The sequence below is a fragment of the Panicum virgatum genome, chromosome 1N (assembly GCF_016808335.1).
Source record: "Panicum virgatum strain AP13 chromosome 1N, P.virgatum_v5, whole genome shotgun sequence".
In the NCBI taxonomy this organism is placed as follows: Eukaryota; Viridiplantae; Streptophyta; class Magnoliopsida; order Poales; family Poaceae; genus Panicum; species Panicum virgatum.
The window spans coordinates 13735395-13805892 of NC_053145.1; the positions used below are offsets into that span (position 1 = coordinate 13735395).

General features: G+C 45.0%; 6 protein-coding genes and 2 long non-coding RNA genes across 11 annotated transcripts; 4 read left to right on the forward strand and 4 right to left on the reverse strand.

Moving 5' to 3' along the window:
- Window positions 1-5538: 5538 nt before the first annotated feature.
- Window positions 5539-12457, forward strand: LOC120655237 (hydroquinone glucosyltransferase-like). Its single transcript, XM_039932982.1, has 2 exons — window positions 5539-6564; window positions 11843-12457. The coding sequence occupies exons 1-2, from the start codon at window positions 5566-5568 to the stop codon at window positions 12350-12352; spliced, it is 1509 nt and encodes a 502-aa protein (XP_039788916.1). The 5' UTR covers window positions 5539-5565; the 3' UTR covers window positions 12353-12457.
- A 7489-nt stretch (window positions 12458-19946) lies between these two features.
- Window positions 19947-24638, forward strand: LOC120655238. Of its 4 annotated transcripts, XM_039932986.1 has the most exons (4): window positions 19947-20316; window positions 20952-21741; window positions 21838-21983; window positions 22771-24638. In XM_039932986.1, exons 3-4 carry the CDS (start codon window positions 21907-21909, stop codon window positions 24341-24343), a joined length of 1650 nt encoding a protein of 549 aa, XP_039788920.1. In that variant the 5' UTR covers window positions 19947-20316; window positions 20952-21741; window positions 21838-21906; the 3' UTR covers window positions 24344-24638. The 4 variants fall into 4 exon arrangements, with proteins under 4 accessions (XP_039788920.1, XP_039788919.1, XP_039788918.1 ...); XM_039932985.1 differs by having other exon boundaries at window positions 20939-21983; XM_039932984.1 differs by having other exon boundaries at window positions 20952-21983.
- Window positions 24639-26277: 1639 nt separating this feature from the next.
- On the reverse strand, window positions 26278-27093 carry LOC120655239. Its single transcript, XR_005667381.1, has 2 exons — window positions 27030-27093; window positions 26278-26586 (listed from the first exon to the last, which is right to left on the reverse strand). It is a non-coding gene; the product is annotated as an uncharacterized LOC120655239 (long non-coding RNA).
- A 473-nt stretch (window positions 27094-27566) lies between these two features.
- On the reverse strand, window positions 27567-29458 carry LOC120653322. Its single transcript, XM_039931085.1, has 3 exons — window positions 29137-29458; window positions 28015-28580; window positions 27567-27925 (listed from the first exon to the last, which is right to left on the reverse strand). Exons 1-3 carry the CDS (start codon window positions 29456-29458, stop codon window positions 27797-27799), a joined length of 1017 nt encoding a protein of 338 aa, XP_039787019.1. The 3' UTR covers window positions 27567-27796.
- Window positions 29459-34208: 4750 nt separating this feature from the next.
- LOC120653323 lies at window positions 34209-36000 on the forward strand. Its single transcript, XM_039931086.1, has 4 exons — window positions 34209-34954; window positions 35046-35139; window positions 35219-35522; window positions 35717-36000. The coding sequence occupies exons 1-4, from the start codon at window positions 34209-34211 to the stop codon at window positions 35998-36000; spliced, it is 1428 nt and encodes a 475-aa protein (XP_039787020.1).
- Window positions 36001-41886: 5886 nt separating this feature from the next.
- LOC120655240 lies at window positions 41887-44663 on the reverse strand. The gene is made up of 5 exons (XR_005667382.1): window positions 44584-44663; window positions 44386-44498; window positions 43270-43750; window positions 43088-43181; window positions 41887-42460 (listed from the first exon to the last, which is right to left on the reverse strand). It is a non-coding gene; the product is annotated as an uncharacterized LOC120655240 (long non-coding RNA).
- Window positions 44664-60099: 15436 nt separating this feature from the next.
- Window positions 60100-60666, reverse strand: LOC120653324. Its single transcript, XM_039931087.1, has 2 exons — window positions 60523-60666; window positions 60100-60417 (listed from the first exon to the last, which is right to left on the reverse strand). The coding sequence occupies exons 1-2, from the start codon at window positions 60664-60666 to the stop codon at window positions 60100-60102; spliced, it is 462 nt and encodes a 153-aa protein (XP_039787021.1).
- Window positions 60667-67605: 6939 nt separating this feature from the next.
- On the forward strand, window positions 67606-70266 carry LOC120655241 (peroxisome biogenesis protein 7-like). The gene is made up of 2 exons (XM_039932988.1): window positions 67606-68691; window positions 70033-70266. The coding sequence occupies exon 1, from the start codon at window positions 67705-67707 to the stop codon at window positions 68662-68664; it is 960 nt and encodes a 319-aa protein (XP_039788922.1). The 5' UTR covers window positions 67606-67704; the 3' UTR covers window positions 68665-68691; window positions 70033-70266.
- Window positions 70267-70498: the final 232 nt, after the last annotated feature.

The window sequence follows — 70498 nt, forward strand, 5'->3', positions numbered from 1 at the left end:
AAGATTCTTGACACAAAAGAAAGAAGTACTAGAAGGGAGAAAGTTAAAATGTACAAAATCCAGTGGAATCAGCATACTGTAGAAGAAGCTACTTGGGAAACTGAAAATTTTCTCCAAAGAAACTTTCCCGACTTTCTTAGAACCAGTCCAGGTACCAAGTCGTTGCACCCTTTTCTTACTATAATCTCGGGACGAGATTCCTGTTAGGGGGGAAGGCTGTAACACCCCGGGTGTTTACACAGTAATTAAATAGGTGTCTGCACAGTAATTGTGTTTGTTGCTATGCATCTTGTGCTTGAAATGCGTAAAAAGGATCTTTTTGTAATTATGAAAGGTTATATGTGTAATTATGATTCTATGCAAGGTCCTTTTTGCAGTTGTGTTGAATGGGTTGTGTAATTATAGTTTTAGTGGAGGGTGTTTGTGCAAAATTTCAGTGCATTTAATGCATGGTAGTCATTTTGCTTGTAAGTCTACATTTGAAGTGATTTTGCATTGAAAAAGACACAATTCCTAGAATTTAAAATCCCTCTTGTGTTTTCAAATTTAGCTCTCTATCCTTTGGTCAAATAAATTTTTGCACAACATCAAAGTTGTAGCTCTTGAAAAATTGAACAACTTTCATGTTGGGCACTTTTTCATTTGAGCTTTAGTTTAAAAGTTATTGCTTGTTTACAGAAAGGTCCCTGGAACTTTTGGAAATTGCAAAATCGCCCTTATGACCATCTCCCCCTCCCTGCTCTGCTTCTCGCCGCCGGCCACCGACAGCGCCGCCGTGGAGCGCCTTCCCGGCTTTCCCGGCCATTACTTCGCCGTGCGCTGGCTTCCACGCGTCGCCGGCGAGCTCCTCCCCCTCCTGTTGCCTCGCGCTGGAGCCTCCACCCCTCGCCACGCACCCCCGCCGAGCCCAGAACCTCCCCGGCGGCCGCCACCGCGACGCTGCCGTGGAGAGCCCAAACCAGAGGCCCAGCTCTCGATCTTTCGCGCGCCTGAGCACTACAAGAACCCCAGGATTCGATTTCACTCGCTCCTTTGCTCTCTCCTCGCTCCCACGCTGCAGAACACCATCGCCGCCCCGCTTGAACCCCGGCGAGCTCCACCCCACCGCAGAGCCGCCAACCCAGACCCGCTCCACCCCTACATCCCCCACCATTAGCACCGCCTCGACCTCGCGCAGCTCCTAGGCCATTTCCCCTCACCCGAACACCACCGGAGCCACCCCGCCGCCGTGCTCCGAGCTCGCAAGCCGCCGCTCGCCGTCGACACCACCTCTCCGACCGCCCTAACCTCGATTCCAAGCACCCAGAGGTGCGCCTTGAACCCATGAGGCTCACGCACCCCTCCACCCTCGCCGCCGGTGAGCCCCTCGCCGGGAAACCGCCGGTCAAACCTCGCCTCCCCCTCTGACCCGACCCGAGGACCTCGGTTTTGAATTTGAGAAAGCTCAGGGGGTTGTCTGCGATGTCAGTGACTCAGAGGAATAGTGCTCTAAGGACTTGTTTGAAATAGTTTGCTGTGATCTTTGAAATTCAATATCAATTTGTAGAAAATTCGTAAAATAGCAAATCTTGATGTTTTGGAATCCTCTTGAAGAGATCTATGCAGTAGAACCATAATATGTTAGGCTTTAGTTGCAAACTTTTGCTGTATAAATGGTTTTGTGTTAATAGGTATATAAATACTTGTTCTTTAATCTTTTTCTTATCTGATGCTTAAAAGCTTGTATTGCTCTGAAATTTTTGTGGTAGTTGAATCATGTCACACTAGCTTTGCTATAAAAATTTCATGATCAGTTCTCTTGTGTAGCTATTTATTTGATTTAATCCTTGTTTAGTATATTTTTTTATGATAAATAGTTCCTGTTCTTGTTAAATCCTGAAAATATTCCTGAGTGTTCTTCTGGAGTATATTAGCTTGTCCAGGAAGTTTGAGCCTTAGTTCATGGCTAGATCAGGGGCTAAAAATGAATCTTGCTAATCTGTTGTTTGTTTTATTTATTTTCTCAGAGTTATTTCGGTGTAGATAAAATCATGAAAAATTCACAGTAGATAGATCATCCCTGGGTAGATCTCCTGTTAAATATTGAGCTTCTGTTTTGATCCATTTTGATCTGTATAATTCAAGCTTTTACTAGGTGTTGCCTGCATAAATGATTTATTATGATTAAATGGTTACATGTATTGACATGATTTTTGTAGGGTAGATTACTTTGTTCATGTTCTGTTTAGTGTAATTTTGGTAGATTTTATTACTATTTGTACTTTGAGTTGTTGATTTATTTACAAACCATGACTTACTTGTATAGGAAATCACCACCACTCATTTATTGAAGTTAGTTAACTTCTTTTGTGCTGTTGATCATGATGCCTTGTGTAGTTAAATTTGTTATTTAACTACTCTATAAACGATTGCCCATGTTTGTTTATAATGTTGTTCTTACATTACATATAGATACGACTACTTTGTCAGACGGGACGTACGAGTTGATTCCGGAGTCTGACAGAGGTGATCTCGAAGCTCAAGTGAACACTGCGGAACTAACTGAAGCCCCGAACCAAAGTTCGGAAGAGCCTAGCGCTGAAATAGTTAGCAACTACCGAGAAGGCAAGCCCCGGACATAACCTATACTTCAAATTAATTTCATTTACTGTATTATTTTACTTGTGCATTTATAGTTCATAGGAGTTGAATTGAAACTCTAGATGCATGATCCTAGGAACCTATGTACTGAACACTAGACCTGAGTTCGACTATCTGCTAAGCTTATAGGAACGGTAAAAGTCGAGTGATTGCCTGTCACTCGCGAGCTTTATAGGAATTGCTTGTTTACTTTCTGTTATCAATATAAGGACGACGGACGGGGTTGTGTTCGATATCATGTCCTATGTGAGACCCCGTCTGTGTTGATGAACTTGCTAAGGTCGCGGTGTGTGGTAGTGCTGGTTAAGTTTTTGAAAGTACTAGTCACATGCCGTAAATATGGTACGCGGCAAGCCTAGTAGCCGATTGGACCGGGGAGTGGATATACCTCCCACTCTCTCAGTAGGGATAGGTTTTATTATATGTTGCGCAACACTACGACTTCTAGGGACAAGGTTCGGCCTTGGAGCCCTGTAGTCGGGGAGAGTGGCACTATCCACAAGCCGGAAAGAAAGGTTAACGGTTGTTTGGGAATGACCCGACGGTATTCCAGACGTGTGTGCTAGGTTACCCTTGCAAGGTTGAATCTCGATTCAGAATCGTCCGCCTCTCACGATGAAATGAGACTGCTTGATCTCTTTGCCACACAGAGTAATAAGAGCAACAATATTCTCATTAATCTTGATGTTTGCTTAGAAGTTCCACCATGTTTGGTTAGTAGATGCATACATAGATTGGTTAATCAACTAGAATCTTGAAGCTAAAACTTGAAAGTAAGGACCTACTCTTTATTGCTTTTCAGCAAATGAAAAACCAGAGCCTTACAAAGCCTTGCATAGTCTAGCTAAGGTGGGCTACTTATACCCGTTGTCGGTTAAGTCTTGCTGAGTATTAGAATACTCAGCCTTGCTGTTGAAACCCTTTTTCAGGTATGACTTTTGAGGATCAGGTCGCTAGCTTGACCTATCCTTGCTCATTGCCTCCTGGCTGGTCCGTAGAATGGGATACGTCTTCGGCCGGCAATGACTATGACGAGTGATACCAGGCTTGGGCTAGCTTGGTATACTTTTGGCGACGTGTTGTAGTGATCGTGTTTCATCTTCCGCTGTTTAGACTCTGAACTTATAATCATGGCTTGTATAACTGTTTTACTTAAGTTTGGCTTTGTAATAAGGTTTTCAACTGGTTTGTAATCATTACTATGTCTGTGTTGTAAAAATTGTGGTTGTAATATCTCTGGACTCGCCTTCGTGCGGGGTATGCTTGTTCGATCCGAGAATCGGTGGTTGTATCGGGACGTTACCCGACAGACCAAAAATTGTTCCGATTGAAGTGCGTTTAAGCTAATTTGCCTTTAGGGTGATGGTTTACGCACTTGAGCCGGGATAATTTAGGCGGTTCTGCCACAGGGGGGAAGTGTCATGCGCGGTGCAGCGGACACGTTGGAAGAGAGGGTGTGAACCATCCAGCTAAGCAAGCATGAGTTGTAAACGGGTTGTGGCGGGCCACCGGCCAGTGTCTGGCCTCTGAGTATATCTACTCATGCCGTGTACGAGTAAAGGACAGACTTGTATTTGCTAAAAGGTAACAGAAGACGAGATCGGGGGTCAGGGTTCTTCCCCTCCCCCAAGTATCCCCTTGCTCTGCTCTACCGATCCCTCGCGTTCACGTCGCCGGCTACTGCCGCGGCCTAGGGACACGACAAAGGGAAGCCCGGCGGCCTCCCGCAGCGGCAGCCCGACGGCTAGAAACGGGCCCCGCAGCGGCGGCATGGCTCCACAGAGCAGCGGCAGCCTCCCGCGGCAGGCCCGACGGCGTCCAGGCGTGCCCTACCGCATGGCACGGCGGCGCCCAGGCGGCCAGGCGAGCGCGGGATCCTTTGGGGCGGCGACGCGAGCGCTCGAGTTGACGCCGTCCGCTCCGTTTCCCGCTGTTAGCGCCTGGTTAGGCAAATTTTGCCTGCCTGCGGGCCCAAGGAAAGGAGTTCGTTGGATCTGTTTTGGAGGGCCGAGACGCAGCCAATGTCCCACCGTGACATCCTAACCCAATGTCACCCAATCTGGAGCCGGTGAGAGCCCATCACGACATTTATTACCATGGCCCCCGTGCACGTCCGCCGAGCGCTGCCGCCTTCCACCTGCCGGCGACCTCCACCATCGCCCGGCGCGACGAGCCCTCGGGCGCCCACGCCGCGTCCGCCGACTGCCGCAGGTCCCCCGTCCGGCGCGGCACGGCGCGGCCCTTCTCCCCTTCCATCAGCTCCCTCACCGCCGCCGCGACCTCCTCGCGCCCGATCAGCCTGTCCGCGCGGGCGGCGCGCGGGCGCAGCGCCATGCCGGCCTTCTCCGACAGGAACACGGCGTTCAGCCGATGCTCCGCGTGCAGCGGCCACGCGACCGTCGGCACGCCGCACGCCACGCTCTCCAGCGCCAAGTTCCAGCCGCAGTGGGACACGAAGACGGCCGTCGCCGGGTGGGAGAGCACGTGCACCTGCGGAGTGGGACACGAAGATGGAAGGAGTTTCATCTAGATGAAACCCCACATACACTGTTTCTAAGTCATTATGTCTTACAATTAAATGCAATAAGCATATAGGAAACACCAAAATTAAAATTTTTGCATTGTAGGGGTTGTTTCGTCCATAGTTTCATGATATTTTAGATGATATGGTAGTATTGGAAACATTGAGATGAAACCACCTACTAGGAATAGCCTTATTTGCGTCCTCGCCTCCTAAACGACAGGTGCTTGTGAATAATTCAATCGACGGCGAGCTCATGTAAGAATTATCAGCGCGAGAAATACGATTCGATCCTCTGTTCTCTCCTCGCAAAGGAGGACATGCATAGGTATTGATTCGAAATGATTAATTTTTCAGGGTGGACATAGGTATTGATTCGATCGAGTGGCCAGCTGTTTGTACAAATGCGGGATCGGAGTATCAGGTTAGTAATGCTAGGCATCACCCACCCACGCACCGGTTCGCCAATGGAGTCGTCGGCTAGCACGGTCGCTGCCTCGCCGCGGCCGCACGTCGTGCTGGTCGCCAGCCCCGGCGCCGGTCACCTCATCCCGATGGCCGAGCTCGCTCGGCGCTTCGTCGCGCACCACGGCCTCGCGGCCACGCTCGTCACCTTCACCGACCTGTCGGCGCCCAACGCCCACTCCGCCGTCCTCTCGTCCCTCAGCGCCTCCCAAGTCTCCACCGTCGCTCTCCCAGCCGTCTCGCTCGACGACCTCCCCGCCGACGCCCACATCAGCACCGTGCTGTTGGAGCTGATCGGCCGCTCCATCCCGCACCTCCGGGCCCTGCTCCACGACATCAGCTCCGCCGCCTCGCTCGCTGCGCTAGTGCCGGACTTCTTCGGCTCCACGGTGCTGCCCCTCGCCGCCGAGCTCAGCGTCCCGGGCTACATCTTCTCCCCCAGCAACCTCACCGTGCACGCCCTCATGCGCAACGCCGTGGAGCTCAACGATGGGGCTGCTTCCGGCGAGTACTGTGACCTACCGGACGTTCTCCGGCTTCCCGGGGGCATGTTGCTGCGCCGCGAGGACTACGGGGACGGGTTCCGGAGCAGCAAAGAGCCTCTCTACGGGCAGCTCATCGTGGAGGGCCGCCGGTACCGCGCCGCCGACGGCTTCTTGGTGAACACCTTCCACGAGATGGAGCCCGGCAACGCGGAGGAGCTCAAACAGGCGGTGGAGCAAGGTACGTTCCCGCCTGTTTACCCTGTGGGGCCGCTCATCCGACCATGCTCCGACAAAGATGACGCATCGGCGTGCTTGGACTGGCTGGATCGCCAGCTGACGGGATGTGTGGTGTACGTCTCCTTTGGGAGCGCCGGCGCGCTGTCCGTGGAGCAGACGGCTGAGCTCGCCGCCGGGCTGGAGGACAGCGGCCACAGGTTCCTCTGGGTCGTGCGCATGCCATGTTGCCGCCGGCTGCCGGTGATGCAGCTCGGTGGCGATCGGCAACGAACACGACGCGCTCAGGGACGCACGACGTTGCACTCGGTCTCTCACGCGCGAACTTTGTGGATCTCAACAGAACACGAGAGATTGGCGCTGCCAAACGTTGCAGCCTTTTCGGTTATGCTCTTTGCTATTTATTCTCGGTGCTTACACGGTCTGAGACCCACGATCACCCCGCCACGCGCGCTCGCGCTGCGACGCGCCCGCCTAACGCGCGGGAACGCTCTTCATGCACGACGTGGCGGTGACCACTCTCGCCGCACCGTGAACGCAGCACGGTTCTGGCGGAACACCACACATGCAGCTATCTAATTGTGGAACACAAATATGCATCACTAAAACATGTAACTAAACAATGCAATGCATGATCGTGCACGGGATTAGTTCAACATTTCACCCCCTTAATCCCGCTGCACCGCCACCACTCCCAGCTGCTGCCTCAGCTCAATGAACCTGACCTTCCCGAGCGCCTTCGTCAGGATATCAGCAAGTTGGTTCTGCGTGCTCACATGATCAATGTCGATGCTCCCTTCTTCAACACAGTCTCTAACAAAGTGATACCTTGTGTCTATATGTTTGCTTCGTTCATGGTGAACCGGATTCTTACTCAAGGCTATAGCAGACTTGTTATCAACTAGGAGATTCACCTTTGGAGCTTTGATCCCTAGCAGTTCTCCAAGCAACCGGCTGAGCCATACACCCTGACAGGCAGCCCCTGCACTTGCAATGTACTCGGCCTCACAAGAGGAGAGTGCCACGACCCTTTGTTTCTGTGAAGTCCAGGTCACTAAATTCATGCCAACAAAGAAAGCTGACCCACTGGTGCTCTTCCTATCATCAACATCACCAGCTAGATCACTATCACTGAAGCCAATCAGTAATGGTTCTGAATTGCCCGACCTTGTGTACTTGCAGCCATAATTCAGTGTCCCTGCAACATATCTCAAGATCTGCTTTACTGCTGCCCAATGAGTTGCTCTTGGCATTTCCATGTACCTGCTCACAATACCCACAGAATATGCAAGATCTGGCCTTGTATTTACTAGGTACCTCAAGCTCCCAATAATGCTCCTGTACTTTGTAGCATCAGCAGGTGGTGACTTGTCTTCTTTGCTCAACTTCAGCTTATTCTCCATGGGAACCTGACAGGGGTTGCACCCTTTCATTCCAGCTTGCTCGAGAATTTTGAGTGCATAAGCACTTTGGCACAAAGTTGTGAACCCTTCCTTCTGAACCACCTGAATGCCCAGATAATATGTAAGTAACCCAAGGTCACTCATACTGAAACTCTCCATCATTTGCCTTTTGAATGCATCAATGCTCTCTTGCCTTGGCCCTGTTATCACAAGATCATCCACATAAACTCCCACAATCAGAAAGTTGCCACTGCTATCACCTCTTCTGTATACAGCATGCTCATGAGGATTCTTCTCAAAGCCAAGCCTCAGTAACTCTTTATCAAGCCGTGCATTCCATGCCCTGGGTGCCTGACGCAACCCATACAAGGCCTTTCTCAGTTTTAGGACCTTGCCACTTCCATTCTCAACTACAAAGCCTGGAGGTTGCTGTACATATACTTCTTCGATCAAATCTCCATTTAAAAAGGCTGATTTAACATCCATGTGATGCACTTTCCATCCACTCTTAGCTGCCAGTGCTATGATCAACCTTACTGTCTCAATTCTAGCCACTGGAGCAAAAACTTCCTCAAAGTCCACCCCCTCACGTTGGGCGTATCCCTTTGCCACCAGCCTTGCTTTGTGCTTGACAATGTTGCCTTCAGGGTCCTTCTTCACCTTGAAAACCCATTTAAGACCAATAGCACGGAGACCTGCTGGCAAAGTTGCTAGTTCCCAAGTTCGGTTGGACTGTATCGACTCCATTTCTGCAGTCATGGCTTTTCTCCAACACTCCTCTGTCAGTGCCTCATCAACACTCCCTGGCTCTTCTGCAGCTACAAAACACACTCCACTGTATTCAAACCCATGAACTTCTTCTGTTGAATCATTGAGATCTTGCAATGTGCGATATCTCAAGGCATTTCCCTCAGAGTCCACTGCTCCTTCAGTTGGAGGTGTTGCAAACTGCACATTCGGTGCATTCAGAGTTACAGGTGGTGTCGACGGCTCTGGTGACTGCGTGTTCTGCTCATTAAATGTCCATGGACTGCCTGAGCCATTGTTCTGAGTGGGAGACCCTGGATCCATCACTGAAAATCCCGGTGCTTCTGCTGACTGCCCAGCTGTATCCACTGAATCAGCTTGCACACTGTCAGACACTGTTGTTCGTTCGGCAATAGAGTAGAACTCCACTTCCACTCCTGTTTCAGGGCTTCTGTCTTGGTTTTTCTCACCCCAGCTCCATCCACGATGTTCTTCAAACACCACATCGCGTGACACTTGCAGTTTCTTAGTCACCGGATCATAAACCCGATAACCCTTTGTGCCTGTTTCATAACCAACAAATACCATTGGTGTGGATCTGTCAGACAGCTTAGTCACTCCTGGTCCTGTTTTCTTGACATGGGCCACGCAACCAAATGTTCTCAAATGACCTACACTCGGTTTCTTCTTGTGCCAAGCTTCATAAGGTGTCTTCCCTTCGAGACTTCTGGTAGGAGCTCTATTCAATAGGTACACTGCTGTGTGAACTGCTTCTCCCCAGAACTCACTCGGCATTTTCTTGCTCTTGAGCATACATCTGGCCATCTCAACTATGGTTTGGTTACGCCGTTCCACAACACCATTTTGCTGTGGTGAGTAGGGAGCGGTGGTAAAGTGCTTCAGGCCTTGCTCATTGCAGAACTCAGTAAACTGAATTGAGTTGAACTCACCACCTCTGTCAGAACGAAACGCCCGAAGTCTGCACCCACTCTCTACTTCTGCCAATGTCTTCACTCGCTTGAAACACTTGAATGCCTCAGCTTTTGTCACCAGGAGCTCCAGCCACATGTACCGACTGAAATCATCCACCACAAGCAGAAAATAATTCTTGCCTCCAGGTGTGCTTGGCCGGATCTGACCACACAGATCAGTATGCACCAAGTCGAGTGGCTTCTCACCTCGATAGTTTGCTACCTTTGGAAATGCATGACGATGCTGTTTTCCCAATGCACAACCATCACAAAATTCCTCAACTCGGTCAATCACTGGCATGCCCTCCACCATATTCTTGGACCCAAGGTCACGCAATGCTCTGAAATTCAGATGGCCATACCTCCCATGCCATAGCCATGCCTTGTCTTCCTTCATTGCCACCAGACAAACAGGAGTGGCAAGCTGCATCTTCAACAAATAGAGACGGTTCTTGGCCCTAGGTGCTCTAGCTAGTAGACACCGATCAACATCATACAGATTGCAGAAACCATTCTCTATCACAATTTTACAGCCTCCCTCCTCTAATTGACCAAGGCTAACTATATTACTTTTCAACTTGGGTATGAAATAGACAGATGTGAGTACCTTGTGACCCTTGTTCCTGGTCTGGAGCAGCACCGATCCCATGCCCTTGATCTCGACCAATGATCCATCACCAAAACGGACTGTACCTCCCACAGATGTGTCCAGTGACGCGAGCACCGCACGGCACCCCGTCATGTGATTGCTCGCACCCGTGTCGAGCACCCACGTGTCGTCATCGCGATCTGCTGGAAACACCTCCTCCTCGTTGAGATGCACCACATGATGTGGAACGTGCACCCCAACTGGTTCAGCCTCGCGCCGTGGCGCGACAGTGTGCACCGTGTCGACCGTGGCGAGCATGAGCGCCGGCTGTTCCTCGTCAGCCCGCACATGATGTGCCTCCTCACGCCGCTCCTTCCTGGGACGCTTGCAGTCCTGCTTCCAGTGCCCGTAGATTCCACAGTTACGGCACCTTCCCTTGCGTCGCGGTGTGCCCTCCGATGTCAGTTTGACGACGGGCTCCTTCTTGTCACCTTGCGACGTGTTCTTCGGCTTGGCCGGGGAGAACCCGCCTTGTCGATCTCCTCCACTCCCGGATGAGGATCCCTCTGGAGCGAGGCGGTGGCGGTATTTGGCGAGCCACTGATCCTCGGACAGGTACAGCTTCTCTGTCTTCTCGGCGACAGTGTCGACGTCGAGACGATCTTCAGCGGCGCGCAGACGCCCCACCAATTCTTCCACCGTCAGAGTGTTGATGTTCAGCAACGTCTCGATCGACACGGCGATTTGGTTGTACTGCTTCGGGAGGACACGGAGGATTTTCTTGACAACGCGCGTTTCGCCCACGACCTCACCGAGACCACGCAGCTTCTCAGCCAGCGAGTTGATTCGCAGGCCGAACTCGTCAATGAGCTCGCCATTCTTGAACTGAATGTTCTCGAATTCTTGCAGCAGCTTCTGTGCATGTGATTCTTTGACACGATCTGCACCCTGCCGCATGCTCTTGACTGCATCCCACGCCTCCTTCACCGTCTTCTTCGCCCCCAACGTCGTCCACATCTCCTTCGGCACCGAACGCAGGAGTGCGCTCATAGCCAGACGATCGTGGGCGCGCTTCACTCCCTTGCCGCCCTGCTCGACGACGTCCCAAACCTCCATCGCCTCGAGATTGCACTGCATCAACATAGCCCACTCGGAGTAATTGGACCGATCGAGCATCGGCCACATGAGCGACCCAACCGGGACGGCAGTCTTCCCAGCACTTGACGATGCGTCGTCGTCGCCCATCTTCTTCTCCGGCTGCCTTCTCTTGGGGATGATGTACTTCTTCTTAGCTGGCTCCCTCGGTGGACTGACGGAACCGCTATAGAACATACACTAACGGCTCTGATGCCAATTGTTGCCGCCGGCTGCCAGTGATGCAGCTCGGTGGCGATCGGCAACGAACACGACGCGCTCAGGGACGCATGACGTTGCACTCGGTCTCTCACGCGCGAACTTTGTGGATCTCAACAGAACACGAGAGATTGGCGCTGCCAAACGTTGCAGCCTTTTCGGTTATGCTCTTTGCTATTTATTCTCGGTGCTTACACGGTCTGAGACCCACGATCACCCCGCCACGCGCGCTCGCGCTGCGACGCGCCCGCCTAACGCGCGGGAACGCTCTTCATGCACGACGTGGCGGTGACCACTCTCGCCGCACCGTGAACGCAGCACGGTTCTGGCGGAACACCACACATGCAGCTATCTAATTGTGGAACACAAATATGCATCACTAAAACATGTAACTAAACAATGCAATGCATGATCGTGCACGGGATTAGTTCAACATGCCAAGCCTGGACGGAGAAAATTCCGACAAGGATGACCCACTGGCATGGCTTCCCGAGGGGTTCTTGGAGCGGACGAGCGGCCGTGGCCTCGCCGTGGCGGCATGGGCGCCGCAGGTGCGCGTGCTTTCCCACCCGGCGACGGCGGCGTTCGTGTCCCACTGCGGGTGGAACTCGACGCTGGAGAGCGTGGCGACCGGGGTGCCGATGGTCGCGTGGCCGCTGTTCGCGGAGCAGAGCGTGAACGCCGCGCTCCTGTCGGAGAATGTGGGCGTGGCGCTGCGGCCGCGCGCAGCGCGGGCGGAAGGGCTCATCGCGCGGGAGGAGATCGCGGCGGCCGTGCAGGAGGTGATGGGTGGGGAGGAGAAGGGGCGCGCCATGCGCCTCCGGGCCGGGGAGCTGCAGCAGGCGGCGGCGCGGGCGGGCGCGCACGGGGGGTCGTCCTGGCAGATGCTGGAGGAGGTCGCCGGCAAGTGGAAAGCGGCAGCGCTTGGCAGGCAGAAGCAGTAGAAGATGGACTTGCAACAGCAGAGACAGGTGATCGTCGACTCAGCGTACTTTGGTTTGTATGCTACCTGATGATGAAAATAATGAATGTGTGTGTTTTTCCGTCTCTCCAATACCTTGGTTTGATCTCTTAGCCTCTTGGACAAAACAAGATTGATGGGATGAGCAGCTTCCCATGCATGCTCAAACAAGGCACTGTGTGTGTCTATATATATATATATATATATATATATATATATATATATATATATATATATATATATATATATATAAACTTACCCTAATGCGGGATGGATGTGATGAAATTGAACAATGCATGATGCAGGGACGAAGCGTTCTAGTACATGATAACCTATATATACCTAAAAAACTATACTAATAATCTTTAGAGATTATTAGCATAGTTTTTTAGTTATGGTCATGGCGCATCACTCACCATTAAGTTATGCTGCAAGTTGGCTCTGTGGGCCGCTGGCTGATACTCTTGGAATTAAACTCCATCCATCCGTTGCTTCGAGTTTAGGGTGGAGATATCTACTCCTTGATGCCTTGTCGATTAATTAGTACTTCGAATAAATATCTTCAAAATATTTCTAGATCATGTTTCTAGAAGATGTGATGAAACTGTACATCCAAATTAACTTCCGATTTTCTTATGAGAATATCTTCAAAATAAGACCATAGTCTTAAGCATGTTTCTAAATAATACATAAAAATATTTTTCTATGAAAATATTTTGACGACTCAGAACAAGTATCTATGCAAAAGGAACAAATAATAAATTTCTACAAATAAAGTAATAAAAATGATGAACAAATAATAATAATACACTACAAACAACAAAAGAAAAGGTAGGTAGCTAGCTAACTTATCAATAGCATTCATTGGTAACATGGATGAGCTGCATCATTTTATTATGACAAGATCTTGAAAATAAAAGCGCACTTGACTATTTTTAGAAGAATCTTTTAATTATATTTTTCAAGTTGAAGATATTCTACGAAATATACACGCTCAGAACATACACATTCATGGAACAAATAAAATAATGTAAACCAAGAACAAATTGTACAAACTCAGGGAATGAAAAATATACACTTAGAAAAAAATTATACAAATTTAGAACAAAATAAATATACACATTGAATCAAATAATAAATACTCAAAGAATAAAGATGATACATCTGGAATAAATTATATATAAACTCTCAAAACATAAAACGTGCACTTTAAACAAATTATATAACCTTAAGAAATAAAAGTATATATACCAAAAACTCAGGAAATAAAGATATGTACACCTGAAACAAATTATATCAACTCATGGAACCAAAATTGTACACCTAAAATAAATAAATCTGATAAGAAATAAATCAACAAAGCGAGAAAAATATTAGATAGGAAAACCAACTTAAATGAGAGACAAAGAAGAAGATAATAGAAAAAAGAGACATCAAATATCAATGTATCTTTATCACTCACTTGCTTAAACCATCAAAAATGAAAATAAAAGATACATGGATATACATGAATTATAAAAGGTCCGTATAAAATATATGAATATTATGTACTTAAAGTAGAAAAAATAGGAAAAGAAAGGATAAGAAACAACATGAAAAAAGGAATACATTTTTCTAGCAGAGGAGAAGTTATCTATAAAATAATTAGAAATAAATTTAAAAAGTAGGAAGGAAAATAAACAAAAGAGAGATGAAACGAAAGGAAGAAAAAGGAAGGAAAAGAGTAGAGTGACTGCAGGTGCCAGCTGCAGTGCTGCAATAAGGACACATACGTGGAAAAAAAAACAAGCTGGAGACATGCTGCATGCTGCATGCATAAAAGAAAAAGAGCATGCTGCAGGTACCTGTGGTCTTAGAGCAACAGCGCATGCATACATGCACGCCTAGCGCGTGAGCTAGCATTTGGCCCCAGAAATATAAGCGGTCCAATTAGAGAAGTTAATTGGGCCAAATAATGTGTAGGCCATTTAGGAGCCTTAAATGTAAGTTACTTCCGAGGGCCGAATAATTGATGCCACCGTTGAAGTACGCCGGTCTCCGCCGCCGGTATGGGCTTGTTTGGATTCAAACGGTTTGTTCGGTTCTAGAGGCTAAATTTTAGATCATATCATATTAAAAATAATTTTATTATTTATAAATATTAAATAAAATCTAATTATAAAACTAACTGTAGAACCCTGGGGCTAAACTGCGAGACGAATCTAACGAGGCATATTAATCCATATTTAGCGGATGGTACTATAGCATCACTATAGCAAATTATGGATTAATTAGACTCATTAGATTCGTCTTTCGAATTAGCACCCAAATGGCAAAAAAATTATAAATAGATTTTACTATAGCATCACTGCAACAAATTATGGATTAATTAGACTCATTATTCGTCTCACGAATTAGCACCCAGTTGGTAAAAAAAATTATAAACAGATTTTATTTGATACTTCTAAATTGTAAGATTTCTTTTGATATGATAGGGACTAAAAAACTGCTGGAAACAAACACGGTCTAGGGCTAAAGTTTAGCCCTGTCACATCGAATATTTTTAGACTATTTGGAAGGATTAAATATAAATGGCTTATAAAACTAAGTCCAGAATCTCCGACTATTTCGCGAAATAAATCTATTAAATCTAATTAATTTATAATTAGTAAATATTTAGTGTAGCATCAGATGAGCTAATTATAGACTAATTAGTCTTATTAGATTCGTCTCGCGAAATAGTCCGGATTATAGAATGAATTTTATCATTAATCTATATTTAATACTCTTAATAAATATTTAAATATTAAATTTAGGCCATGTTTAGTTGGAAAAAATTTTCTATAGTATTTATCACATCGAATCTTCAGACACATGCATGAAGCATTGAATGCAGTTGAAAAAAATAATTAATTACACAATTTAACTAATTAGAACGAGATGAATCTTTTAAATATAATTAGTTCATAATTAAATATTAATTATCAAATAACAATAAAATATGCTATAATATCAAAACTCAAATATTTTTCGTGATCTAAACACAGCCTTAACGGAGCTCACACGAACAGGGACCGAGGCCCCTGCTAGGCTCTAGGGGCACCCACAGTGTGCGCGTTGAGTTCTCAAAAATTTTCTATAGTACCAGTCACATCGAATTTTCAAACACATACGTGGAGTATTAAATGGAGTTGAAAAAATAACTAATTAATCAGTCTAACTGATTAGCACGAGATGAATTTTTTAAACCTAATTAGTTTATGATTGAACATTATTGATCAAATAATAAAAATGTGCTACAGTATCAAAACTCAAAAAATTTCACCAACTAAACAGCGCTACCTATTTTTCTTGAGTGGTGGGCCCATCAACCGATGCTCACGCTGTGGACTGCGAACGCTCGTACAAGTTGCAGATTTTGCATAGCAAAAACGCTGTGACACTGGAGGCGCCCTAACGAGTCTCGATCGTGTTTGGTTGCCCCTAATTTTTTTTCAAAAAAAAAGACGAATATATGCATAGAGTACTAAACGAAGTTTATTTATAAAATATTTTCACAGATAGATGCAATTTTGCGACCTGAATCTAATGAGTCTAATTAATTCATGATTTGCAACAATAATGTTATAGTAATCTTCCTCTAATCATTTTTTAATCGTACGGTCAAAGACTTCATTAGTTACAGCAACTGCTACAGTACCATAGTTGTGAAAATAGTTTTGTAATTAGATTTCATTTAATATCTCTAATTAGTAGTCAAAATGGTGAAAAGTTTTCGCGAAAACATTTTTACTCACAACCAAACACGGCAGCCTCGGGATGCTGCCGTCTTCCCCATCGTCCGTGGTTTTTTCTGCAGACATGATGGGTCGTGCAGATGGCAACGAGAATTCTAGATCTAGAACTCTAATAAGGAATCTTGCTATTTAAAATATTAAATAAAGTTTAATTACAAAATTAATTGTAGAAATCTAAAGCTACTTTGCGAGATGATTCAAAACCTCGGCCATCGGGTTGAGGTGGCCGGCGCCGGGGCTGGCGACCAGCACGACATGCGGCCGCGGCGGCGGCGGCCGCTCGGGACGCGGCGGGGCATCAGCGAAGGTGGCCAACGACTCCATCGATCGTAGAGGTTCCGGCGTGCAGCAGCGGCGGCCGTCGGGCGAGCTGAAGCACGAGGATCCGCGTGGTTGGTGCTTCTAAGTGAGGGGCGGGGGACATTGCGCTGGCCACTGAGTGAAGTAGAATGGCAGGAACCGCAGGATTGGAGGAGGAGGCGGTGGATCGTCGGCAGAGAGTTCAGGGACGGGCCCATCCGGCGGGCTCTGTCTGGGTGAACGTGGAAGCAAGAAGAACTGCCGCGTACAGGCGCAGGAGCGGCGCAGCCACATGCCCACGACAAATGGCCTCTTCGTCGACTGTTGCCGTGTCTTGCCGACCGCAGCCACTGTGTCACGGACAGGGACTCCTCAGGAGTGGCTGCCAGGTGGGCCAGACTATGGGAATGGCTGAAGCTACAAAAGGCAAAGGATTAGGACTCGTAACGGCATTGAATAGAACCAACCGGTCATCTTCTTCCTCTCTCCAAGAACACGCCCCTGTCCTTCTCAAATCTCTGCTATCCCTAGTCTAGATTCCCTATAATCTTTCTCCAATATTGTATCGATATACTTGTATCAGTGATTTGGTAGTAGAGGTCTGTAACAATTGGTAATCAGAGCCTTGTTCCGTCCACCAAAATTTTTCCACCAAATCGAATCGAGCCATGGTGGAGATGGCAGATCTCTCTGCTTCGATGTGGAGGATAGAGGAGAAGTTGCGGCGGATGAACGAGATCTTGGACCACATGAATGGAGTTGCGCCGCCCCCATCCTCCCGCACGGCATCGACGCCCTCCACTCCAACCTCAGCGCAGGTCGCTGCCAGCCCTGCGTCGGCTCCTCCACCTACACCAGCGGGTGCCACAACGGCGAGCGCTCTCGGCACCAACGCGCCCACGCCGACGGCTCCAACGACCTCCCCTACATCCCAGGGAGCGCCCACATCCCCAAGCACGTCATCTTCACCGGTGTCCCCAACCCTACCTACTGCATCGAGCTCTTGCTCGACGGGCGTTGCACGCGCTCAAGGGCCTGGTGCGGCTGTAGGCGTTGATTCGCGGCTAGGCTGTGCGGTGCCAGACGACGGCCACGCTGCGAGGCCTCGAGTTCCTGCAGAAGATCCAGGCCCGACACTGCTCCAGAGCCGGTGGCCCCAACCACCCGGCAACGCCGCTGCCCATGGAGGAGGAGGCAGACACACTCCTCCAATGTTGGAGTTGGCTCCAGGAGTAGGTCCGCGCGCAGCCCCCCTTCGATAAGGACGTCCCCATGGCGCATCAGTCACCCTACAGCAGGGACGCCGCCGTCGCCGCCAGGCCGCTTTGCCTTTGCGTCGTCCTCTTTGCACCCGTGCTTGCTGCCGCCTTCAGCTCCATCGCTACAAGAAATGTGGTGATCAATGACGAATTTTTCATGACATTTTAATAAAATGTCACAATCGTAGACAATCCATGATGATTTTCCAATTTTTGTCATGGATTTGAAGGAATTGATCCTAGTCCCAAAACTTAGTGACGTTTTATTGTTTTCGTCACAATCCAGCCCACACAACAATGAGGTTTCAGCATATGTCACAGAAATCATTATAGTTCCTTTTGTCATATATTTATGAGCTATGGAACAAAATTTTTATATACTAGTAAAATAAAAAAAATAGAAAGATGGCAAGAATCGAACTTGCAACCATCAAGACAAGATGATTGAGCAATTACCATTGAGCTACTTATCATTTTACAAATGTCTAACTCACATACAACGCATTAATAAGAAAAAACAGCAGCTTATTTCTTCAAAAAATAAAAAAAAAACAGCTGCATGAAGGGGATCGAACCCAAGATCTTGCACTAGATAAATTCTTTCACCACCACTACAATACTAACCGATTTGTATATACTCGGCGTTGTTTTTCTTTATACTCTGTATTGCAGAGTTAAAATGGTAAAAAAATTGAAAAAAATGGCGCAGAGAAGGATTCGAACCAGCCACCTTGGGCTCAACAGACACGGCAGCTACCACTGCGCTACCTCCTCTTTTGTGACTTTCTTTTTCTTTACATATATATAATCTTTCAATAAAAAAGGAAGGCAACCTGGGTCCCACTGAGCCATGCGATTGCCCCTTGCTGCCTGATGCTGTGCGGGTGTGGGCTGATTTCGGCCCATGTAATGCATGAAGCAGTTTTGAATATTTTCTTTTATTTACTAAAATACTGAAAATTGTCTATTTGTCTGAATTTTTATGTAACTCAAAAAATAGTGATTACAATTTTATTGCACTCCTAATAATGTTTAGTTTCCATAAATATGCATAAAGTTCAATGTCATGTCAAATTAAATTTTGATTCAATGTTTAAATGCATAAAATTCAAATTCAATTTCCAATTCATTACAAAAACTTTAAAAATAATTTATGTCATGTTCAATGTGTGATTGTTTATTAGTATTTCAACATATCTAGTTCATCCCTCACCAAATTAGTGTTGCATAGAGTTTGAAATCGTTATGAGGTATTAAAATCCTAAAGTTTGACGTGACTTATATGAAATAAGCTGAAAGATATATTCATTTGTGAACAATGTATAGTGTCACTTTATTGAAATCATATGAAATTTTTATGACAAGATTATTGAAATCATATGAGCTATAATAGAATGGAGACACTTAAATATAATTTTTGGGATTTGTTTAGTTATTATTTGAGATACTTGTAGTTGAAATAGTAATTACTTTCAACAAGCATGTAGAAATTCATTTAAACGATAGAAAATACAAACTCTTTTTGTAAATTCTTGAAACTCCTAAATGACAACTTAGATGTTGTCTGTTACATGCAAAAAAGTGTATTGATTTATATAAAATAATTATTTTTATGTGTTATTTCACAATGGTGCAAGAAAAAGAAAAAGAAAAAAATATTAAACTGGGAAGGAATGAAGTAAGGCCTGCTTCAGCCCAAATAGCCCAACTATTCTGGATCGTCGATTCTGAATCTGATGGCTTTGAACGCTCTCCAATAGTATAAAATCAGGTGAAACCCTAGCTCCTCCTCTCTTCCTCAAGCCGCCGCGAGAGCAGGGAGTCGACTCCGACTCTCCCTCCTCCCCTCCTTGCTTTCCCCTCACGCCGTGTCGCGCCCAGGGTTAACCTTACCGGTGGGAACCGGTCCGGTTTGACCGGTTACCGGTCAAACCGGTCCGGACCGATTCCGGTTTCGGCCGGTACCCAACCGGCCAAAATTCAAAATTTAAATTTAAATTCAAAAAATGAAAAATTCCCAAAAAATTCCTAAAAATACTTCAAGTTGCGATGAATCTAATGGTATCAAATTTTCTCAAAAATTCGTTCATTTAGTATAGTTTGCGGGAATTTAAAGTTAAATCAAAAAAGAAAAAAAAAATGGACCGGCCCATTAAGGCCCATCAGTCAAACCGACCAGTAACCGGTCAAACCGGTCCGGTAAACCGGAACCGGAGCCCGGCGGTTATAAAACCTGGTCGCGCCACACGCCGCACGCCGCGCCGCTCGCATCCTCTCCCTAGATCCCCGCGGACCGCTCCTCCGTCGTCTCCCCTGTAGCAAAACCCAACCAGCAAATCCTCCAGATCCCTCTCTCCCTCCCGGTCTTCCCTCCTCAGATCTATGAGCTGCTTCCCTCAAGTCCACGAGCAAGCTCTCAGCGGGTCCCTTGCGACAACCCAGAGAGAGTGGCGATCCTCTCCCGTGTCCTCGTCGATCTGCTCACCGCCGCCGCCCTTCGTTGACCAAGGCTGCGGGTGTGGCCAGCATCTTCGTCGGGGTCCCTCCCTGCGAGCGGCGCGTTGGGGCCGCACGGCTCTGCGCCAACTGTCCCCGGCCTGTCGCACACAAAGGTAATTGCGCACCCAGAGCTCTTCTTCGAACCCTCACCTTCCCTGTTGTGTGGATCTGACGGATTTTGCACTGGTCATCGCCGGCAGCCTCCACCGCCCTCCAGCTCCTTGCCCTCTCGTTGCACTAGTCTTGTTCTGTTTTCCTTTGCGCTAAATATTTTGAGTGAATCTGCTCGGCCTTACTTGTGTAGGCGTGCGGCAGCAGCTCGTTCTGTGTCCTATGTATGCATGATTATTTGGGTAATTAGCATGCTTTGGCAAAGCTCTAGAAGCTCGATTTATCTTGATCAAGTGAGGTTGTACAGATTATACTCGTGATACAATACAACCTGTGAAACAAGTACTTGTCTCTGAAAAATGCTAAACTCAAGATGAGCATGCTATTGTTTTCATGAGCTTTTTTGTTTATTTATTTTATCCTAATGTGGTCTAGCATAAACTAAAATTTTGCTGAGATAGATTGGCAATAAGCAAATATTTCTTTGCACAGTAATCTGCCCCTGGAACTTCCCTCATAGTTTTTGTTAGAAAGTTCCACAATTTTTTATTGCATTAGCACGTAGCAATTTGATTTGGTAAATAAAGTCAACTGGTGCTCGACGATGGTCCTGATAAGCTGTAGCTATCCTGTGCAGTGTATTGTTTGTGACCTACTAGCTGATAAGAGCCTTTGAGCCTGTCATCCATCAAGATAAGTTCCCGATCTCTTATAATAACAGTCATACCATGTTTGTAATAAGAAATAATTAATTGTAGCTATCTATCCTTAAACTTTGCTATACCTATTCTATTTTTAGAACTTCGGATTAGAGGTGTTCTCAACTGCTATTTTGCTAGACTGAAAGTACTAGTGCTAGGAGGACCAGTTAGATATCTATCTGAAAATAGAGTTCTTGCTAGATGGACGCACTGACTAATGAGGTATTATATACATGTGCTAATTCAGTTTGGGTGTTGCATATATTTGATGCAGCTATTGCCTTGCCTCACCTCGGTTCATATAAAAATGGATCTTATTACTGGCTAGATCGTGTGTCACTGCATATTTGTTTCAACAATTTGATGTCAGATATTTGTTCAAATGCCTAACTGAGCCTATCAAAACTGCAAATCTAAATTTAACTTCTCTGCTACGCATTGTAATGATTGTATAATACGTATATGTTTTGTCATCATTACCAGATGTGGTTTTTAGTGTAGTCAAAGTTAGTTGGCTATGCTTATGCTTGTTGCCATGTTGATATACTGATAAAATGAATATCTTTTAGAAATTTCTACTGGAAATTTTAGCACTATTATCTCCTGGAATCTCCTGGAAGTTGTAGTAATCACTTTTTTAACACATAGTAATAGTTGTTCAACCTGTGCAGTACTGCAAATTTTGTACTCTACTAATCTGTAGAGAACATGGATAGATATAGAAATGTAAGATCTGAATATGCAAGACTTTAGTATCCTCATAATACCGTATGAAATTTGCCATGTACATGTGCATCTGAACTTTACAATATATATGTGCAGGTACAACATGGTTGTGGATGTGAATGAGATGGGCGTCAAGCATACATGTAGATTTCTGCTAGGTCAAAGATGAAGAAGCAATCTGTGTTGGAGGTGCAACTTGAGCATTTGCTGTGTCAAAATGGACTGAGCAAAGCGTCATGGTGGTATGTTAGCTTTTGGTGGAACTAAGCTTTTGCAGGAATCAAACTTGTGTTTGCAATTCTGCTGAAACCTATCATTTTTTTTGCTTCTGATGCTACAATGGACGACAAGTGATGCTAGATGAAAACAAATGTATGTGATCTGTTGATTTAATGTCATGCTGAATGGAAACCTGATTCATGTGATGTTATTATTTTTGTGCTGGAATTTTTGTTTCGATAAATGGGTGGAAAAATTGGGACGAATTGGTGTGCTGAATTTTTATTTGGGCTGTGTATATAGTGCTGAATTTGGTTAGTTGGAAATTAATGGTGGGCTGAAAAATATTTGGCCCAAGTTTGTGGACCATGCTGAATTGGGCCCATCCACAAATGGGCCGTGGTGCTGATGTCACCCGGCACGTCAGCAACCATGTCATCGGCCACGTCAATTTACACATCATCATTGCTATCCACGTCTTTGCCAAGTCAATAGCCACGTTATCCTCCATGTTATCAATGTATGATGTGGCAATTGAATCTGTGACGAAAATTATACTATTTGTGATATTTATTTTCGTCATAGAGAACGGGCTTGGGTTGGGCTTTGGGGGCTCGAGGACATTCTATGACGATTTCAAAACGTTATGGATCAAGCAATCCGTGACGAAAATTTAAGGAACGTCACGAGATGTGATCTATGACGCTTAATACATGACACTATTTGAGATTGTCATAGATACTGTTTTATGATGATTTTTAGTGATTTATGATAAATTTAATTGTCATGGATCATCAGATTTTTTTTTAGTGATCCTCTCGGGCCCTGCTGGCGACGCCGACTACACCGACCATTGCAAGCTGGACGAGGTCCGCGCCCGCGAGATCGTCGTCGACACCGTCAACATCGAGCGCGAGTTCGCCTTCGATCCGCTCCTCGTTGCACTCGTCGGCTTGAACGGCGTCCTCACAAGCCAGTACATCAAGTCTACCATCACCTACTGCTTGCCCATGGCGCTCTGGGTGCAGAGGATGGGGTATCCGGCATCTCACCTACAACATGTTCGACACAATGCCATAACAGCGGCGTCACCCTGGCTTTGTGCTCAGCCATCGGACCACTTGCTATCCACAAGGGTTATTCCTCATGGCACACCAACAAGGGCTACTTATTTGAGCACAGCCAGGTCAGGTACATCACCAACGCCATGCTTCTGAACTCAATGGGTGTTGTTCTGTCTAGTCTAGCTACAACGATTCCTGATGTCCAAAAGGTGTTTGAGGGACTGCTTGCTTCTTATCCAGTAAAGCTATATCCCTTGCCTACTACTTTTGTTGACAAAGGACCACGGAAATCTATTCTCAATGTTGAGCATGTTGGCATCTTGCCAAAACCGCCATGGTCATTATTATGTCTAGAACATGGCAATTCCAAGGCATGGAGTTCAGGCTGGCATCAATTCAGTAAGACCTTTAGTTTGCAGCACACATTGGAAGGAAGACATGCAATCAGTCCACATGGTTCTCTAGATCAATTCCACAAATCCTTTGTTTCACAACATTGCTTGGAAGAATTATTGCTCAATGGTGTGCACTGTTCCATGAAGCTGATGGAAAGCCTTTTGATTGGGAAAATCGCTACCTATGTATCTGACAGTATGGCAACATGCTTATGGAGGATCCTACTAGCATCGATATGGCAACACAGAAATGAGTCATCCAGTTCATTGGTCAGCAATCAAATCATGCATTTTGCCATCCTGTATGCAAAACTTATGAATGAAGGTGCTAAAGATTTTCAGTTGGATGCATGCTTTTGGAGAGGCCTCACTTGCTACTCAGATGCTATTGTCAAGTTTGCTTCGTCTGGATATCTGCAAATTAATGACTTGGACCAGCGAAATGATATTGATAAGAACAAGTGGGTGCTGGATCTTGACCTCTACTGCTTTGTATTTGCATATGGAGTCCTACAGATGTGGCTCAAATTCAGCTTGTACTTGGCATGGTTGACCTATTCGTCAGAGAATGTGGCTGTGCATTCAAATGATCAGATTGCTCGAGCATTATTGAACAAAAGAGAGGTGTGGCTGAAGCACAGTAATTCTGGTAGTCCCATGTTTCAATCTACAAGCTCTGAAGTCTTCACCAGTGTGCTCCTAACAAAGCATCTTGTGCTTCAGTTTGGTGTTTCAGTTTGGTGCTTATTCAGTCAAGCAACTGATATGAAGCTGGACCAGATCAATGTGAGCTACAAGAAGCTGTTGATGATCTTTAGTTGGGGTGCAACTTATGGCTGCAAGGAGTTGATCATTTGCGTGGCTCTGGATGGGCAGCATGAGCTCCTTATCACCCTGATTAGTGCAAAGCCACAGTGCAAATGACAAAGGACTTGAGCAGCAGTAGCTTTGTTCATTGGCGATGGGGATCCCGGCGATTGCGGCTTGAGGGCAAGCCGCATTTCAAGCGGTGGGGAATGTCACGAACAGGACCTCCTCAGGAGTGGCTGCCAGGTGGGCCAGGCTACTATCAGGATGTTTGGCTGACAACCATACTTTGCCACACTTAAGATTAGACAAGTGCTGCAAAGAATTTGGCCACCACAATTTTTTTGTCTAAGAGAATCTTGCCATTTTTTTTCTTGACTATTACATGTGGAGCCCAAAAATATCTTTACTAAGCTTAGTTATCAACCAAACACCTACCAACTTGATCAAACTTGCCTAAAGTTAAGTGTGGCAAAATGTGGCTAGCAACCAAACAAAACCATATATATTGTCGTCGTGACAATTTGTCCATGAGTCCATCTATGTATATCAGAGTATACGGGTGGGCAGGTGGGCTGCTTTAGTAAATAGGTCCGATAGTATTTCGTTGTATGCTGCAGGCTACAAAGGAGTAGCTAATGACTGTATTCAGATCCCAAAACTTCACACGCAAAAACATCACATCGAATATTTGGACACATACATAGAATATTAAATAAAATTTATTTATAAAACTTTTTGCACGTTGGTTGTAAATCGCGAGATGAATCTAATGAGCCTACTTTATCCATGATTTGCAACAGTGATGCTACGCTAACCATCTGCTAATTATAGATTAATCATGGATTAATTAGACTCATTAGGTTCATCTCACAATTTAAAACCCAACCGTGCAAAAAAATTTATAAATAAATTTTATTTAATGCTTCTAAATAGCAAGATTCTCTTTCCAAATTTTTTTTGTCAAAACATCTAAACACGGTCTGTAATATTTTTATTGACATGGGAAGTGTGTGATGTGAGAAGATATGATAGGCCAACAATATATTGACAGGGAGTAGACAGAGGAAGCACGTGACTTGCTGAATTGTTTTCTATTTTATTTTTCTTCCTTGATTGACACTCGATGGAGTTGGTTTTGGTACTTGTCAGGAGTATCAAATATAAATTAATTATAAAACCAATTATATAATTAGAGGTTAAATCACGAGATGAATCTATTAACTCTAATTATTTTATCATTAACATATATTTATTGTTGCACAATATGATTAACTTACGGATAAATTAGTTTTAATGGATTCATCTCCCCACTTATATATGCAGTTGGTTTTGTAATTAGTGTATATTTGATATTTATTAGTGTCCAAACATCCGATGTGATGTGACTAAAAGTTAGTCACAGGAACCAAACGACCTGTTCTTCCATCTTTCATTCTTTCCATGTTTTTTCTTTTCTTGTTCTTTCCTCATATTCCAAAATTATTTTTATTTATTCCATCTAATTATCCTCTTTATGTTTATTTTTATATTATTTCTATGCACTAATCTCATATAAATATTCTTTGGATTTATAGTTTGTCTTTTCACAATTTAGGTTATCCATCTTTATTTTATAATTGGATGCCAATAAACCTATATTTAGTTATTTTCATATTTAACTATTTGTGCATAAAGAAAATAATTGATGCTCAATATATATTTATTTATTCATATTATAGACTAGGTTCGTGCCCGTGCGTTGCTACGGGCAATACAGATCATATATAAATGTCATTATAATTTTAATGGCGAGAAATCAATTTGGTAGACACAAAGAAAATTGCTCGTAGCAACGAGTTGATACTATAAATCCTGTTGTAAAATGATACAGACTGCCTCTTAAGTCTATGTGAAAGCCTTGAGTGAAACTCATGTTAGTGGTTGCTAAGATTTGTACTATGTATTGTAGTAAAAGAGGACATGTTATAGACAACCCATATTATTCTATCATAGAGTTCAGGGAATTATAAACAAAAACCAAATCACAATCTGGGAGACTAAGCACTCTATAATTGCCCAAATCTTATCAGCACCATTTATCTGGGAGATAAAGCACTCTATATTGCCAAGGTTCTTGCGGTAGATTGTACAACAAACACTTCAATGCCACACTTGGGGAAAAAAACTAAAAAGAGTACATACCAATCAGTAGGAGACAAATTGTGTACTGTTTGATGGAGTGTTTTCCTGAAATATGAGCAAAGGTAAACATATGTGACTCGAGCATATTGATTGCAGGAGCAATGTCTTGCGACATTCTTGAATATGGGAGATGCTGCTTTCTTTGCAGATAAGGACAGCTACATAGCATTGTTTTGCTGCAAATAAAGATGACAAGAACAATAGAACATTCAAATTCATTTTATTTTTTGGTTCAACACTGATTATCCAACTCGAAACACAATGACTTTCCCATGGTAATCCAATTCCATTTCTCTTGTACACAGTCAAAAAGAAAAATTACAGTTGTTAGTGCTGGCAAACATATAGCAGTAATTTCCATCAAAAGCATTGCATCATGGTGCTTCCTAATTCAGAAGAACAAGAATTTTGCAATTTTCTATTTGATATCATTAATATGGCTGGGCTGCTTTAGAACAGTAACTTGTGCAAACATCACTATAACAATATGTTCAGGGTTTCCTAATTCAGAAGAACAAGTTACCCTCTGTCACAATATTTAAGGCATATCATGACATTAGAGCATGATTGCATCATCTCTTTGTAAAAACAATACTACTGATAGAGGGAGCTAACAGACCTTTGCACAGGTTAGACCTTTTGGTATATTCTGAAATGAGTACTCTTCTGAAATTATTACCCCCCCCCACCCACCCCACACACACACCCACCCACTCGGCAAGTGTTTGATGAGCCAGCTTCAGAAATCCCACATATATTTCTGCACACAACAAATGATGACAAAATCAGGAGCAGCATAAGTATTCAATTTGGTGCACATACATCCATTACATGCTAGTACCATTAAAATGCGTGGAACACATGGTCAGTTGCCGTTCAGATTTAGCCATGAATGGGTGTGTTTAGTTCCCACAAAAACTCCAAACTTTCCATCACATCGAAACATTAAATATAACAAATGACTCATGCATGGAGTACTAAATGTAGGTAAATAAAAAAACTAATTGCATAGTTTTGATGTACGTTGCGAGACGAATCTTTTGAGCCTAGTTAGGTCATGGTAGGACAATATTTTTCACAAACAAACGAAAAGTGCTACAGTGTCCGATGTGATTTTTTCTCCCACCTTTTCAAGGATCTAAACACACCCAATGTGATTATTGAAATCACATAGATCATGAACCCCAGGCCTAGAAAAATCTTGTCAAGTAGGTATCATTATTTTTTAGGCTTTACCAGTCATATTTTATAGGCAGATAATGTACTGTATCAGTAACTACTGTATTGTTTCTGAACATTAGATATATGTTGCTGATTGCATAGTAAAACTTCTTGATAAAGCTCTAGGCAAAATTATAAATAAAAGTGCCTAAGACTAATGTTAATTCATAGTATAATTTGGAGAGCATGATCTTGCTCAAGTATCCAAGCCCATCTTTCAGCACCCAATTCACCGCGGCTGCAGCCTGCAGTGGGTATCGCTCCTTTCCCTAACCCAACCGCATAGAGAAGCGCCTGAACAACACAATTCAGGGAATACAAACGCTACACATTACCTATCAGCTTGAGAGAATTGTCACAAATACTCGGATGTCCACCGATACCTGAGTGGAAAGCACCCCGCTGATCTGGCTCGCCACGCTCTGCACGGCGCGCCAGAGCGAGTACTTGAGGTAGTCGCTGCTGACGTTGTGCGGGTACCCGTCGGGGAGCAGCAGCTGGACAGCCACATCGGTGCACCGGCGCCACGAGCGCTCCAGCTGCCTCCGCAATGCGGCCACTTCCACACTGGAACCTGCGCCGTTGGCATCCCCTTCCTCCCGCTTCGACCCGTCGTCCCCCGCGATGAGATAGGAGGTCCAGGTCGGGTCCGGCACGAGCCGCGTGCGCGCGCCGCCCCTCACCTCCCAGACTCCCCCCGCGTCATCTCCTGTGGCGCTGAGAGCTTCGGGGAGCACGGACGCGGCGCCGGACTGGAGGAGCAGGAACAGGAGGAGGAACTCCGGGTGGAGGGCCTGGAGCCACCATCGCCACCACCCGTCGCCGGGGTCAGGAGGGTCCGTTCCTCCGCCGCCTTCACCTCCTCCTCCTCCATCGTTGCCGCCTGTGTCTCCACAGCCGCCGAAGCCGCCTGGTGGAGGGGGCGATGCCGCGAGGGGGGCGGCAAAAGCTTAGCGGCGAGGCGGAGGAATCACAGACGCGGCCGGCGCGGCTTCGGGAGGTGGATCTGCAGCGTCGGGGGGCGGGGGAGGTGCGGTGGCGGGGTCGTGAGGGGTAGGTGCGGCGGCGGGGTCGTGAGGGGCAGGCGGCGCATGGAAGCCGAGCGGCCGGGACGCCGCACCGTGCGCCGGTGGCCTGGACGCCGGGTCGCGAGTGTTAGAAGAAAAATAGTTAATTAGTGATCAATTAGTGTAATATTTAGTTAATTCTATAATTAGTGGATAATTTCTATTTGGGGAACTGTCACCCCAAAGGGTGCCCCAAATGGGTCATCCCAAAGGGAAATGTTCTTTAGGAGATGTCTCTTGGTCTTGTATATAATTACAATCAATCAATAGAGATAACCATCATTTACAACACGTTATCCGACACTTTTGTTCTCCTACTAAGCGACGAGAAGGTAAGAAGAAAGGCCGGCGGGCCTCTCCCTACACAGGAACTCACCGTGGAGAAGCACTCACGGACGCCGGCGACGAGTGGCCGAATTGGCGTCCTAGGAACTCAACGGCCGCTCTCGGTGGCGGTGACGGGCCACCGCGACCACCAGCGTGCGGCGCACGGGGTGCCCTTCGGCAAACGGCGGTGCTTGGGCGTGGAAGAGACAAGGGCCAGGAGGCCCGGCGAACGGCGGCGGCCGGTGCAGGCGGACCCGGCGGCGCTTGGACCGCACGGGTGCGGCGACCGCGCCAAACGCCGGCGACGGCTGCGGCGGTGGCGCTTCACATGGGAGCACTGGAGCGGCAGCGGCGCTCGGCAACGGCGCTGCAGTGCTGCGTGCGGCACAGGGGCGGCGGCCCCAAAGGGCGGTGGCGGATCCACACCCCCCATGGAGGCGGCGGGGCAGTTCCAGGGACCAGGGGAGGCGCCCTTTCGAAGCCAATCCTGAGCGCCCAGCCCCTTTGCTCTTCTACAGGCCAGTCACGATGGATGGACTGGTGTGGGCCTTGCAGGCCGAGAACACCGAAGGCCAGCCCATCAACCTTGCTTTCTTTTTGAAAAATATTCAATTAGCCCCCAAGTTTATCCATATTTATATATTTTAGAATATATAATTCTGTATGCATATATTTGAGGATTTCCTGGGTGTGTATGAGACTTGTAGTAACTCCAGCAAACTTCAAATGACCGGGGGAGTCCATATATATAGGCCACCAAGTGGAGAGATCCGTTGGGAGCCGTTACCCAACTTTCTGCATGGCGTCGGATAGACCGACGGTATGGCACCGGTTCATCCGGTCACACTGTGCCACGGGTAGCCGTTGGGCCTCTGACAGATGACATGGCAGTCACCGGTTAATCTGGTCAGGAGGCATCGGTTCATCCGGTGCACTTCAGTTCATCCTGTGCTGAAGGAATCTTCAGCTGGCTGCTGATGTCATTGCTCCGACGCAATGCACCGGTGCTCGTCGGATCATCCGGTGCTGAAGATTTCGCTTCAGCGCGCTTGACATGCTCTCTGGTCAATCCTCCGGTGATTGCACTGACGCTCCTTTTTGGCACCGTTGGTTCATTCGGTGCCACTTGGCTCTTTCCCCCACCAGAGCTGCAAATTGCACCGACGCCTATGCGTCGGTTTATCCGGTGCTAACCGGATAGACCGGTGTCCCTGCATCGGTTCATCCGGTGCAGCTGTTCTGTGTAGAACTCGTCCATTTCATCGTTTTTTGAGTTCTTTCTTCGAGTTTTGCTTTGCCTGGCCTTTTTCTTCTTCCCTGGATCTATCAATGTTCACTTGACAAACTTATTAGTCCCATTAATTGCGGTGTCACTCAATCACCAAAACAGTGGCCTAATGGGGCCATGTTCCTTACAATATCCCCTTTTTTGGTGATTGATGACAACACAATCAAAGCAAGCATAAATTTTGCAAAAATTGACAAATTGAACCACTTACACTTTCTTGGATGCTTACCATCATCCAATGTTGACATGACCTCCCCCTAAATCCATTATTCCCTCTTTGTTTCTCCCCATGTTTGCTACTTCCTCCATAGATAAAGCTACTTGCAAACTTCTCCCCCTTTGATAATCTTGCTTTGCAAACTTCTCCCCCTTTGATAACCTTGCTTTGATTCAAACTTCTCCCCCTTTGGAGTCAAATCATCTAAAAAAAGCCTTGCACATACAATATAGCTCAAATGAAAAAGTTAGTAGTCTAGGGAGTTAGTTCCATGAATCATGATTCAGTTGTATGATATCAATGAAGATACCAATTGAGCAATTACTAAGGTGGATCACAAAACATGAAACTTGTATGATATGAGCTAAGCTTTCCACAAGTGTGTGCACGAATTGATGATGTGAAAGTCAAGTGCGCAACTAGACATTTGAATGAGAAAGCTTAAATCATATCATGCACGGAGGTAGCTCTATAAAAATAAAGAATTGACAAGGATACCAATTGAAAGAGTAGACCTTGCATACCTCTGGGGATTTTAATTACCTTGCATGTACCAATTTGAAAGAGACTTGTGACAAATACTACTAGATTTTCCCCCTAATACAACGCACGAAATGTGTTGCAATATGCCATATTTGGTTGCAATAGCCGCAATTGCAACCAATTTATTTCGTAAAAAAAATACAGCTATATGTCTCGCTGCATTAGCCTGTAGCGACGCATGTCTTTTTTTTGTTGCATTAGTTTTTCTATTACAACACAATGAGGCGTTGCAACTAGCATCTACGGGCTCGCTCGTGTTGGTTGCAAATTATCATATTGCGACGCATTTGCTGTTGTGAGAGGTGCAATTGCATCGTACCCAATGCGTTGCAATTCCTAAAATGTTGCGTTGCAAAGTATTGTATTGCTTCACTCTAGTTGTGGTTGCTATAGGTGAATCACCTCTATTGCCACGAGAGTGTTTTGGGTGCTATATGTGGTTCCCTTCACTACAAGAAATACCCTTATGCATGACGGTTTACCCATGACCTTCCAAAAAATCATCATTGAATGTAGTCATCTGTGACGGTTCAACCCAAAGGTGATAGATATATGACGTTTAGTTAAATTATGGTCACAAATGGACGTCACCAATTACTTTGGCACCTATGTTGTGAATCTATGATGGACTCATGGGGAGGTCACAGATAAATCTTCCAACATGGCGCTGATGTGAGCGTCCACATCGTTCCTACGTGTAATGCTGACTGCCTGACTGGGAGGCAAGGGGGCTGGCGCCTGGTAGGTGGGACCTACCTGACGGTATCAGGTGAGGAAGCTAAATGTGCAAAAATTAATGGCGCAACCAGGAATCGAACCGCAGCCCTCGATGTTCCTTAACCACTGCGACACTGCAATATTTTGGTATGGTTCCGATCTATTTTTTGTTTAGTACTATCTCAAACAAATTATAGTGCTTTGAGGTTAAGGAACCATTTGACCAGACCACGCTCATCCATGCCGGCCGCCCCTATCCACGACTGCGAGCCGTCCGTCCCTATCCACGGGTCATCTGACCTATGGCGTTGGCGGCGACGGGTGGTGCTGGTGGTGGTGTAGGAGCTGCTAGCAGTGGCGTAGGTGGTCCTAGGTAGCGGCAGCGTAGTGGGCGGCAACGGGAGCGCTGCCGGTGTCGTCGGTGGCAGCTGTGCCGACGGTGGAGAGGATACTGAGGTGCAGCGGCTCCATCAGGGGCTCCCCTTGCACGAGATCCATCAGTGAAACCTGCAAATCTTGCCTCAGCTAACTTCGATTGGTATGGATTTGGATGCACAGTTTAATTCAGAGATGTCATTTGTTCGTTGATGTAGTGGTTATAATGAAGATTTTTTTTATTTTCTGCAATTTCTTATGTAGATGGATAGACGTTGGATTCATGGTGCTCTGTTTACGCCTCAGTATATTTTTGGTGTGCGATCTTTCATGAACTTTGTTAGAGAGAGGTTTACTGAGGATGAGCAAATTTTGTTCCCATGTAGTCGTTGTATGAACCACCAATCTCTGCATCAAAACGAAGTGGAGAGGCACCTACTGCTCAATGGCATGTCCAGCACATGTAGAAAGTGGATAAATCATAGAGAGGCCAGCGATGTTCATGTTTTGGAGGAACCAGCAGTACTTGAGGATGCAAATGTTGATTCTTTTGTTTCTGAGGAGACTAATGATTGTGGACTTGAAGTGATGTTAGGGGAACTCGACAGGTCTGAACAACATGGAAATGAGGCTGGACAAGATGAGGGAAACCCATCCAGTGACGTTGCATCACATTTCAAACAGTTGATTGAAGAGGCTAAGCGTGAGCTATATCCTGGTTGCAACAATTTTTCAAGGTTCACATTTGTAATCAAGATGCTCCATGTGAAGTCATACTATAGGATCACTAACTCAGTATTTTCTGCAATTTTGAAGATCTTGTCAGAAGCTTTCCCAGAGTTCAATACTATTCCAAAATCATATGAAGAAGCAAAGAAAATGCTTCGTGAATTAGGACTTGGTTATGTATCAATTCATGTGTGCCCCAACAACTGTGTGCTATTTAGAGGAAATCAATATGCAGAATTGGATAACTGTCCAGTTTGTAAGGCATCAAGATGGAAAGACCCTGAGAGGAAGAAGGTTCCAGCTAAAGTATTGCGGCATTTTCCATTGATCCCTAGGCTACAAAGGTTGTTTGTTTCCAAGAAAAGATCTGAGGAAGCACAGTGGCATAAGTTGAAGAGGAAATACAATGAGAAGGAAATGACCCATCCCGCAGATGGAAAGGCATGGGGAGATTTTGACAACCGCTGGCCTGATTTCGCTCAAGATGCACGAAACCTAAGACTTGGACTTGCCACAGATGGTTTCAATCCTTTTAGCAACATGAGTTCATCTTATAGAATGTGGCCTGTTTTTGTGATTCCTTACAACTTACCACCTTGGGCATGCATGGATGAATCTAATTTCACTATGGCTTTGTTGATTCCTGGTCCTCATTCACCGGGGAAGGCCTTTGATGTCTTCTTGCAGCCTCTTGTAGAAGAATTACATGAGCTATGGTCAGGAGTGGATACTTTTGATGCTATGACCGGAAAAGAATTCAAGCTTCGTGCTGCAGTGTTGTGGTGCATTCATAACTATCCAGCACTAAGTACCCTATCAGGGCGTACCACGAGTGGTTACTTTGCTTGTCTCCATTGTGACAAAAATCCGCTGTCATATGCCATAAGGAGAAAGATATGTTATATTGGGCATTGTCGTTTCCTTCCGAGAGGTCATCGTTTGCGCAAGGACAGTGATTTTGTATCACTCCATGATAGCAGTGCGAAGCCAGGTACTTTCACCATAGAAGAGCTGCTAGAAGAATTAGAAAAGGTTAGAGGTGTTAGAGTAGGATAGAAAAGGAAGCGTTCGGGGAATCGTGTTCAAATTTGGGGTAGAAGGATTTGTTTGTGGGACTTACCATATTGGCCAACTCTGAAGCTTAGACACAATCTTGATGTCATGCATATTGAAAAAAATGTTTGTGAAAGCCTCCTTGGTACCATTCTGGACATAAAAGGGAAGTCAAAGGACACAGTTAATGCAAGGCTTGATCGGGCTGATTTGAAAATTATAAAGGAGTTGCCATTATAGCATAGTGGAGATTCATATGGCATGCCCAAAGCTCGATATACGTTGTCCAAGTCCAAGAAGATTGAATTTTGTAATTTCTTGAAGGAGGCGAAGTTTCCAGACGGATATGCTTCAAATATACAAAGATGCTTCAATGCTGACTCAATCAAATGGCAAGGCCTGAAAACTCATGACTGCCACATTCTTTTGCAAAGGATTATACCTGCAGGACTAAGAGGGCTGTTGGATGATGACATCTATCAAACAATTGCTGAGTTTGGCAAATTTTTTAAGGAATTGTGCAGCCAAAAACTGAATAAAGATGTCTTGGCTCGTATGAAGACTGAAATACCTATCATATTGTGCAAGCTTGAGAAAATCTTCCCCCCTGCTTTTTTTGATGTCATGGTTCACCTTGCTGTCCACTTGCCTGATGCGGCCATCCTCCGTGGACCTGTGCAGTTCGGGTGGATGTACCCAGTTGAACGACGCTTGTATACTTTGAAGAGGTCTGTTAGAAACAAGGCACGCCCAGAAGGCTCAATTGCAGAGGCTTATGTGGCAGATGAAGCTCTCACATTTTGCTCGAGATATATGGATGATGTAGAGACAAGGTTTAATCGACTCCCAAGAAATGTTGGATTTTCAGATGAATCAGCCTATACTGTTGGTGTTTTTGGGCACGGTGTTAATCTTATTGGTGCATGCGATCTTTCCTACTCTGAGGAACTTGATAAGTTGGCTTGGTATGTTCTCCATAATTGTGATCAGGCTCAGAAGTACATAAAGTATGTTCTTAAATCTCTCTTTTGTATATTATATCTGTTTTTTTTCATGATTTTCAGGCTGAGGACTTACTGTATTTTTTTTGAGTTACAGAATGTTTGAAGATGAATTAACAGCAACAGGAGTGGCTGGTGCATATCTTGATAGAAGGACAGAGCATGGATTTGGGAGTTGGTTCAGGAATTATGTTAGTATTTTATTGTTATCCTAAACTTTTTGTTGTGTTGTACATAATTATTTTGGCGCTGAGACATTCCCTTTTGCAGATGTGGAAGTTGAATGCCTCAGAGGAGGTTGATGATGATTTATTTGCCCTAGCTTGTGGCCCTGACCTTAGAGTAAGATCATACTCCACATGTGTTGTCAACGGTGTGCAGTACTGTACCGTCGAGCGTGATAAAAACAAGAAGACACAAAACTCTGGGGTGGCCTGTGCAGGCGCATATAGAAGTGAGATAATTGATTTTTATGGTACATTGAAAGAGATTATTGAGTTACAGTACAACGCCAAGAATGATGGTACAAAGAGATATGTTGTTGTTTTTATATGTGACTGGTACAAATTGGATGGTAAGCATACTGCAGTAAGGGATGATGGATTTTTTAAAAGCATCAATATTGGTAGCTTGTGGTACAAGAAAGACTGTTTCATTTTGGCAACTCAAGCTACACAAGTTTTCTATTTGCCAGATAATAAGAATGGACCGAATTGGAGGATTGTGCAGACATTTAAGCATCGCATTTGTACAATGTGTCTGAAATAGATGGTGTCATATCCACTGCTGCACCCTATCAAGAGCATTCATGTTTTGTGGACACGGGCAGAAGACCTGAAGTATTTGAGATCTTACCTGACATGCCTTTAAACAGGGTTGATGAAGATGGCCTTCTTGTTGATGTTGCTGAGGTTGCACGACTTACAAAGGAAAATCAATCAAAGACTATTACTGAAGATGAAGAGAATGATGAGGTAGACGATGACACATTGATGGAGTACTGTAGTGAAGAAGAAGATGTCCCTGTTGAGGTAGATAGTGACGATGAGTAGTTTCTGTATTAGTGAACTGATCATTAGTCATGTATTATCTTGTAATAATTTCCCTATTTAGTATTGGAAACAGCAAGACATTTCTGTTTGGATCCTGACCATATTATGTAATTTACCTGTTTAGTATTGGAAGCTGCCCCTTTTGGATCATGACTATTTCTGTTTAGGACAGAGATATGCTAAACTAAGGAGTAAATTTTGGTGGAGATCTTGACCAAATTTCATGTACATTTTCGAATTTATGCCCATTTTCAAATTTCATGACCTATTGCTATTTTTAATAGAAACTGAATTACTGAATTACTGACGAAACTGAATGGCTTAAGCCATTCAGTCGCTAGGAACAGAGGAGGGGCCGGCCACAGGCCAGGAAATTGGGTGCCAAATCCGTGAGCTGTGGTACTCCAATTACAAAAGTATGAATCTAAAGATTGAAGCACTAGGATCCAGCTATCAATTTGTAGAAATGTCCAACTCAAGTGCGTTTACTAGAAATTATTGTTTCGCCAATGGTTCGGCGCACTTAAGCCGGTTTAAGTAGGGATGGCAACGGGTATATATCCAACGGGTAGTGGCCACCCATACCCGTACCCGCTAGAACTAAATATACTAGGAGGGTTTAATTGGATTTGAGCTTAATTCATAGGTCATATGGGCTCAAATGAGTTAGGCACTTAGGTTTGTTTGTTTTTTCTGCGGATATTTCTTACCCGCAGGTAGGCGGGTATAGGTAGTATAAATCCGCACTCATACCCGGCATACCCGACGGGTATAGGATGTTGCCCAATAATGTACCCACGGGTAGAAAATCATTCCATACCCGCCTTCTTGTCGGGTACTTGGGTTTCGAATACCCATTGTCATCCCTAGGTTTTAGTCGGGCGGTTCCGCCGCACTCCGCCTCGCCCGACCTCTCCAGGCAGGTTCCGCCTTGCCCGACTTCTGCGAGGACTCTGCCTCTTTCGACCTTTGCCGAACCTCAGTAGAGGGGACATTTCCGACCGATTCCCACCGATTGATCTAGGTAGTAGATAGCTAGAGTTGAACCTCTATGAAAACAGAACACCATCAACCGACTCCTGTGGTTACTGGAGAAGGACAAGACCCACAATTGCCTGCTCCAAAACAGGAAGCACACAACCCAGCAAAGAGATCCACCCTCGCCGGCATGGAAGCTGCCGAGCCGGAAGCGAATCCCACCAACGGGGAATAAATACCCGTGTAATCTGTATGAACGTGTTTGGAATTTAAAATTTTGGTCTATAGAAATATTGTGGATTTTTAAGTATATAGAGATACCAAGCAAGTATATAGAGATACCAAATTTGGTTATTACTGGCAGTATTTTAATATTTTCATAGCTAAGAAAAAGCCCACTTCAAGAAAAAAACACCCTTAATGTTTTGGCGGGCATTCTAAAAAGTGTTGGCGCGCGCACCCTAAAATTTTCGCGGCCACCGCCCAGCGGCCTTCCTCACCTGGACTAGGACTTTACCAATCTACCCCGCACACCTGGACAGTACTGCATCTAGCATAGGAAACGATGAGGGTATTTTGGAGATATTGCAGCACTATATAATCGGGCAACGCCGCCCCCAAATTCCCCATTCCTCCAAATCTCGCCGCCAACGGCGCCCCAAACCCTAAGCCGCCCCAAATCCTGCATCGCCGCTCCACCATTCCGCAGCCACCGCTTCCTCTTCTTTCGGAGTACCCGCAGAACGCCGATGTCGCCGAAGAAGAGGGGAAGAAAACCAGTGAAGAGGCCACGTATGACGCCGATGTTTGCAAGTAAAGTGTCTCTCCTGCATCCTTAGTTTCGAGTGATCATGGTCCTTCATCCTTATTTTCCTACTAACCCTATCTGAGTTTAAAATGCATGTGTTTCTTGGTTCAAAAAGTCTGATTGCCATGGTAGGTTCAGGGTTGGTGGTGTGCTGCTGTGTTTCTTAACATCTTTGTTCGTGCCGACATCTTTTAGGGCTATTAGTATTCTTGCTGCCTCTTAGTTCATGCTGGGTGTAGTGAACTGTGAAAAAATTAAACTCCTGAGGAAGGTTGCTTTGATTCTTTTTCCTTCCAAAGATATGCTATGTCTGATTGGTATATAGGATGGGCTATATGTTCTGTGTTTCCCTAATTTTCAGTTTGTTCCTTATTAATGCAGATGCTCCGCTTACTGGCTATGAAAAAGAACACATGAGACAATGTCTCCTCAACGACGCAAAGATGCGAGAACTAGGACTTTCTGCATTATCTAGCATTTTTGTGAACTCTAGGATTTACCCAGAAATCCAGCAGCAACAGGACACAGAAAACTCAGGTTCAGAGTACAATGGTGAGGATGAGCCTGACAGTGATGGCCATCTAAGTGATGATGCCCTACAACCTGACACAGAGTTGGGGTGTACGCTTGCTAGTTTATCGTATAAGGATAAGGTGCTAGTAATTCCATTTTTTTCTTGCTCATTATTGCATTTAATGTTTATCTCCCCAATTGTACATTTGATTGGTTCTTTGTAGAAAAAGAAGACAAGAAGAAAGGTTACCAAGGGAGGTGTTCAGAAGGCGCAACCTGACATGCAATCTACTAGAGTCACAAGGTCTAGGAAGAATCGTCCAGCTGATGTCAATGTAGCGATTAATGAAGCTGAAATCTCCAATCAGGCTGTAAAGGAAGGTTAGCCCTCACATTCGTGTAACAAATCAAACTCAATTATAAAAAATAGCATTCCATAGGACTACTACTAATTCTATCTTGCATTGTAGCTGTTGCAGGCCAGAAAAATGGCTGCCTGACTGGAGATGAGCACGAACAGACTCTGTTGAACCTGGAAGGACACACTCCAAGTGGCGCCACAGTGAATGATGTCACTGAAAATGAACAAACTCAGCGTGGCAACGTCTCTGAAGGTGTGTATTTGTAATTCTTGCACAATGTAAACCTTTCCATAACATAGAACAACACTGTACTTAAAGATATCCTTTGTAGATGACCCATTTGATGAAGAGGACAGGATGAGGGGACCTAATATTGGGAGAGAACTTGATTAGATGACTCGCTCGAGGAAAGGGAAACTTCCTTTGGTTATTGAACCAGGGAAGAATAGACCAAACTCAGTGATGATTGCTGCAAAATTTGCAAGTGAATGCAACATTGCAGTAAGGAACCATGTACCGATATTTGCACATTGGAAAGAGTACATGAAACAACCTAATATAATCAAGGTGTACATATGCAGAGTTGGTGTAAGTGTTCAACTTGACTCTTTCCACTGTTTATTTCCAACAATAACATTGTGTATTCAATAACAATTAGCAATGTTGTTTACTGTTACCAGACAAAGTTTCATACGGATGTAATGGCAGCACCCATTAAAAAAGCATGTGTGGCTATGATGAAGAAAGCTATTCGCCAGCAGCGCTACAAGCTCAAAAAGAGGTATTTTAATGCTTTGCCACTACATATGGTACCCAAAGAATCTCCTGTGACCTCAATGACTGATGAGCAATGGGATAAACTTGTGGCACACTGGAAAAATGAGCAAAAAATGGTAAGTTCATCCCACAGTTCCAGAACTCATCATGTTGATGTCATATGTGCCTAACAACAGAACTGTGTTGTTGTAGGTGACTTGTGCGACGAACAAAACAAATAGGAGCAAAGTGCAGTACCATCAGACAACTGGTTCTCGTAGCTATGAAATGCAGATTGTAACTTTGGTGAGTACAACTCCACTGGCACTTTCACTACATGCTGTTTGATCAACTCAGTTTAGTTTCTTTATTGCCTTTCATCTGCATTACAAATATATAGAATCAGCAACAGCTTTTTAAAGTGTCCTTGTTTTAATTCATTTTTAGGCGGACAAGTACAAAAATGAACCACCAAATGCACTAGAACTATTTAAAGAGATGCACTACAACAAAAAGAAAGGGTTCACTCCTGAAGTTCAATCTCTTATTGTAAGTAAAATCATAATTATTTCACAACCAAATGATACATTAGTTTCATATGTCATGATCATTGAGCTACCTATGTCTCATCCACTACCAGGCTGAAATGGAGGAGAAGCTAAATGAACCTGTAGATGATGGTCAGGAACCGAAGGATGTGACTGAAGTGGTCTCTGAAGCTCTTATTCAGAAAACCAAGAAAAACAAATTTCTTGTAAATGTGGGGGGTCAAAAGCGTAGCTACTTGTGTCAGTGCTGAGCGCGACCTACAGGAGGAACTAGTGGTGGAGAAACAAATATCAAGTGATCTTAGGGAGCTTGTCAAGACTCAGCAACAGCAAATGGAAGAGATGATGAAGAAATTTCAGGAATTAGAAACAGCAAGGGCTAAGCAAGAAGAGGAGTCGAAGAAAAGGCAAGTTGACACTGATGAACTGATTAAGGGTTTGCTGTCCATGATTCTAGGAAGTCAAGGAACACAGTAAGGTTGTCTTGGGTTACTGGCTGGCGCACCTATGCTGGTCGATGTTTCTTTTGGTGATGGATGCATTTTGGCAAGTTGTCTTCAGGCAATGTTGGTCAGTGAACAGGAGGATGCCTGGTTATTTTGTTTGAACAGATGCATGGTCTTTTTGTTTGAACTGATGCATGGTCTTCGAACAGATGCATGTTCTTTAAACTGATGCATGTATCTGTGAACTGTCGTAAGTCTGATACATGGTCTTCGAATGGATGCATGTATCTATGAACTATTGTAAGTCATGCATTTCGTAGCCTGTGGTGTGCCAAACTTTCCATGCAACTCATTGCTACTATGTTGGCATATTTAGATGTTTCTGTGATGATGGAACATCTATCTATTTATGTGTGATGGCATATTTATATATTTATCTTTGATGATCTGTGACAACCTGAATGGTTTGAATTTAAATATGATTTGCTATCAATTTAAATTTGAATTATGTATCAGTTTCAAATTTTAATGTGGTGCAATTTAAATTTGAATGTTTGCTGATCTGTGACGGTCCACAATAGGCCAATTCTACTGCGCAACTGGGCTAGCCCAATAGTACCTGCTGCAATATGGGCCTAATTAAAACTAAAAACTGCACAACACAGCAAATTCAAATCCAACGGACTACAATATGGGCCTCATGAATAATGGGCCACAAAAAGCCTACTGATTACGTGGCAACATAGCAGCCACGTCAAATCCAGCATCACCAAATGACATGGCAATAGTTGACGTGTACCAGAATTGTGATGGTTCATTCCATCACTATTGCCTTTTGCTATTGTTACCGACCAGTTCATCCATGACGAACAGAAAAGCCAACCTGTGACGATCTATTTTGGTCCAACAAATGTATGACGCGGGATACATGATGTTTTTTTGCAATGGTCATCGTGAGTTAACTGAGACGCATTTTCACTTGTCTGTGACCAAAGTAAACCGTCATATATAAGGGTATTTCTTGTAGTGCTTTATTACCACGAAGTTGATTTCGATGCTATAAGTGGTGTTCTCTATTGCCACGAAAGTTGTTTGGGTGCTATATGTGGTTCCCTCTATTACCACAAAGTTGATTACGGTGCTATAGGTGGTGTCCTCTATTGCCACGCAGATGGTTGTTATAGGTGGAACATTCTATTACCACCAAAATGTATAGGTTGGAGGCAATAGGTGGAGTATGCTAATGCCACCTAGTTTGATTGGTTGTAAGATGTTTTCTCCGTTGTTGCTTCGAAAATGTTTTGGTTGCCAAAAGTTCATCTCTCTATTACCACCATAATACAAGGTTGCTAGTAAGGTGCCCGTGCTAACGCCACAGATAAATTGCAGATTATTTAAAAAAGACAGGGTCCAAATATCCAACCATCACCACAACCATCACTGGCAGAAATGTTAGCATTGTTATAGTTGAAAGCTATACGACAAACAAAATAGCCATCTGTTATCTGCTGTTTGAAAAATATTACAAACAGATTCTCATAATTATATTCAAGATGTCTTCAAAGTTCCGTCTGTATTTTGTCACGCATCTGTCATTGAAGCAACGGAGCTATGGTTTGTAGGCCATATATCAAAAAGGCTACACGCACCTCCCAAGTTCCTCTCATCTTCAAACTCATCTTGCATGCCAATTACAATTCTGCAGCCTCATTGTGATAGTGCCCTAAAATATAGTAACACAGACATGACATATACATGCCATATACGTACAACAAGAAGCTCCAGCACAAAGTTATTTTAGTGTTTTCATTGAAATGCTATTGCTTCAGGAAAAAGAATGTGAAATACATTTGCAGAATCAATGAACAATATGCTCCAAATGAGTTTTTAGGATGCTCAAAAATATATCAAGGACACAAAACATACAGATGGAATTTGCACTTACGGGTTGGCCCGCCACATTCCTTGAGTAAAGAATACCGCTTAAAATCTCTACTAGGCTGATGAACATGAAATACTCTTATTGCTTTATTGTATCCAGCAAAGAGCCTATAGAACAACATAAATCCAGTGAATGAAACAGTCAAAAAGATTTTACTTTGTTTGTTTATCTGGTATTATGCCACTTGCATGGTATTTTTTTCTTAAACCAGTTGGAGAGGAATTTAACTCTGCTATGTGCGGTGCAGAGACAAAAGCATCTTATATATTGATGAAACACAACGGGAGCTGAATGGTACATGGTACAGGGACGCTTTCAGCAATTCCTTGCTAAAACAAGAAGTAGGTACTGTTTGCTAGACATAACTGATAATGATTTGAACGTGATCAAAATATAATGCGACAAATTGTGTTACCTATGAAGGTATGTAAAAGTAAAGGGTAAACAAATGCATCAAGCAAATGCCCTAGCCAATTTCGAGTGGTGGCTCACATGATTATAAAATTAAGAGGGATAGCTAACCAACCATGTCTATCAAACCAGCATCCCAATACAGCAACTAAAGCAAAAATTGGATAATATATTTTAGTCAGTTCAAGAACAAACCATCAGATTTATTGATCAGTCAAGAATAAACCATTATATATATCACTTATGCAAATAAATTTGCAGCATATAAAAGTCTGGTACATCAAAAAGCTCAAGTAAATATATATGACTGCCTCTGCACGCACCTTCAGCCATGGGTGACAATGTCACCCACAACCACCTCACCGCCGTCACCGCAAGCACAAGCTGGCCACTACTGCATCACCCGCCCGATCACCGCTAAAGTGCATAATAACGAATTCTTAATCTGATGCATATTTTTGGACCTTTAGTTGCAAAAAGGTAATTTATCAAAATAGAACTTCACCTCAAATAAACGATCAGTATGCTTCACAGGCCGCAGCATATTGAGACAAGGCTACATTTTGGTAAGTTGATGCATGAGAGGAACCATCTCTACAATGTAACATGCAGACATTGCAGAACTTGATTGGTGGAGCTTTGGTTATTTATGCCAGGAATCTATTTCTGCAAGCTTCAATAAACATGGTAAGGAACACCAAGTATCAAAGGCACCATACAACATGATGATGCAAATGCAAGATTGCAATGCATGAACTTCATATACTTCATGATTCGAACTTCAAGAGTGAAGCCATAAGTGGATCACATAATATTTCAATATATAAAAAACATAAATTTTAGATCATATGACTCATGTGAGGTACTGAAATTAAGTGGAGGCAACTCAAATAACAAAGTTAAAGCGAGTAGACCACAACGCTACGTTTACTTGCCTTCACCGAAGATCAAGAACGTGAGCTAAGCACGGTCCGAAGGTGCATCACCTGTTCACAAGCATAGCTCAGCACCAAAACAAACACACCTCATAATAAATACATCGAGTAAGGCAATCCTACGCCCAAACCCAACGTCCTCACACAATCATTGGGTAAATTTGAGGTGAACCTTAATCGGACAATCTGACAGATCCTGCAGAACAGTCCTACTAAAACAGTCATAACTGAAGCACCAAAATTCGTATGAATATGAACTTTACCAATCTGGAAATCTTGTGAAAATATCTACAACTCTTTTAACTACCAGAAAGTCCAATTCGGCCATTAAGATTTCCTAAACTTCATGTTAACAGACGCTACCCAGAATTACGAGACTGAAAAACAGTCAGATTCAAACTTTTGTTTCTCCCTCATCTTAAATCCGATTGAGGTGTTCTTTGTGGCCACGGAAGGATCTCGAAGTCTTCTCCAGCTCATATAAAAGTTTAATATTTTTTTGAGATCAATTATATCACAAAAAACTGCCACGAACAGAAACTGCGTAGATTGACAGCGTGATGAGAACAGCGACGAGGGTAAACCCTTAACCCTAGTCCGAACGACAACTAATACCGCTACTCCTATGAACTAAAAACCTTTAAAACCAGAGGGAAATCAAGTTCTACAGCAGGGGCATGTCTCACCTAGGGTTTCCCCTTGAAAAGATCAAAGGCGACGGCGACGGCGACCATCCAAACAACGATTCCCCCGTTTTCTTGGCGGCGAGGGTCACGGTAACCCTTCGATTGCCCCCAATCTGCAGCACACATGGGGGAACCACCATGAACAGCGAGGAGAAGCCATGGAGATGGGAAAAACAAAAAGAGGAGAGGAAATCCTACCGGTTTTTGGAGGGGAATAACAACGACGGACGGCGGCGTGCCCTAATCACCCTCCTCTTCTCTTCTCTTCTCTTCTCTTTCTCTCCCTCTCCCCTCTCTATTCTTGATTTGGTCACGGAAAGGACTGGCGGCAAAGGGAGGGGCGCCAGCTTAGGGTTTTAGAGGGGGTCGGCTACTGGTCACGGATACTGTAGATCCTCCCGTAGCGCGGGCCCGCCCGTTTAGCAACTTAAAAAAACTATAACTCTTTGATCCGAACTCCAAACGCGTCATGTAAATAGTAAAACAGAATAAACTCGACGAGCTCTATGCAACTACAGTGTCCATTTTTACATTCGAGCAATAGATAAAAAAAGTTAATTTTGGCTATCAACTTTTGAATAACTCAAAATGTTGAATCAAAAAAACATCTAAGAGCAAGATTTTTGAACCCTAAATGATGTCAAATGAAAAAGTCGTCAATAACAAAGTTGTATAACTCATCAAGATCTACAAATCTTATTTAGGTCATTACTCCATTTGACAAAGTTTGAACAATCCAAATTTTGAATTTCAAAAAATGACATCTAGCATCAAGTTTTTGGAACACCAAATGATGTCAAATGAAAAAGTCATAAATATCAAATATTCATAACTCATTAAGATCTGCAAACTTTATATAGATCATTTTTCCATTTTACAAAGTGGTTATAACATATAGTACAAATTCCACAAACCCCTCACATAGTTCTAGGAACTATGTTAGAAACTAGTAATATTTGTACTACATAGTATTACCATTTTCGAAAATGACAAAATGACCTAAATAAAGTTTGTCCATCTTGATGAGTTATGAAATTTTGGTATTCATGAACTTTTCATTTGACATCGTTTAGGGTTCAAAAATCTTGGTTTTAGTTGTCATTGTTTGAAATTCAAAACTTAGATTGTTCAATTTTTTCCATATAAAAGGGATGGACAAAGTGAACGCCATAAATGGATAAAGTGTGATTTTAGAAAAATTTAGAAAAAAAATCATCAAATTTGGAGTTAGTATAAGGGAGAAAAACTAGTTACAAGTTTTAATTAGACATTTAAAAGAGAAAAAAGGGAAATTATTCTTATTCGTCATTTGTTCTTGATGAACATGTGATTTCTCTATTTAATCTCTAAATAAAACATGTAACTAGTCTTTCTCCCTCATACTAACTCCAAATTTGATGATTTTTTTCCGGAATTTTTCAAAAATCATGCTCTATCATTTTAGGTCGTGAGTCGTTAGATGTGGCAAAGTTTGAATAACTCAAACTTTTGAATTTCAAAAAATTACATCTAAGAGTAAGATTTTTGAACGCTAAACGATGTCAAATGAAAAAGTCATCAATACCAAAGTTGTAGAACTCATCAAGATCTACAAACCTTACTTAGGTCATTACTCCATTTGACAAAGTGAACAATCCAAATTTTGAATTTCAAAAAATGGCATCTAGCATCAAGTTTTTGGAACACCAAATGATGTCGAATGAAAAAATCATGAATATCAAATATTCATAACTCAACAAGATCTGCAAACTTTATATAGGTCACTTTTCCATTTGACAAAGTGGTTATAACATATAGTACAAATTACACAAACCTAGTAATAGAACTATGTTAAAGAATAGTAATATTTTTACTACATAGTATTACCACTTTCGAAAATGACAAAATGACCTAAATAAAGTTTGTCCATCTTGATGAGTTATGAAACTTTGGTATTCATGACTTCTTCATTTGACATCATTTAGTGTTAAAAAAATCTTGCTTTTACTTGTTATTTTTTGGAATTCAAAACTTGAATTGTTCAAATTTTGTCACATGAAGATATGACCAAAGTCAACACCATAAATTGATAGAGCATGATTTTAGAAAATTTTAGGAAAAAAACCATCAAATTCGGAGTTAGTACAAGGGAGAAAAACTAATTACAAGTTTTGACTACTGATTAAAAAGAGAAAACCTTGTGTTCATTCATGTTCTTGATGTTTCTGTGTGGCTCAAGTCTACATCTACGTGTATTTGCTTAAAAAGGTGAAAAATTGTTATTTCTATCACAAAGTAAGGAGTGGTGTGGTGGTATGACTTAGCATTTTACTTTAAGAGATCTTAGGTTCTATCCCCATGTGTAACATATTTTTTCAAGTTTGTTTTATTAGATTTATTGTGGTTTTATTAATGAAAAATGAAACACTCTAATACAACACAAACCGATTCTTGTCCTAGTGGTTTGCACACATGACTTTTGTTCCAAAGGTCTCAGGTTCGATCCCTGTGTGTCACATTTTTTTTCAAGTTTGTTTTAAAGGATTTATTATATTTCACCTGATAAAAAGAAATAAAACATGCTAGTACAATATGAACTGATGCTTGTCCTAGTGGTCAACACACTTCACTTTTATTCCAAAGGTCTCAAGTTCAACTCCCATGTGCCACATATTTTTTCAAATTTGTTTTACATAATTTATTACTGTTCAATTAATAAAAAGAAATAAAACACCTTAATATGACACAACCTGATGCTTGTCCTAGTGGTTTGGGCACTTCATTTTTGTTCTAAAGGTCTCAAGTTCGATCCCAGAGCATGCATTTTTTTTGCCAATTTATATCATGCTCTACTGTTGGGGCAAGTCAATTTTTGAAGTAACTAAACGTGACACCGCCATATAGTCACACAAAGATAGATCTCAGCGTCACAAAAAATAATCGTCAAGCGGCTCCTGACGATTAATCGGAAATTCCTCTTCCACACCTCTAAATGTCGAGGCAAGCACATCCAACTCCTATCTTCGTGTGATGCCATTAATCTGCATGCATGTTTGAAATGACCTATAGATCTATATGCAATTGTATCAGACTTGGTATTAGATCGGGTCTCGATCAAGGATGAGTCCCGATCTGATCGTTGCTCTCCTGTAGGAACAAAAAGCGTGGTGATAGACAAATTTAAGTGCAACCAAGGAAGACCTCATTGCCATAAGTCTGATACAATTGCAACGACTACGACAACCTGTGCAACCACAAAATTTCGTGGCAATACGTACATAATATTGCATCTTGAGGCAAAAAAGGAAGCAATAGCCCCCCATGTATTGCAACAACGCACTAAGAAATTTGCAACCCAAATCAGACGTTGCTTTATTGCTGTTCAGAAGCAACCAATGCTAGTATGGTCGCCATAGCACCTTTCTATTGCAACACATGACATGCTAATGCAACTCAGAAATGATGTAGCAGAATTCCCAACCAATTGCAACACAAAACCTAAAAATGGCTGCATTAGCGTCACCCTATTGCAACACAAAAAATAAATATCGCAACACAATTTATGTGTAGTAATATGCACGCATATTACAACCAAATCACTATTTCGGTGCCATAGAACCCCCCTATTGCACCCAAATTAGTGGTGATGCCTAAACGTTTCGTGGCTATAGGGGGGAAACCACGTAGAGAAATGATACCAATTGAAATTAGATACCAATTGAAAGTCCTTGAGGTCAAAAATACTTGATACACCAAGGTGAGCAAATGCATGAGCACATAGCCTATGAACTTAGATATGGAAATTTAGTTCAATAGATCATGGCTCAATATGAGACTACAAAAGATAAGCTTGAAACTATATTAGTCTCAAAATCACAAACCATAGGATGAACTCCCCCTAAATGTGTGCATTTAGTGTTTGAATCACTAATAAAGTGTATGCACATTGTTTTTGACAACAATGGGAAGTTTACCCTATAGCTTGTGCTCATGGTACACAAATGAAGTATATACCTCATGAAGCTCATGTACCATGAAGGGTAACCTTGTGTAGCTTTCTGCACACTTATCAAACCATGTCGGTTACTCATGGGTTAGATTATGACACTGTTATCGCCATAAATTAACAGGGTTAATTAAAGGGCCGCAAGTGAGTTGGGCTTAATGCAGAAATTAAAGGAGGCTTACGAATCAGCTCCTGCGCGGGCGTTCGGGCCATTTGGGCCATGTACCTTTAGGTTTAAGTTTAGTTTGAGTTAGAGATAGAGTCCAATATGGACACGTTAGTTTAGATTATTTTCCAAGTCTCCGGACTATAAATATGTACCCTATGACATTCGTAAAGAAGAACGACATCACGTCTCGCAATAACAATTCTCGGCGCACCGCCACCCCTAATCCTAGGGTTTCATCCAAGTAAGCGCCATGCTGCCATGATCACTTCTTGTGATTAGGGCAGCATTGTTCTTGCTTTTACCTTGGTATTACTCGTACTGAAGCATTTTTTATGGCGAGTAGTGCTAGTTATCCTGATGTTCGTAGCATGACCTTTAGTAGATCTATCATGCTCTTGTTGTTTATCATCTACGAATATCATGTTATCTCCGCGTGATCATGTATTAATCTTACGCTAATTCTCGTTGCATAGGAATTAGTCGCGTAGAGATAACACCCTGCTTCTTTTTTATCTAGTAGATCTAATCTGTTATGGTTTGTTCTTATACTTAAGAATCGGCTTAATATCTGCTAGGTTAGGCCTTGCAAATGGGTTGGATGATCCGGCGACGTATTAGATGCTTTGCTTTGATCTTAATAGGGATTGATCCGGGAATCGGCTTTCGTTTATCCTTAGGCCTCTTTTCTGGTTAAGGGTTGGTTATCTATTACGCTCGTTAGGCCTAATTACGTGTAGGATGTTCCGATCTAGCAGTGAAGCTTTTACCGTCGTGGATTTGATTAACTAGATCTAATTGAAGCAGTTTTTGCAGTTATTTGCTTTATCTATTAACATCCAGATATGCAGATCTGATCTGACACCGGGACTCGATCGGCTCTTTAAAGCCGATGCAAGAGTCGTCCCGGGGAGCCGACCATGGCTCGGACTAATGTTTACACATGTTTGTGCATGCAGGCAAACCATCGAGAGCACGTTTGCACCTTCCTGATCAGGTATAGATCAGGTGGCACGCCCTGCATCTCCGAAAGCGTCGGCGTGTGCCAGGATCTGGGCCGTTGACCGAGGGACCGGTGCCAGCCAGCGCCCCGGCAGCCTCCCGGCACTTCGTGTTGTCTGTCGCTACTCGCCGGTGGGTTTTGACCGACAACACATTCTGGCACGCCCAGTGGGACATTCATCAGCAACAACATCCACCGCCGGGATGACTGGACCTCAGAACCAAGCGCCGGTTCCGCCGACCACCAACCCTGTCACGTATGAAGAGCTAACCCCCGAACACCAGCAGAAGTATGATGAGGTCAAAGCTCAGTTCGAAGCCGATCTCATCGGCTCTTTCATGAGGACCCGCAACCACGGCATCAGGTGGATGGGGTTCTCACCCGAAGGCACTCTTGACAACGTCGACCTGTCCGTACCGTTAGAGGAGCGCACCAGAGCCCCGTGCCAGGAGATGAACTACATGGTGGCTCACTCGCTTCATCGGCACTCAGAAAGCCTGGTGAACGAGCTCGAGCGCGTGGCACATCACGTCGTCCAGGAGGTGCTCAAGAACCAGTACTCCCCATCAGGACCAATCCTGGGGAGTCACAGGGGAGAAGCCCCACTCCAGTCTAGGCCGCCATTGCCATACTCGCTCACAACTCCAGGGCCGCAGAGTTCGCCGATCTACATCGTCTACAAGATCGGCGGTGATCCCGGGGAGGGCTAGTTCCTGAGCGAGCCGCCTAAGGAGATCCCACACGGCTACACGTGCATGTACATACCTGACAACATCAACCCAACACGCGCGGGACAGTTGATGAGTACAGGAGCTTCAGGGACATATGCGGAGAAACAAGCATGGCTAGCGAAGTACGCTACCGGGCTGAGTTCTGAGCCCTCGGCCCCAGGAGTTCTTAGTGTGGAGTAGATCAGCATAATACTAAGGGACTAGTTCGGCATTCTGCCCCAGAGAAAGGCGATCGGTTATTCCAAGCCGTACCCAAGTGACTACGACTTGATCCCATTGCCACCCAAGTATCGGCTCCCGGAGTTCACCAAGTTTAGCGGGTCAAAAGGGGCCAGCTCCATCGAGCATGTGTGCCAATACCTAACGCAGCTCGGGATGATTTCAGTATCGGATCCTCTGAGGGTCCGGTTCTTCTGCCAGTCTCTCACGGGCTCAGTCTTTGGATGGTACACATCATTGGCCCCAGATTCGATCCGCTCTTGGAGGAAGCTGGAAGATCAGTTCCACACCCAGTATCTCTCAGAGGCTGCTAAAGCCGGGATTGCCAACCTCACCCAAGTCAAGCAGAAGTGAGGGGAAAGTGTGTCGGAGTACATGCAGCGCTTCAGAGAGGTTATGAATCGATGCTACTCATCGTGCATCACAGAAAAGGAGGCAGTCGATTTGGCAGTTCTGGGGCTCGCTAAGCCGATCAAGGATCTGGCTTTTCAGTTGGTACAGAAGCTCACGACGTATGAACACTATCACCCTGAGCTGTACCAGGAAAAATTCAAGCGCCATGTGAATATGGCCCAAGCAGATGATTCTGATGATTCTAGCGGGGAACAAGAAGTGGATGTGGCAGAGTGGACCCGGGGGGCAAACCCCGTCCTGTGCAAGTGGGTCAAACAGAAGGGGCTTCTGAAGGGCTTTGATTTTGACGTGGCCAAGGCAGAGCAGATATTTGACTTACTGCTCAAGGAAAAGCAGTTGAAGCTCCCAGAGAATCACAAGCTGCCAACAATGCAAGAGCTGCAGGGGAGGATGTACTGCAAGTGGCACCACTCATTCACCCATGCCACGAATGACTGCAAGGAGTTGCGTCGGCAGATCCAATCGGCTATTGAACAAGCCCGATTAATTCAGGCCCAACACACAATGAAGGTTGACAGTCAACTGTTCCCATAGGCTAACGTGGTGGAGCTGTCGGATCTTAGACCTGAGGGCCAGAATTTTGCGTTCCAGATTAACATGGCGGGACCCATATGCCACCGTGACGAGCAGAGGTTTAGAGAGGTCGATTCTGGCAAACGGCCCCAGGATGAAGACGAGTCGAAGTAGCAACATATTACTGAAGAACAAGTGCGTCACATCCGCAATCAACTCCCAGCTTCCAATCGGCTTGTTGAAAAATACGAGTATCAAAACAAGCTGCGTCGCCGGTATGAATCGGAAGAGGAGGAGTACGAGCACCGCGCGGGGAGAACGCTGGGGAGGCGCCAGGCTGTGTGCGACCACTGGCATTGCCCGTTCTTCAGGTACTGTTGGAATTCCGGCATGAGCCGATTGCCTACTATCGATGATTGCCTGGAGTGCAGGCCTCGGGGACGCCAGTCAGGCGAGGCGTTGGTGTTCCGGTGCTTGGGGCCCAAAGCGCATCACGACGACCATGTTGAGCAGCCATCCAGGGATGATCTTGAGCTTGAAGGAGAGGATAAGTATCATCGTCCATGATGGTGACCTGACGGACTCAGTCGCTCGCAGAAGCGCAGAGTGCAGCACTTACGCAATCTCAAAGAGGCGGAAGCAAGATACCTCGACGTGCTGAGGAAGGCGCGTCCGGATCTCGCGGAGCAAGTCAGGCACCCGCGAATGGTGGAAAGGCGCCCTCCAAGGAGGGAGTGGCGCCCCAAGCAGCCAAAAGCCGATGAGAAGCCATCGGCTGATGTGAATATGGTGTTCGTGCTCCCATCAGAGTTTCGGGCACCCCAACCGGAGGAGTTGGCCGTCGCACAGCTCAATCTTGGCCCCCAGCCGATCATCTTCGAGAAGCCCAAGGAGAAAAGCTACAAACACCTGAAGGGGTTATATCTCAAGGGCCTCATCGACGGCAAGCCTGTGAATAGGATGTTGGTCGATACTGGCGCCGCAGTTAATTTAATGCCATATTCAGTGCTGCGCCAATTGGGTCGTTCTGCTGCTGACTTTATCCAGACCAACATAATGCTCAATGATTTCAATGGGCAGCCATCGGAGGCAAAGGGCGTCCTCAATGTGGAGTTGACAGTTGGCCACAAGACCGTCCCAACTTCGTTCTTCATCATCAACAATAAGAGTACGTACATAGTGCTGCTTGGGAGGGATTGGATTCACGCCAATTGTTGTGTTCCTTCCACAATGCACCAGTGTTTGGTTCAATGGGATGGCGACGAAGTGGAGGTGGTCCGTGCAGATGACTCCAGCGAGGTTTCGCTCGCAGACATGAACGCCTGGGACGCAAAAGGACAAGAGCCGATCTCAGGGATTGTGCTAGAAGACTGTGATCGGGTCAAAGCGACAAAAAATGGATTGAGGCTGGTCTTATCCACTGGCCTCACAGAATAAACACATCCTGGCACGCTACGGAATTCAGCAGGTTTAGAGAGGCCGGTCCCAGCGACCGGCCCCAAAAGGTAGATAAATTCTTATTTGGAGTTGAAACTGTTATATTATGAACAAATAATAGCCTGCTCTGGCAGTTGGTTAGTTAATGAGCATTCAGTTTCGAATGGCACTACAGAAACAGCTAGCCCGTGCGGTCGGCCAAAAATTTTCTTTTGTTATCTCTCCGTATTTGCTGTCGACGTGGCAGATGACGATGAGTTGCCTGTGTCCACAGTTGATTTTACAGGCGACGGCAAGTTAGGGTACGGGTTTACATCAGCTGAGATTTGGAGGAAGTCGATATAGGTCCTGGGGATAAGCCACGACCAACATTTATCAGCAAAAGGTTAGACCCAAGCCCGCGTGAGCCGATGATAGCACTATTGAAAGAATATCGGGACTGTTTCGCTTGGGATTATACTGAAATGCCCTGTCTGGATAGAAGCATCGTCGAACATTGGCTCCCGCTTAAGAAAGGATTTCGTCCGTTTCAACAACGAGCACGACAGATGAAGGCCGAAATCCTAGAGGAGGTTAAGAAAGAGGTGCAAAAGATGTTGGACGCAGGGTTCATCAGGCCATGTCGGTATGCAGAATAGATCTCCAGCGTGGTCCCTGTACAAAAGAAGGATGGCCGATGGCGAGTCTGCGTGGATTTCAGAGACCTCAACAGAGCAAGGCCAAAGGACGAGTACCCGATGCCCGTCGCGGAAACATTGATCAACGCAGCTGCCGGTCACAAAATGCTGAGCTTTATGGATGGTAATGCCGGCTAAAACCAGATCTTCATGGCCCCAGAGGATATAAGCAAGACCGCGTTCAGAGTACCAGGCGCGGTCGGCTTGTTCGAGTACTTGGTTATGACCTTTGGATTGAAAAATGCCGGTGCGACATATCAACGCGCCATGAATTTCATTTTTCATGATCTCATCGGCAAACTGGTAGAAATCTACATTGATGATGTCGTGGTCAAGTCCACATCGGCTGGGGGACATCTGGAAGATTTGCGTAAGGTATTGGAGCGGACTCGGAGGTTTGGGCTCAGAATGAACCCGAAGAAATGCGCCTTTGGTGTATCGGCCGGTCAGTTCTTAGGATTCTTGGTACATGAGCAAGGGATCGAGATCGGCCTAAAAAGTCAAGAAGCTGTAAGGACGATGAGGCCACCTACTACGAAGAAGGAGTTGCAGAAGCTCATCGGCAAAATCAACTTTGTCAGACGATTCATCTCCAATCTGTCTGGACGTATCGAGCCATTCATGGGTCTCGTGAAAATCAAGTCCGATGATGAATTTCACTGGGGGGTAGAGCAGTAGCAAGCTTTCGACGAAATCAAGGAATACTTGTCGAAGCCTCCAGTTTTGGTTCCTCCACAGCAAGACAGGCCCTTCTATGTATACTTATCCGTATGCGACACCTCCATCACCTCGGTGCTGGTTCAGAAGCATGACGGATAGGAAAGGGTTGTGTTCTTCCTTAGCAGGCGCATGTTGGACGCCGAGACCAGGTACCTTGAGATTGAAAAGCTTTCTCTCTGTTTATTCTTTACATGTACAAAGCTTCGTCATATTTTGCTCTCGGCGGAAACAATCATTATTTGCAAATCGGATGTCATAAAGCATATGCTGTTGGCTCCTGTTCTGAAAGGCCGACTCGAAAAGTGGATATTTGCACTGTCAGAGTTCAATATCCGATATCAACCGGCAAAGGCAGTCAAGGGACAGGCATTGGCGGATCTCATTGCAGACAGGATCAGCACTGATGTGGCTGCACTTTTCAAACGTCCATGGGCCATGTTTTTCGACGGATCGGCGTGTGATGACGGGTGTGGTGTAGGAATTCTTTTGGTATCACCTCGAGGGGCGACTTATTCCTTTTCCATCAGGGTGACTACTCCATGCACCAATAATTTAGTAGAGTTTGAGGCCGTTCGCAAGGGGATGTAATTACTCCTGGAAGCTGGTGCAGAAGCGGTGGAAATCTTTGGGGATTCGAAACTGGTGATTTCTCAGCTCACGGAAGAATACAGATGTGAGAGCGAGGCTCTTTTTCCGATATGGATGCAGTGCCGTGAGTTGATGTCACAATTCAGGTACATTAATTTCCACTGGATACGTAGGACTTTGAACAATGAAGCCAATGACTTGGCACAGATGGCTTCCGGATACAAGGAAACAGCCAATGGGGTAGATGTAGAGGTTCAGTTTCTAGAACCTGGAGATTGGAGAGCCGATATCTTCAATTATTTGAAGGATTCGGCTCGGGGGGCACCCAGACGGATAAGACTCAAAGCAATGAAGTATGTTCTGATAGGGAACGATATGTTCTACAGGACTTTGGAAGGACTGCTGCTTAAATGTCTGGGGCCTTCGGAGTTGAATCGGCTCTTGCATGAGGTTCATGAGGGATCCTGCGGTACTCATCAATCGGCTCATAAGATGAAGTGCCTGATTAGGCGATCGGGATATTACTGGCCTACCATGCTTGAGGACTGCTTTAAATATTACAAGGGATGTCAGGCATGTTAGAGATTCGGCAAGATTCAGATGGTGCCGGCATCAGTAATGAATTCTATCATTAAGTCATGGCCGTTCAGGGGTTGGGCCATGGATATGATTGGCCAGATCAACCCGCCATCCAGAAAAGGTCACCAATGGGTGTTGGCTGTCACGGATTATTTCACGAAATGGGTGGTGGCGGTACCCATGAGGTTGGTGGCATCGAAAGATGTGATCAGTTTCGTTAAAGAGCACATCATTCATAGGTTCGGGATTTCCCAGACCATTGCGACCGACGGAGGATCGGTCTTTATATCGGAGGAATTTAGGAAGTTCGCCGATGACACGGGGCTCAAGCTGATTAGATCATCCCCATATTATGCCCAGGCTAATGGACAGACTGATCAAAAGGAAGATCGATGAATATCCTAGGCGCTGGCACGAGGTGTTGTCAGAGGCTTTGTGGGCATATCGTATTTCGTGTCACGGATCCATCAAGACGTCACCATACCATCTGGTCTACGGTCAAGATGCGGTGTTGCCATGGGAAATCACGGCTGGATCGAGGCGTGTTTAGTTCCAGAATGATCTGTCGGCTGAGGAGTATGCAGCCTTGATGAGCGACAATGTGGAGGATCTCACGGAGGTAAGACTTTGGTCACTTGAAAAGATCAAGGAAAACAAGGCTAAAGTCGCTCGTGCATACAACAAAAAGGTCAAGCCAAAAGATTTCCATGTCGGAGACCTGGTTTGGGAGGCAGTGCTACCATTGGAAACTAAAGATAGGAAGTATGGTAAGTGGTCTCCAACTTGGCATGGGCCATACAAGGTTGATCAAGTCTTGCCAGGAAATGCGTACATGCTTGAAGAATTGGACGATGTTAAGTTTCCTGTAGCCGTCAATGGCCAACACCTCAAGAAATATTTCCTGAGCATGTGGGAAGGCGAATAACAAGAGCCAATGAAATCCATCTGGCTGTATTATAAAAGGCCAACATGTTGAGTTGGCCAGCAAAAAAAAATAATAATAAAAGTGAGAGAGGCCAACACGTTGAGTTGGCAAGTAAAAAAAAGAGTGAGAGAGGCCAACATGTTGAGTTGGCCAGTAAAATTATATATATATATATATATATATATATGAGAAGTAAGGCAGCCGATGTGTAACCATCGATTTAAAATGTTTTTAAGAGGTACGAGTTTCAGATTTAACAGGAAACATTAAATGTTCTCTGAATTGTTCTACTAGTTCAGGAACCCTTCTATGGCATCGATGGCTTCTGCGCGTATGGCGTCGGCTCTTGCTATGATCGCTTCGTCGTCCTTGTCATCGCCTGTTACTATCTGTTGACTCAAGGTGCTTATCTCTGCGAACTCTACCCGTATTTGCTCGGTTATTTTTTGGGCTTCTTGCTTGGAGTTTGCAATCGAGGCTTTCTCCTCGTGGATTAGTCTCTGGGTGGTGCGGACCTTTTCTTCGAGTTCCACCAGTTCTTTCTCCAGGAGATTGAGTCGCCTTGTACTCGCGGAGATATCGGCTTCGGCGTCCAGAGTTGCTTTCTTCTGGTTGAGCATCTTGCACTTTTGAGCGATGTCGGCTTTCAGAGGAGTTTGAGAATGACGTAGTTCTATTCTCTGTTGTGCTGCTTTCACCTCTCCCCGAAAGAAGGGAAGATGGCCGGCTGGCCAGAGCTTGACCTGAAGTGACTCTGGGAGTTGGGATTCTATCTGCTCGAGGATTTTCTTTATTTCGCTGGAATCGTCAACCAGGGTACTAATTGGAGTAGACAACAGATTTTTGATGTGTTGAAGCTGATCCGCGAGGTCAATCGGCTGCTATGATGGTGGTACTTTCGCTGCAGGGGCAATCAGACCCATTGATGCTGGGTCAAAGGCGAGCAAATCTGAAATATTGAAGCCCTATGGAGATATTAGAGTTAGTTTTGGAACAAGGTGCATCAATGAAGTTATCGGCTGATTTAGAATCGGCTCATGTAGTGTTACCTGTTCTGAGGAAGAAGCAATGGTCGGTCTAGGTGTGATCAGCTCAGTTGGGTTTGAGGCAGCAACAGGGACATCAGCTATGTCAATCTGTTCGTCATGCACCTCCATCGGAGCATCGGGAGTCCCGGGTTGAACTTCCATCGGTACATCAGCTGTTGCAGTTCCTTCGCTGCAAATTTCTGCTGAAACAATGGTTGATTCTTGTTGTTCTTGGACTTCAGTTGTTCCAGTGTCGGCTTCATGAACGGTGGTTCCCTGTTGTGCTGGGCTTCCAGTACTGAAGGTGTCTCCAGCTACGTCCTGAAAATAGGATTACAGTCAACCAGAATATATATGCGTAAGGAAGAAGTTTCGGAGGAATGAATTACCTGGTTGGTGTTGGATTCTGATTGATTCGGGGAAGGTTGTGTTGTTTTCTTGATGACTCGTCTTGCGATGATCTTCCTTTTCTTAGTTGGGACTCAGGGAGGCAGCACTTCCAGAGGTCTGTCTCCGCTTAGAAGCCGACTGGGGTGACTCTGGCTGAACAGTCATTATTACTTTCTTAATTGGCGGTGATTCCTTGCAAAAAAGAACATTAGGGGCGGTTGTAAGGAAGTAGAATGGCTCCCCATTACTGGTCATGGATTTTGGATCATCTTGTTGCTGTAGGCAAGGTGAGCAGGGTTAGCCAAGTAAAGTGGTGGAGGACTTAGAATAAGTGCACGGATTCAGTACCTCTTCCTCGGGGATTGCATATTCAGGATCAATTTGCTGCTGTAGAGGGCCTAAAGCTCTTCTGAATACATGAGTTTTCCACATTCCCCACCATTTGTTAAAACCGATTGACGAGGGAGTAAAGGACAGATCGGCTGGTATTGAAATGTGGAGGTTGTCAAACATGCTGTAGCATCTTGAACTGGTAAGACCATCGGGTAAATCGGCTCTACTCTCCACCAAGTGGTGAATATGGAAGTGGGGAGGGACTTGTCCTAAGCCAAATTGCCGAGCTGCTACGACTGGTTGATAAGTTTCATAACCTGGTTTGGTGATTCTATTGGAAGTACTTATGCCAACAGGGAGGAAGCCAGGTCAGATCATTAGGGAATACAGATGCCGAGTGCCGTCGTCATCGGCAAAGCTATCCAGCCTGAAGGTAGTTGGGTTCTCAAAGGCTTCAGATTCAGTGAATGGAAAGTAGAGGGAATTGTCTAGACCTTTGTAGAAAACTCTAAACCAGTTTGCTGCATCTGTCGAGTTCAGTTTACTGCCAGGGAGGCTGAATAGGGCTTGGCCATAGCTGGTGCATCTAATTTGCTTGCCATTCTCGTCGGGGAAGGAATTCTTGGCTAGGCTTTGAAAGTTTGGAATCTGATGCTGGAAGTAGAGTTGTGCCCATAACTGAATGAACCACCAAGGGCCTCCAGTTTTGAGTTTCCTTTGACTGAGCAAACTAGTTGTCATCAGATGGAGACATCTGTATGTTTCTCCGAGCAAAAGTTTGCCTAGGCTGGCGCGGTTGCCATGGGCCAGATGGTAAGCCAAAGGAAGGTAATTCTTGGTTGGAGCTAAGGAAGGACCACATAAAATAAAATGTTCTAACCAAAGATTTAAAAAGACTGTGTGTTCCTTTTTAGTGACTGGAACTTTTGTCTTCATGTGCTGGTTCATGTAAGTACTCCAATTTGTGCAGTCTGGCTTGGATGAAAGTTTGAAGAGGGCTTCTACTATTCTGTGGGCTGCAGGATCAGGGGAACTAATATCCAGGCCAGTAATCATGGTAACATCTAGCAGAGTAGGGGTCATGGGTCCATGACCAAAGAGGAATCAGTTCAGAGCGTTGGACCAGAAATTGCCGATGGTTTTCATAAGGTTTTCATCTTTATCAAGGGGGATAATGATAAACTGAGTGCATCAGCTATGTTCAATTCTTGCTACAAGGGCATATAGGTTTTTACTATTCTGCTGTACCATGCAATCCAGCTTTCGGGTGGATTAGGCCAGGCTCTTAGGCGGTCGGCCCAGGAATTTAAATTAATGTCTTGACTTACGAAGGGAATTCTATTCGCTTCACAGGAGATTAAATATGTGGGATTTTCATAAGCTCGTGGGCCAAGACAAAAGGATTTGGGATTGGAAGGATGCGGCAAAAGGATGTCTGACACCTGGAGTTCAGAAATTCAGAAATTTATATATGATGTCATATTTCAGAGTTTAATTCATTCGGAGGATTAATGAGCTGAGGAAAGTTGAAAGGACAGGCTGAATATTACCTTCAGGCCGAGGATTGCCGTATCTACGATTGGAGATCTCGCTGTTTGAGCTTCAGAGTCCGCCATGGTTTAGATCTGCTAACTTAGGGTTTGGTTATTTTGCGGGCTCTGGTTCAAGTTTTGGATACTGTGAGTTTTCGCTCAAACTTATGGAGCGGGATTCTCGAATTGCGCTCGGATTTGGAATATCTATTTCGAGTCGGATTCAGAGTGGGGGTGATGTTTTGTTCTTATGCGGGTTACTTCCAGTTTTGAATTTTGTCGGCTCTTGGACATTGGTAAAGCCCGATGCAGTGGCATCGGCTTTTGGAGGGTTGTCCGAGCAAGCAATTAAGTGATAAGGGACTTTATTCATTAAATATAATGTTTTTACAAGAGGAAGAGCCGATTTGACAAAGGGGCGAATCCTTCGGCTCAATCTATGCTACAGTACTACTCCTACAGTACTACCTACATCTACCACCTGTAGGTACCTAGGTGCCTACGATGCTTGGGGCTTCGCGCCGGCACGTTTCCGCCGTCACTGTCGTCGCCGTCGTCGTCGCCGCCGCCGCTCTTGTCGGCACTGCTGCCGTCGCTGGCCTCGTCATCGCTGCTCCAGCCGCCGCCGCCGTTGCTTTCCTCCTTGCTGTCCTCGGAGGAGGAGCCGAGGAATCGGAAGGCGCTTCCGGCCATCGGGTCGTCTTCGTCAGAGGAGGAGTTGATTTCCTCTTCCGAGGAGGAATCGACTCTGTCCCAGGAGAAGTGGTCGTCGCTACTCTCCTCCAGCTCTTCCTGGAACAGGAGCCGGAGGTCCTCGCTGTTGGTCTTGGGTTCGTCGTCTTCAGAGACGACCCCGAAGTCGAACTCCTCTGCATCCCAATGCAGAGGAGCGAGCACCTCGTGCGACGCCGTCGGGTTGTATTCCGGCGTCGGCTTTCGGCTCTCGGAGATGGGGTCGAGGGAGGAGACGGACGAACTCGAGGAAGAGGGGGAAAGAGGGAAGCCGATCGAATTGGAGCCAGAGGAGGTGGAGATCGCCATGGCTACAAGAGGTTTGGGTGCTCTGCGCTGTTTGGTTGAGGGAGGAAGACGAGTTTGTGGTGAAAAGAGTCGATTCAGGGTGAGATTAAATATAAAAAAATGGAAGGTGAATCGGCACTTTTTCATTCTGCGAGGAGCTGGCTGCAGAGACGTTGCGTCTTCCGTGGTGGTTGTAGTGCGTTTTAATGAGCAACAACAGGAAGATGAAGCAACGAGATGGTTTTGGAATTATCATTGCCAAAACCAGGGGAGCATGTGTTGGGCCGCAAGTGAGTTGGGCTTAATGCAGAAATTAAAGGAGGCTTACAAATCGGCTCCTGCGTGGGCGTTCGGGCCATCTGGGCCATGTACCTTTAGGTTTAAGTTCAGTTTGAGTTAGAGATAGAGTCCAATATGGACACGTTAGTTTAGATTGTTTTCCAAGTCTCCGGACTATAAATATGTACCCTATGACATTCGTAAAGAAGAATGTCGTAGCTCTAGAAGGAGGGCTACAGTCAGGTGGCGTAGTGCACCCGCCTAATCCCAGAGGGTGGTTACTTGGGGAAGCGCAAGCAATTTGTCAGATCTACTCATGAAGCAAGAACACAAGAACACTCGGGGATTTAGAGTGGTTCGGGCCGCCGAAGCGTAATACCCTACGTCCACTGAGAGCTGTATTGCTCTTGTGTCTGTGGATGAATCTATCCTCTGCCTCCAAGTCCCTTTTCGACTTGAGTCCTTCTCTAACGGGCGTCTCCCTTTTATAGCGCAAGGGAGATGCGTACACAGGCGTTGGACCCCGACAGGTGGGCTCAACGCGGATGTATAGTATACCACGAAAAAAGACATTAATGGTGCTACAGTGGTTGAGAATCTCTCCCGGATACGTTTTATCATACTGCAGACTCTCTGACCGAGGGGGGTCTTCACTTGTCCCATCAGCGAGGCGCCCGTTGAAGCAGTGTAGAATGGCTCCGACAAAGAACGACATCACGTCTCACAACAACAATTCTCGGCGCACCGCCACCCCTAATCCTAGGGTTTCATCCAAGTAAGCGCCATGCTGCCATGATCACTTCTTGTGATCAGGGCAGCATTGTTCTTGCTTTTACCTTGGTATTACTCGTACTGAAGCATTTTTTATGGCGAGTAGTGGTAGTTATCCTGATGTTCATAGAATGACCTTTAGTAGATCTATCATGCTCTTGTTGTTTATCATCTACGAATATCATGTTATCTCCGCGTGATCATGTATTAATCTTACGCTAATTCTCGTTGCATAGGAATTAGTCGCGTAGAGATAACACCCTGCTTTTTTATCTAGTAGATCTAATCTGTTATGGTTTGTTCATGTACTTAAGAATCTGCTTAATATCTGCTAGGTTAGGCCTTGCAAACGGGTTGGATGATCCGGCGACATATTAGATGCTTTGCTTTGATCTTAATAGGGATTGATCCGGGAATCGGCTTTCGCTTATTCTTAGGCCACTTTTCTGGTTAAGGGTTGGTTATCTATTACGCTCGTTAGGCCTAAATACGTGTAGGATGTTCCGATCTAGCAGTGAAGTTTTTACCGTCGTGGATTGGATTAACTAGATCTAATTGAAGCAGTTTTTGCCATTATTTGCTTTATCTATTAACATCCAGATATGCAGATCTGATCTGACACCGGGACTCGATCGGCTCTTTAAAGCCGATGCAAGAGTCATCCCGGGGAGCCGACCACGGCTCGGACTAATGTTTACACGTGTTTGTGCATGCAGGCAAACCATCGAGAGCACGTTTGCACCTTCCTGATCAGGTATAGGTCAGATGGCACGCCCTGCATCTCCGGAAGCGTCGGCGTGTGCCAGGATCTGGGCCGTTGATCGAGGGACCGGTGCCAGCCAGCACCCCGGCAACCTCCCAGCTCTTCGTGTTGCCTGTCGCTACTCGACGGTGGGTTTTGACCGTCAACAGACACAAGCAACCCACCATCTATAGCACTAGACGATGCAATGCAAACAACCTAGCAAGAACAATGATGCTATATGATAATTGAATTAAAATCTAGCTACCATTACCTTATGGGGAACTTGGGCAACAAATGTCCAAGATGTGAGCTTGGCTTCTCTTAACTTTAATACTTCATCTTCTAGTTAGCCAAGCTTCCAAATCCCCCATTGCAATTCTTGGGCTTCAAGTCTCCTTTGCAACCCACACCATTTGAGGCCCCTTTATATTGGTGATGACATCTTTGGGCACCCAAATGGAGTGATTCCAACTCCTCTCTTGCTTTCCAACCTTGTGAGCAACCACCTTGCCATTTGTCTTCTTTTTTATCACATAGGAGGTGCTATGACTTTTGTTCCTCCGGTTGGGCTTGGTGTAGATGAGAGAACTTTTGACTGTAAGCTTCTTCTTGTTCTTTTCATCCGAAAGTTTCTTCTTTGGTTGAGGGCACTTGTTGGACTTGTGGTCTTTATGATGGCACTTTGAGCAAGTCACGGTGGATCCTTTCTCAAGCTTCTTTACCATGTCTTCACGATTATCTTGAGAAGGTTGGACATTGCTCTCTATGCTTTTGCCCTTTAATCTAGCTAAGGCCTTCATGAGCCTTTCTACCTCTTGCTTGAGCTCATCATTTTCCTTGGCAATGAGGTCATCACATGTTTCTACAAAAACATCCTCATGGCATTTCTTATTGCAAGAGTTAGACGTTTCCAAAGAGTCTTTAGTTTTTGTAATGCTCTCAATTTTTAATTTGAGCTCTTCATGCTCCTTGCCAAGCAATTGGAATCTGCGCAACAAATCATCATAATTTGTGGCAAGTGTAGCATTAAGATCATTGAGTGCACTACATTTTTGAGATTGTTTTTTAATTACTCTTTGGTGCTCATGAACTAGGTCAAGAAGCTCATCATATGAAGGAGAGTCGGAGTCATCATCACTTACATCATTTTCTATACCTTGGGACATAAGACAAGTGTTTGATGATGATCCTATATTGGTGCGGGTAGTGAATTTCTTGTTTGATTTATCACTTGAGCTTGTGATTGTGCTTGATTCTTCACCACCACTAACCCATTCACCAAAAATGGCAAATGATTCATGTTTGGGCTTCTTCTCCTTCTTTTGTTGCTTCTTCTTGAACCTCTTCTCAACCTTCATGAGTTGATGGTGATGCTCATTCTTGAGGAAGATCATATACCCCATTGAGTTGATTTCCTTCAAGCATTTGTTCATCTTTTTTACTTGCTTGTAGAGGTTGGGGTTCATTGGCTCTTTTTCATCATTTGAGGAGCTTTGGCATGCCTCCTCTTCTTCCTCTTCACTTGAGCTACCTTTAATGGTCATCTTCTTCAACTTCTTGACTTGCTTGCATGCAAGTGCGCTATGTGTTGGTGAAAAAATTGGCGCTCTTGGCTTGATGTCATGGCGTAGCTCATGAGCGATCACCTTGTTGAGGACTTGATTTGGTGTCAATGTGTCGATTTTCTTTTCAGAAAGAATTGTGATCACCAAATCGTAGTCCGGCCTTCGTAGAGAGTGAAGGATCTTGCGAATGAGCTCCATATCATCAATTTTCTTCACACCTAAAGAATTGATCTCATTCACAAGAATATTTAATCGTGAGTACATAGATTCGGTATTCTCATCATCAAGTTGCTTAAAGCTATTAAGTTTATCTATGAGAACATGGTATTTTTCATTTGCAATATCTTTTGTGCCCCCATGATTCTCACAAATAGTTTTCCATAAATCCTTAGCACTTTCACAAGCAAACACACGGTTAAACATGGTGTCACCAAAAGAGCTTAAAATAGCACATTTTGCAATAGCATCATATTGCCACTCTTGTTGACTATTGCTCTTCACTCCCTCACTTGTTACTCTCCAAACATTTAGGCCCTTTGCTTGGAGATGAGATTGCATTAAAATCTTCCATCGTTGGAAGCCCGTGCCATCGAAACGTAGAGAAGGTCTTAATGAATCCATCCCTTTCCCATAGAGCAAACTCACTAGGCGGTGAAGCCTAACCGATCAAATGAGCCGGTAAACACAAATTGCCAATGGAATTGGCTTTCTTTGTGAGAGAAGTGAGTCCCGGCTCTGATACCAATTGATAGTGATCGGATCGTGCTCTAGCCTAAGAGGGGGAGGGGGAGAGTTAGGTAACTTAAAACCTTAACTTATGGCTCTAACTAAATTGCAAAATATTAAACTAAAATATGCTATCTATATGTGTAACTACGGTTCTTCTAGTGTGAAACCCCTATCCCAAAAGAGTTTAGCAACCTATAGCCTTTACTATCAAGAAACTACTCTACGAAAGTAAAGGCACACAAGAAAAGTTAGTATGAAATGCGAAAACGTAAAGAGCGCGATAGGAGGAAGCAAACTCTCAACGCGGGTGTTTATCCCGTGGTTCGGTTAGCCACAAAGGCACACCTACATCCACGTTATTGAAGCACTCCCTAAGAGTATCTCTTCTCGACAATCAAGTCTCTTCCGCGGACTCAACCACGGTCACCTTGATCCCGATTTCCACTAAGGAGCTTGTCCACGAAGGAAGGGGGTCTCCACGTCCCCCGTACAAGATTGTCATCACCGCTCCACACCAAGTCGGAGGGTCGATGACGTGCCGGCGAGCCACCAATGCTCCAAGGGGCCAGCGCACCGTGATCTTCTTGTTGGTTCACTCAAGAACCAGCCACAAGGCACAACACCTTACTTGCTCACTCACTTAAGAGCTAATCTAGCACATACACTCTTAAAGCTAGTGCTAAACCTAAGGATTTGATCATTATGCACTTGGGTAGGCTTGGAGGGTTTCCTGGGTGTGTATGAGACTTGTAGTAACTCCAGGAAACTTCAAATGACCGGGGGAGTCCATATATATACGCCACCAAGTGGAGAGAGCCGTTGGGAGCCGTTACCCAACTTTCTGCGTGGCGTCGGATAGACCGATGGTAGGGCACCGATTCATCCGGTCACACTGTGCCACGGATAGCCGTTGGGCCTCTGATAGATGACGTGGCAGTCATCGGATAATCCGGTCAGGAGGCATCGATTTATCCGGTGCGCTTCGGTTCATCCGGTGTTGAAGGATTCTTCGGCTGGCTGCCGATGTCGTTGCTCTGACGCAATGCACCGGTGCTAGTCAGATCATCCGGTGCTGAAGACTTCATTTAAGCGCGCTTGACATGCTCTCTGGTCAATCCTCCGGTGATTGCACCGATGCTCTTTCTTGACACCGTCGGTTCAGCCGGTGCCACTTGGCTCTTTCCCCCACCAGAGCTGCAAATTGCACCGACGCCTATGTGTCGATTTATCCGGTGCTAACCGGATAGACCGGTGCCCCTGCATCGGTTCATTCGGTGCAGTTGTTCTGTGTAGAATTCCTCCATTTTATCGTTCCTTTGAGTTCTTTCTTTGTGTTTTGCTTTACCTGGCCTTTTTCTTCTTTCCTTGGATCTATCAATGTTCACTTGACAAACTCATTAGTCTCATTGATTGCGGTGTCACTCAATCACCAAAATCACAAAACAATGGCTTAATGGGGCCATGTTCCTTACACCTTGAATCTTTGTCCTTAAATGAGATCTATTTCTATTTCAAGTCACTTTCTACACAATATGATTCTAGAAAGATTGACACTTGCAAACATGAAAGCCATATATGACCAAGATTCTTCAAGTTGAATCCAATGAACGCTTCGTCACCCTAGCATTAGTTCCTCGGCACAACCCAATTGCCCTTCTCCAAGCTTAGTTCCTAGAAACCCATTTCCGAATTCCAACTATTCTTCCTTGCCTCACATATAGCTTTATATACGCTTGTATCACTATTAAACTCATCAATGAAATCCTTTCTTTTATAATTTATTTCATCTTCTATCTTCTCTTATCTTCTCTTGATAGAACTTCCATTTCTCACAAGAAATTTTTCTTTGAATGCTTGTGCTCTTGTCAACAAGCTTCATTTGGTTATGAGAATAATTTATACGTCATTGACACATATCTCAATTTACACAATAACCACTGTTTGTTACTATCACACTTGATCATGCCATACCACATATCTTGTCATATGAGCCTTTTCTCTCAATTCTTAATTCACTTCTTCATAAATGAGTGACTGATATAATTATCAATTTCTGCTCGTATACTCAACAAGATGATTAGTTTTTTAATTATGGTGTCATTCAATTCACCAAAACTCACTAGAGACCTAAATGCATTTTCAAAAGGCAGGCCGCCCGCAGTCTGGTTCTTTTGTCCTGGGCAGCCTTGTTTAGATGCATAAAATTTTTGGCGTAAAGTGTCACATCGGATCTTGCGGCACACATTTGAAGTATTAAACATGAACTAATAACAAAATAAATTACATAATACATCTATAAACTATGAGATGAATTTATTAAGCCTAATTAATCTGTCGTGGGGCATTTGTTACTGTAGCAGATTAGTGTCTAATCATGGTCTAATTAGGTTTATTAGATTTGTCTCGCAATTTACAAGCAAACTGTTCAATTAGTTTTTTATTTCGTCTATATTTAATTCTTAGTGCCGCAATATTTGATGTGACATTTTTGAAAGTAAAGTTTTTGCATTTAAACTAGATCTAGAATAAGATAGAATAAGATTGTATATAATACAGGGAGCCTATTGTACTGAGAGAGTCAAATATAAGCACAATAGCTGGCTGGTGGCGGGGGGCAAGAAGGACATGTGAAAAATGGCCGTGCGTGGTGGGCGGATGGGCGGCGCGACGGTGGAGTGGTGGGCGGGCAGCACCGGCGGATGGTGGCGGATCCGGTAGCGGGAGCCGTCGGAGATAGGATGGTGGTCAGGCGGAGATGAGGATGGGCCGTCATGGGCTTCTGTAAAGATTCAGCACACCCATCTGGTTTGGGTGCCACTGCCAGAGACTGCACCGCACATGCACAACCCATTTATATTTAGAGAAAAATAAAAAGAAAGAGGAAAATAAATAAAATCCAAGTCTTACCCGAGTCCCCCTTTTCTGTCTTTCCCGATCCGCCGGCGATCCACCACCCACCGCCGCCCCGCCATGCCGGCGTTCAAGGCCCCGGCGCCGGGCTTCGCCGTCCGCTTCAGCCCGTTCCACGAGAACCGCCTCCTTGCCGCGGCGTCGCAGCACTTCGGCCTCGTCGGCAACGGCCACCTCATCGTCCTCGACCTCGCCGCCGCGGGGCCCGGCGCCGCCCCGACCCCGGTCTTCTCCTTCCCGACCTCCGACGCGCTCTTCGACTGCGCCTGGTCCGAGTCCCACGAGTCCCTCTGCGCCGCCGCGTCCGGGGACGGCTCCGTGCGCCTCTTCGACGCCGCGCTCCCGCCGGCGCAGAACCCCGTGCGCCTCCTCCGGGAGCACGCGCGCGAGGTCCACGGCCTCGACTGGAACCCCGTCCGCCGGGACGCCTTCGTCTCCGCCTCCTGGGACGACACGCTCAAGCTCTGGTCCCCCGACCGCCCGGCCTCCGTCCGCACCTTCCGCGGCCACGAGTACTGCGTCTACGCCGCCGCCTGGTCCGCGCGCCACCCGGACGTCTTCGCCTCCGCCTCCGGCGACCGCACCGCGCGGGTCTGGGACGTGCGCGACCCGGCGCCCACACTCATCCTGCCCGCGCACGACCACGAGGTGCTCTCGCTCGACTGGGACAAGTACGACCCCTCCATCCTCGCCACCGCCTCCGTCGACAAGTCCATCCGCGTCTGGGACGTGCGCGCGCCGCGGGCGCCCGTCACGCAGCTCGCCGGCCACGGCTACGCTGTCAAGCGCGTCCGCTTCTCGCCGCACCGACAAGGCATGCTCATGTCCTGCTCCTACGACATGACCGTCTGCATGTGGGACTACCGCGCCGAGGACGCGCTGCTCGCCAGGTACAACCACCACACCGAGTTCGTCGCCGGCATTGACATGAGCGTGCTTGTCGACGGGCTGCTTGCCAGCACCGGCTGGGATGAGATGGTCTACATCTGGCCCTTTGGGACCGATCCCAGAGCCATGTAGCAAAGCAAATCCAATTCAATAGACCAGGTGATTTGTACCATTTTCTTTTCTCTTAGCTGCTTTGCATTGGTGGTGGTCATACTAATACAAACTACTACATGTGAATTGTGACTCATCTCTCTTTTCAAATGAGCTGAGGGGGTTGGAATAATGTCGATAATAAATTGTTGTCAAGTTCATCTAGTTTATTACTCAATTTTCCTCAGCAAATTGTGTGTGCAAATTAACTTGGAAAGGAGCACGCCTTTGCTTACTGGTAGGAAGTGACTACTCCAGCTTACACACTGATCATTACCTGCCATAAACATAGGCCGCCGCAACTTGGTTCTATGGTGAAACAACATAAAAAGTAACCAGAGGGTAGAACAATGACGGGGGAGCTAGGAAACCAGAGCAGCCCAGAGGGGTGAGGTGGTCAAATGGAAAGCAAGCATTGATATTTTGCTTCCAAATATGCCACCAAGTATTGATTGTTCTTCTCCAGAAATGTTTTCTGTTACTCTTCTTCATTTGCTTGGAAGTCTCATCAGAAAGTCGGTAAGGGAGCTATGCTCGGTATATGCTCGGTATATCCACCAGTTGCTGGTAGTCATTGCTTGATTTCTAGTCTGCCGTACTGGGTTTCGCTGCAATCTTTTGCCATGGCCTAAAGGGGTTTCTAGGCAATCTTCAAAAGCTGACAGAATGTGTCCATCGCCATACCCTCCTTCGATGGTTGTCAGCTGTTAAGATTTGTTATGAAACAGCAAGCAAGTTAAAAAATTCTCTGTTTTAGTGTTGTTCATGCAAAACATTTTTGTCTTGAACTTATTATCAGTTCCGGGGGTGCAAAATTGGATACGGTCAGCTGTTGTGGAGGATTATTCCCTACTGGCAACTATCCCCATGAATTGAAGCCTGGTGTGTTCAGGGACCGTAGAAGGTTTAACTCATCAACTTATTTGCTGTGTCAAGTGGTTTTGTGCCCAGCTGATATCCTGAACTGTTTTATAGACTGTATTTCGTTTTGTAATTGCTAAACTGTAGATCTATGGTGGCTTGCTGCTTACTAGCTAACTATTCTCCGAGGAAATAAGAATTTGACTTGCTACCATGTCCAGGACTCCTAGCTGATCTTTTGTAGATGCAATTTTCATTAGTTTTATGGCAAGGGAGTTATATTCCAGAGCATTGCTTTCAATAGAAGCAGAGTGATCTCCTTAAAAAAAAAGTTCATTCCAGAGCAGAGCCATAGGCATCTCGATCTTGCTTATTGATTTGGCCTGCAGTTCAACTAGTGATCTGTGCTATTGTCATAATTTTCAGTGAATATTCACAGGGTTACAAGTTAGCTTGTTTGGTGTTTTGGTTGTGTGGGACATATCACAGGGTAAATACTGTATGGAAGAGGATCAGACGGCATGCATGGGTTGAAGGATATGAGAAATGATATATAGCAAGGGACAGACTGCGACACAGCCTTGAGGAGGAAATTCGTTGCGACTTGTGAGCAAGAAAATGGTATGTTTATCAAGTGCTCGTAACATATTTGTTCTAACAACATGGAGACCCAGCAACCAAAGATATGAAAGCTCAATTAATCAAATCAATATGGACTCAGAAGTCAGGCTCCATTTGGAATGTGTATTTGTTGGGTGAAATTCCTTAGAAATTAATTACTAACAGGTTTCCTGCGTTTCGTGCTCAACATACTATAATGTGAACAGCAAGCAGGACGGCCGCAGTGCTTCCTCACTTTTTCTCATCTAGTCACCTCCATGGCTGCTAGAGCAAGGCTAATAATACGGCCTTCTGATGGTTATAAGAATTTTTGCAGCTCATCTCTCAGTCTACT

Bases quoted from the DNA above. Each gene is read 5' to 3' on its own strand.
- LOC120655237 (XM_039932982.1), top strand. From the start codon at position 5,566: ATGCGGGATCGGAGTATCAGGTTAGTAATGCTAGGCATCACCCACCCA. The intron at 6,565-11,842 runs ATGCCATGTTGC...GATTAGTTCAAC, and splicing joins GGTTCCTCTGGGTCGTGCGC to ATGCCAAGCCTGGACGGAGA.
- LOC120655238 (XM_039932985.1), top strand. From the start codon at position 21,907: ATGAAGAAGCAATCTGTGTTGGAGGTGCAACTTGAGCATTTGCTGTGT. The intron at 21,984-22,770 runs GTATGTTAGCTT...ATTTTTTTTTAG, and splicing joins CTGAGCAAAGCGTCATGGTG to TGATCCTCTCGGGCCCTGCT.
- LOC120653322 (XM_039931085.1), bottom strand. From the start codon at position 29,458: ATGGGGGGTGTGGATCCGCCACCGCCCTTTGGGGCCGCCGCCCCTGTG. The intron at 28,581-29,136 runs GTTGAGTTCCTA...CTCGCCGCTAAG, and splicing joins CACCGCCACCGAGAGCGGCC to CTTTTGCCGCCCCCCTCGCG. The intron at 27,926-28,014 runs GTATCGGTGGAC...TGTGTTGTTCAG, and splicing joins GCGGGGTGCTTTCCACTCAG to GCGCTTCTCTATGCGGTTGG.
- LOC120653323 (XM_039931086.1), top strand. From the start codon at position 34,209: ATGCCCAAAGCTCGATATACGTTGTCCAAGTCCAAGAAGATTGAATTT. The intron at 34,955-35,045 runs GTATGTTCTTAA...TTTGAGTTACAG, and splicing joins CAGGCTCAGAAGTACATAAA to AATGTTTGAAGATGAATTAA. The intron at 35,140-35,218 runs GTTAGTATTTTA...TCCCTTTTGCAG, and splicing joins GGAGTTGGTTCAGGAATTAT to ATGTGGAAGTTGAATGCCTC.
- LOC120653324 (XM_039931087.1), bottom strand. From the start codon at position 60,666: ATGGCGATCTCCACCTCCTCTGGCTCCAATTCGATCGGCTTCCCTCTT. The intron at 60,418-60,522 runs GTGCTCGCTCCT...CTCCTGTTCCAG, and splicing joins ACCCGACGGCGTCGCACGAG to GAAGAGCTGGAGGAGAGTAG.
- LOC120655241 (XM_039932988.1), top strand. From the start codon at position 67,705: ATGCCGGCGTTCAAGGCCCCGGCGCCGGGCTTCGCCGTCCGCTTCAGC.